The sequence below is a fragment of the Elaeis guineensis genome, chromosome 3 (genome assembly GCF_000442705.2).
Source record: "Elaeis guineensis isolate ETL-2024a chromosome 3, EG11, whole genome shotgun sequence".
In the NCBI taxonomy this organism is placed as follows: domain Eukaryota; kingdom Viridiplantae; phylum Streptophyta; class Magnoliopsida; order Arecales; family Arecaceae; genus Elaeis; species Elaeis guineensis.
In genome coordinates this window covers 95,110,495-95,175,227 of record NC_025995.2, presented here as the reverse complement: position 1 = coordinate 95,175,227, position 64,733 = coordinate 95,110,495, and the positions used below count along the sequence as shown (strand labels likewise).

The 64,733-nt window shown below is 39.1% G+C and overlaps 4 protein-coding genes across 7 annotated transcripts; 1 reads left to right on the top strand and 3 right to left on the bottom strand.

The window, feature by feature from the left end:
- Window positions 1-5,122: 5,122 nt before the first annotated feature.
- On the bottom strand, window positions 5,123-21,910 carry LOC105041733 (uncharacterized). Of its 2 annotated transcripts, none has more exons than XM_010918743.3 (8): window positions 21,877-21,910; window positions 21,060-21,370; window positions 19,825-19,896; window positions 19,393-19,457; window positions 19,054-19,210; window positions 7,974-8,054; window positions 7,790-7,879; window positions 5,123-5,360 (listed from the first exon to the last, which is right to left on the bottom strand). In XM_010918743.3, the coding sequence occupies exons 2-8, from the start codon at window positions 21,345-21,347 to the stop codon at window positions 5,238-5,240; spliced, it is 876 nt and encodes a 291-aa protein (XP_010917045.1). In that variant the 5' UTR covers window positions 21,348-21,370; window positions 21,877-21,910; the 3' UTR covers window positions 5,123-5,237. The 2 variants fall into 2 exon arrangements, with proteins under 2 accessions (XP_010917045.1, XP_073110142.1); XM_073254041.1 differs by having other exon boundaries at window positions 21,060-21,439; window positions 21,877-21,898.
- Window positions 21,911-23,861: 1,951 nt separating this feature from the next.
- LOC105041734 (probable apyrase 6) lies at window positions 23,862-33,112 on the bottom strand. Its single transcript, XM_010918744.4, has 8 exons — window positions 32,391-33,112; window positions 30,583-30,695; window positions 27,575-27,682; window positions 27,260-27,314; window positions 26,462-26,641; window positions 25,559-25,656; window positions 25,178-25,374; window positions 23,862-24,557 (listed from the first exon to the last, which is right to left on the bottom strand). Exons 1-8 carry the CDS (start codon window positions 32,932-32,934, stop codon window positions 24,299-24,301), a joined length of 1,554 nt encoding a protein of 517 aa, XP_010917046.1. The 5' UTR covers window positions 32,935-33,112; the 3' UTR covers window positions 23,862-24,298.
- Window positions 33,113-41,614: 8,502 nt separating this feature from the next.
- On the top strand, window positions 41,615-43,904 carry LOC105041736 (pentatricopeptide repeat-containing protein At2g02980, chloroplastic). Its single transcript, XM_010918746.4, has one exon. The coding sequence runs from the start codon at window positions 41,804-41,806 to the stop codon at window positions 43,625-43,627; it is 1,824 nt and encodes a 607-aa protein (XP_010917048.1). The 5' UTR covers window positions 41,615-41,803; the 3' UTR covers window positions 43,628-43,904.
- A 7,828-nt stretch (window positions 43,905-51,732) lies between these two features.
- LOC105041737 (malate dehydrogenase, chloroplastic) lies at window positions 51,733-56,774 on the bottom strand. Of its 3 annotated transcripts, none has more exons than XM_073254040.1 (3): window positions 56,612-56,774; window positions 53,490-53,691; window positions 51,733-53,350 (listed from the first exon to the last, which is right to left on the bottom strand). In XM_073254040.1, the coding sequence occupies exons 1-3, from the start codon at window positions 56,730-56,732 to the stop codon at window positions 52,063-52,065; spliced, it is 1,611 nt and encodes a 536-aa protein (XP_073110141.1). In that variant the 5' UTR covers window positions 56,733-56,774; the 3' UTR covers window positions 51,733-52,062. The 3 variants fall into 3 exon arrangements, with proteins under 3 accessions (XP_073110141.1, XP_010917050.1, XP_010917049.1); XM_010918748.4 differs by having other exon boundaries at window positions 53,585-53,691; window positions 56,612-56,658; XM_010918747.3 differs by lacking the exon at window positions 53,490-53,691 and having other exon boundaries at window positions 56,612-56,765.
- Window positions 56,775-64,733: the final 7,959 nt, after the last annotated feature.

Sequence of the window (64,733 nt, the reverse complement as noted above, 5' to 3'; positions counted from 1 at the left end):
CCAGACAGAGTTTCCCCAGTAGAATGGCAAGTGTGGGTCAGGGGTCCGGGAGGTCCTATATATATAGGGCCGACCGACGGCCGAGATGCTCCCGCACCGACCGAAGACCTGCAGATGCGCGACGCGTGGCGCCCGTCGATTGGCGGACGATTCGGCGCACCCCATCCCGGGACGGCCGCACCGCCCACATTAATTGCCGGAGGGGGCGCCGGCCAACCACCTTGACACGCGGCACGCGGGGCGCGGCTCCGCATTCATGCGCCCGCGCCGGTTCGCGTTCCCGATGGGACGCCTGACAGCGGCCCACTCTCCCGCGATCGGCGCCGAATATCCGATCGTCTGACGCTGTATCGTCCGGCGCCCGATCTTCTGACACCGATGTAACGTCTGGCGACGATAAGACGTGGCTTCTGACACCTGACGCCGACGTGACTTCTGACATCGACTAGACGTCCGGATCGCTTGGCATTCATGAGGCGTCTGACATCGGATCATCCGGCGGTACGGTCGGATCTACACATGCGACAAATCCACTCCCAGTCGTCCGGGATTGCTGCCCGAATGGAAGCATCGGCCAGCCCACCACCCGACTTAGGAGTGGAGGGGGGCAACTGTTGGGAGATACCCACCGACCGACCGACCGACTGCCGGAGGGCCCGACCGACTAGCGGCCCGACCGCTTCCGACGGACGACTCCGACTAGCCGATAGACCGACCGATCGTCGGTCGGGGCGACCGACTGACGGATGCCATCAGCAGCTAACTGCCGGCCGTTCAACGGCCTATCACCGACCGAGGGTATGTCGGGCGTATCCGTCCTAACCGACTGAACCCAGAGGTCTGATGGCCGACTCATATGAAGCTCGCCGACCAATGGAGGGGCCCGACACCACTCAGCTGGCTACCGACTTTGGGTCGGTCGGCTCCTCCAACCACCGTACAACCGCCAGACGTTGTTAGCTCTGACACGGACATGCGGCGCAGTTACCTAGGGGCATTGTCCCGCCGAGAGCGGGGTCAACCCTAGTGATTGGACGGCCACACGGCGACATGACGTTTTCACCGCGACTCTGACAGTCCACAGTGAGTTGACAGGTCCTCACTTGTCCGCGCCATTAATGACGGCGCCATACTGTGCTCCACTATATAAACCGGGGAAGGCAACAGTGCAAGGGATCGATCCGCCCGTCTCTCCCACATACGCAGGCTCGCCTCTCTCTCTCTCTCCCCCCTCCCCAGAGCTCTCTGTCTACATTTCACTGTTGCCCAGTCACCTCTCTGACTTGACCGTCGGAGGGTCCCCGCCGGAGCCGCCTCCAGTCAGTGCGGACTTCTTTTTGTAGGTGCACGCTCCCCGACGATCGGACGACGAGGCGATTGGCCGCAACAGGAATAAATAACTCTCTTATTAGCTATTTGGTTTGTCGTCGGAGCATGGGGGGTAAGAATACCACAATATCTCAAAATCTAATCATTGCTCAACCTTAGTATTCGAACTTCATTTCGACTCCAATTTCGATTTGATTATGAATTAAGTACTGAAATATGTTCATTCCACTTTCCATTCCAACCTATTTTGATTCCCATCGTGAACCATTACGCTCCCCTAGATCTCTAAGTCCGCATCTTGGAAGGTATATTGAATGGTAAATAGGTGTTATCCCAGGGATAAGTGTTGACGGCTACCATTTGAAAAGAAATCGGTCAATCTCTTCATACACAAGTCTCTCTACATTTGAGATGTGAACTCGGGCCTCCCTCGATAATCTCATCTCTCCAATGAAACAATTTCGCCAGCACATGCGATTCTTCCTTGATTTCTATGCATGCGACCTACTAATTATTTTATCATTAATTAGCTGCATGTAATTTGTCTCTGTTTAATCTTTCTATGAAACAATTGTCTATATCGCAGATCGGGCAGGGGCCACTGATTTCACCCATTGCGGTACAGGCACTGGAATGTGACAGATTTCATGACTGTGCTGTTTACATGAGCCTTACACGATATATAACAATACAACAAGACAAAGCATTATTTTTTTTTTTTTTTGAAAGAAAGAAGGATACCCATCCAAAGTATAATTATTCTAAGTCTAAATACTTGAAGATGCATTTTATAATACTCAGAATAGCTAGTTGCCAAGCAGAGGGGCATACAAGCGCGACATTGCAAAAGGAAAACAAAATTCAAGTTTTCTTTTTTATTTTGGAAAAACTATTTTGAAACGTGGCATCACAGGATGCGTTTTAGGTCTCCCATGGGATGTTTCTTCTGAGAAAGAAAATATTTTCGAGATTTTTCTTAAAATTACTTTTAAAATTTTATGACCAAGATTTTTTTTTTTTTTTTGTTGGTAGAAGTTAATGGTTGGAAAATTCCGTTTGTTGTCATTTTTTTTAATTTCCACTGTTGAGGAGTTGTTCTTATGAAAATATGATTTTTATAATCCTTGATAGACCCACCGGCATTTCTACATCTTCCGGTAACAATCCTCTGAGTATTATATTCATCTTTGCAATTTTGTTCCCCTTTTTTTAATGATCTCATGACTTATATCAAATGCTTTCAATCTACTCAAACTTCCTTTGGATCTAGTCGCTATTCACACCGAAAACTACTTCCTTAATAGTTTTGCTTTTAATGTTTAGTAGTTTATCTTGCTGATGGAAGTATCCTCCAAACGAATACCAAGATAAGCTCGTGAATAGAGCATCACCGCAGTTTAACATGCATAGGCGTGCATGCAGACAAAATGCACCATGGCCCAGCCGTTGCCCAAATATTAAAACCTAGTGAAATTCTTTGTGCATCATGGATGGTGTAGAAAATTCGACATAGAGTAATCATATCATCCGATTGATCGACATAGTCATTACTTTTCAACAAGTATTTAATGTCTGCAGATCTATTTTAAAAAAAAAAAAATTGTATGATGAAAATATCTCTATCTTTTGAAAAAATTATAACATTCTATCTTCATATTATAACATCCTACGTCTATAATATGCATAAGATATCATAATTTTTTTCTAAAGAATAGAAATATTTTCGTCATTCAAAATGTTTAAACGAAAAAAACCGAGTTGCAGACATTGAATGCGTGTTGGAAAGTGGTTGAACAAAAATACCTCTCTTATATTATGATATCCGAGGTCATATTATGACATCCTGGACTATATTACGCCAAAAGATATTATAATTTTTTTCAAAAGATATAGATATTTTCATCATTTAAAAATTTTAAACAAAAAAGTCAACCTAAAGCATTTAATCCGTATTGAAAAGCAGTGATTAGGCAGATCAATCGAATGAAGCGGTGCACTCTACATCGGATTTTCTACACTGCCCGCAGTGCACAGAGAATTCTCTTAAAACCTAGGTTGGGTGGGCTTCGGACCTCCCCTTCAATGCAAAAAACCAAAAAAAAAAAAAAGATTACAAGAAAAACGTAGGCCGTTCTATTTGATCTTCCATCAAAGTGTAAGTTTCAATAATGCAATCTTTGAGAGAGTTGGACCCTATACTTTACTCTTGGCTGTAGGCATAGAGGATTATATCCCATAGTTTGACGGGGAATTTCTAGATGTACAAGGCCAACTATAATAGGAGGGGTGCCAAGCCCCTATAATACAGCAGCTCCATTGTTTAGATACAATGTGGTTTGCTGAGCTTTTGGGAGGTCCTGATGTTGCTTTTGCTACCATATCTTTTGAGAAAAGTTTATGATACTGAAATCATATATTTTCTTAAAAGGAAAGTGAAAAAAAAAAAACAAACAAACAAAATTGAGTCTTGATTCACGATGCTTTTTGCTTGGTTTAGGTTTTGTTGATTACTAGGCAGGAAGGAAGCTAGGCAAAGAATGATAATTTTGGATGGAATCAAACCGTGGTCATCAGTATCCAACACCAAACAACTTGAACAACTCAAGTAGTTGGCACCGTCAGCTTGGTTAGGTTAAATTGGATATCTTGTATCTAACTCGGATAACATCTACTTTGATTCTTTGTTTTTGTTACTAGCACTGGAGTTGCAAGCAAGTTGGGTAGCATTTCGTTTTGATGGATAAACCGAGCATGTCCCACGTTAAATCAGGTCAGAAAACTCAGCACGAGCTGCCTTGGCATGCCCTTCAGGGCACCGGCAATAAGAAATATATAAATACTGATTCACTTTGACTGCATCATAAACATATCTCAACAAAATATTGGCAACATAAAGGCATCTGCAACAGCCAATTCAGCGGAAACTCATCAGCAACCATATGCAAGTTACCATTAACACTCCACAAGTACAATTAACTATATAAATTGCCAGTGATTGGCAACCGCGGTACACACGGTTTACTCAAGCGACCATGATTTGGTGAATGCAGTGTCCCCTCTCTTAAACCAGGAGGAGGTGGACTCCCAAGAAGTGAAAACTAATCATGTGGGAAGCAGGGGATAGCAATGCAAGACCGACACCACACAGTTTGCAGCCCACAGCATCTTATATCCTTGATATCAAGAAGGCCAAGAAAGGTAGCTACATAGTTATTTTCAGGCCACCTCTGGCTTTGAGTTGGGTTTTTTATGCTCCAAGTCCAATTCATAACTGAAAACAGGATAGATTTTTTGATCTAAGCCTAAGCAACAATTCCAGTTTGGTTTGGACTGAAACATTTCTGAATCAAAAGTAAATTAATCCAATCAACTTAAAGCCCTATCTGTCACTGCTACCAAGCGGATTCTGATGGCCCTCCAGCTGAAGCCAGAAACTCCAAACTAAAGTCCAGAAACTCTCTCTCTCTTTCTCTCTTCCTTCCAGCCTGCTGTTGCAGTCCAACGGAGGGCAATTAATAATTTCTGGAGAACTAGGAGACCTGATATACATCGCAGTGAACCGTTGGAAGGGATGTTTAAACTCAACGACTCTAGCTACATAACCACTAAAATTATTCTCCTCACTATTTTTAGATAGGTGCAAACATAAAAGTGACTGAAACCTTGACTCTGCCCGAGCGAAACCTGATTAGCGTAATATGTGGGTGACATTGAAAGCTCTGAATGCATTCTTTGAACTACATTCCTTTTTGAAACACAAAACAGAAACCAAAATGCACAGGAACAAAGAAAGGACAAAATGACTTCCAATTCTCCTCTTATCACTGGTGCTAGTTTGATAGTTCACAGCCATAAACTGGTTTCCTGATATTTATTCATACAATAACATGATATATATTACCTGATCTCTACTCATGTGGCTCTTGTTGTGGAGTTGTTGGTGACTCGGGTGCTATGGTAAAATGCAGTCCTCTCCGTTGTCCAGACTGAAGTATGAATGCCACTTCAGTTGCTGCTAAGGCAGCAGCTTCCTGATCGAAGTAAACAACAGATCAGATGCAAATTTAAAGAGAAAAAGAAAGAAGCATATTCAAGTAAAATATAACTATCCTGCATCAATATGAATATTAAGGATATGGAGGCATATAAACTTGAAGAACTTTGGAAGAAAAAGTTCTCAAGACTTCGGCACTGTCACACCATATCACATGTGTGTGAATTATGGATGCAGGGGAAGAACTTTGGCACAGAGTGTAGTGCTTTTATGACACCTTAGCATTGTTACAGCATATCACATGCATGTACACACACACACACACACAGACAGACAACGAGAAAGAGGTTCGCCTTAGCGCAAATCAAATGATGCACCATGCAAATTAAAAATCCAAACTATCCATAATATTTTGAAGCATTTATAATACTTAAAAGCCAAAAACAAAGTGGTTTGGGCATGTCACACATATGCATCAAATGACACATACAGAGTTTTAACATCAAGATGCCAAGCTTTGAGTTGATCTGAAGTCTAGAAGTTTTCAAACTTGCTGAATTTTGGTCCGTAAATAGGTTAGGATGCATTCATAATGATCAACAAATTGAACTCTCAAGTCGCATTGGAAAGGATTCATCTCATAACACAATGTTCCTCCTTTAATTCATTTCTTTCCTTGTTTGTTATATTTTTGTTGAATAACTGAATTAGCACTTGCTCTGTCCAATGTAAATGAACTATCAAGAGGCATGAGAAAGTAGTATCCTCAACAGGAACTGTAGAGAAAACTGAGGGAAACATGCCCAAACTGTAAACTTAGCAAAGATGACTAATGAAGAAGGGCTCACAAAAGCACATCTAGAACTGTGGAGGTAAACTTAGCATATTGTTATGTTGTTATGGAGAAACCATCTCTATTTCATGTTCTTGTTGCTTCATATTCATTGATTTGCATATAGATTTCATGCACCAAGTAAAATTGTGCATAGGATACATTCAGTGTGATTCCACATGAAAATTTACAGGTTATCTTGGAAAGGTTATAAAAGGATATCCAGATACACAAGACTTGAGAAATTTAAATCCATAACAATCTTCATGAATTTAGGCTGCTGTTCTTTATTTGTAAGCTGGGCATCAATAACACAGACATATGCGGACAGAAAATGGAATTTGGGAACACAAATGAGGAAGGCTAGTTATCACATCTCTATGCTAAAGAAACAACCTTAGGGTCTATCTGCATGTCTAGATTGCTTAAAAGCAGGCGCATTTTCGATATCAGAAACATCAACAATGGTAAGGCCATTTTTTGCATTTCACATTTCAAGAGCCCACAACTGCAGAAGAATATGTTGATCTGACGTGAATAGAGAACTACTTTTTAACCAAAAGAACAATTCTTCTCATTCGTGACTAGAAAATGTTATTCTCCTCTGCAAATTGGTGGTTCGGAAAGGTAGATCGTCTATAAGGAAAAAATAAAACATATATCCAACAGGATGTAGTCATGATAAAACTGTATATTTTCTTCTTTCAGATTGACAATTTGAGTCAAATATTTCCGAAGTGCACATCCCAGTGGAAAAGGAGCAAGAGAAAAAAATAAAGCAAAGAGGAACTCCTGGTGATCAAAAGGTGAAAGATATCATCCTTCCAAGTTTAGGCATTATAGATAAAGTAGGAAAAAGTATTTCATGTAGGAAATACCATTATCATACATGCTAACAAATAATTATTGTTCAGAGTAACTAAAAGAAGGCCCATATAATGATTTTCAAATCAATCGATTCATAAAGAATAATATTACTTGAGAATGATAAACTTTCACTGTGATATTACAAGCATTATGATACCAATGTGATATTGTAGAATTCATGGAAGACATTACATTTGTCCTTTCCAGAAGGTGTTATCAGGATGAAGCAAATGAAGCTGAACGAAATACTAACATCAAGGCTTCTCAAGTCCGGTACAATAATATCTAACAGGCAAAGACTGAATCATCTGATATCTAAATTTTAGCCAAAAAAATTGAAATAAATACTGGCTAGTTATCTACTGCACTCCCACACTACTGGCAATGGCAACCAGGAAAAAAACTTTGCTCAAGCTAACACTTTGTCAGAGAAAGGATACAGCAGTAGCAGTACCCAGGCACATCTTCCTGTTTTCTAAGTCTATTAAATAATCAACTTAATAAAGACATTTACTGAATTCATAATGTAAAAACAGAATGTAATAAAGCCATGTACTAAATTACAAAAACAGGTTACTCTGAAAGCATATATAGATAACTTTACTTCCTAAACTAAGAACCCCACTGGGAAAAAAAAAAAGAAGAAAAAAAATAGAAAAAAGTTTAGAACCTCTATGAACAGCAACTTATTTATACTGCTCGAATAGCAGCAAAGGAAAGGTAAATATTTAAGTTTCATAGTTTCTATTTTACAATTGGTATTCTACCTGTCTCTGCCTTCGACGCTGCAGAATACTTATAGCCCATGCCATGATATAGCATGGCAACAGAAACCCAGCAGCACGCAGCACAAAAAGCTGTTACCCATGAAAAAAAAAATTGTTAGACACAGGCTGAAGGCTAAACCATTGAAGAAAATTATAAAAGAAAACATATAATGGTCTCATTTACAGAAAATATGGTGGAAGCATCATCCTCTCCATCACCATTTGTGAAGGTAAGTGCATGCCTCAACAGCAGAAGAGCCATTAACTGGGAGAGGGGAGAAAAAACCAGCAAAGATTAGAATCCTGAAAGTTCAGTCTTTAAATCAAAAGGTCTGATCCAAATTTAGAAAGAAAAAACATTACCAGCAACTATCCACAAAGTACAGTTCAAACAAGTTGCCTTATATAATCAAGTGAACACCTGAAGAAATATACTAGAACTCACTGGTTAGCTGGTGAAGAAAAGCCCAACTTCTTACTTATCCCTCCAAAAGTGAAAAATGCATATATTCCTGAAAACTCTGAAACCTACAAATTTTGGCCCTTAAAATCTAATATTCGCGCATACACCTCTACGATCACATCACATCCATTGAACAAAAGTAACATCACCAAATTATGTTACTCTACCATTTATTTCAGAAACTTTAACATGTAGACTCTTCAAAGATTGCTTAATGCTATTTGTCGAAAAATGAAAAATACAAGGATAATGTGGGCAAGGAATTTTGAAAATGTAAGTCAGGTAGGCAAAATAGTTTATGGACAAATCAAGTGACCATTTAACCAGCCAAGGTAAGCTTAACACAAGGAAAGTTAAGGCAACATGAAATATGCAACATTAAGGGCCTGCTTGGGAAGGATAGGATTGGCCCAAATCCTATAGGATTTGACAATCTCGGGGATAAAAATCCTATTTTATATCCTAACTACTGTTTGACTAGATTAATCATGGGATTAAAAACCTATTGGAAGCGATAAATCCCATTGGAAAAAAATAATCACCTCCCCGGATCTTTTTTGTTTTCCAGAGATCGTCGCGGTCCCCTCCTCGTTCCTCTCACGTTCTCTTCCAAACATCACGTTCTCTTCTCCTTTTCTATCGTTCCTCTCACGCGCACCCTCTCCCTCCTCCTTCCACTCCTCCGCCCTCTCACTGCCTTCTCCCACACTGCCCATATCTTGCTGCTCTCCTCCTTGCCGCCGCCGCCGTGCTCTTCTATTGTGCCTGCCTTTGGTGGCCTTTCTGACCCCATCGCCGCCGCGGCAACTCCAGCCGACACAATCCCCTGAAGGCCAACAATTCGATGTCCCGTTTCAGACCAAGAAGGCCCTCTACTCTCTTCTATGTTAGATCTCCTATAAACTTTGCTCATCAATTGTTTGATCTTATGCTAAAGTGAAGATGGTAAACATTAACTATAATGGTTCCTATGATAAAGATTCTAATGGGGTTCGCACCAGCAACAATAATGGTTTAATTCCTGACTTTTCTGTGGGTAATTTGGTTTATACTCACCATCTGGCAGAAATGGATTTTCTCTTTTGGAGATTAGCCTTTTGCCATGGTTGTATAGCTGCATCATCCATTCTACAACTCCTCACAATCTGCTGCTTAGTTGTCCCGCTAATCCTTTCTAAATTTCTATGGTATGCTTACCGATGCATTATACTACTGACTGTATTCCTAAGCCCCTACACTTTTAAGATGTTTCATGTGTCTTCTGCTTTGGGCTTTAAGTTGCCAAGAAATTCATGCTATTTTCTCTTGAAGATAGTATATCCTTGTTGCTACTTTTCTATTGGCCCATATGATGATTCAATTTTTACATGAATTAGTGCGCAGAGACTCAACAAGAGCAATGGCTCTTTACCTATAGCCAAAGAATTCATTAGCTTGAGTTTATTTAATATGTTGTTGCTCAGTTTAAAGTTCCCAAATGATGTTTCAAGCTTTAAAGATTCTGATGGGAAATGCTCCATGGTATTAAACAGCCCATGCTGGCCTATACTTCCAATTTGGAGCTTGGTTCCACTGATTATCTTACTCTATCATTGTGATGTCTCATCTTTTATAGGGCACCATGCTTATATGACATGCTTATAATTGTTGCTTGCATTATGAGAAAGTACACTATTCTCAATGCTTTCATACATAAATCTTACATGTAATTTCTATATTGCTCTTTGTCTTGCTTCAACAACATCCTAAATACAGGCTTCTAATATGTACTGAAGAGGTTTACTATCATATTAGTTTTCTTCTGTTTACTATCATGGTTTCTCTCTTTTTAAAGGAATTGGGAAGAGGAAGGAGGGAGGGGGGGAAAAATCATAATTTGCCATCCACACATAGGATGGGATTATTTACATGAGATTTTTTTTTTCAATAGGATTTTTTTGTATAATCCTATAGGATTAAATTCTATATCATATCATGATTTTTATCCTAGGTTTAAAAATCCTAGATATCCAAACAGACCCTAAGGGTTCTGGAGGAGCATATATGCACTTTCAATTTGTTTTTGAAGCAAAAATGAACAAATAATTGATTTTTGGGTATATATATAAAGAAGTCCCAATAATCAACCAAAAATTTTAAGTCCACAAAAGAAAATTAAATCATAGTTTGTTTCATGTAATGTTCCACTGCCTCCCATTGGAAACTATATCCTTTCATTGTTCATCTTCTAATATTACAGCAAAAACTCCATTCTTTGTTTTTCTGATAGCACAAACTCCTTTAAGCCCCTATCCTCAAAGCCTATGAAGCCCTCGCAGCTGCTTATCCTTGAGTACAATCCATACCTCAACAAAATAACAGTTTTGAATTTTGAAATATTCTATTAAGATTTCATGTTCGCTCTTTCATGATATACCTGAGTTTTTGTTCCCAGTTTACTCATTCAGCACTTCCAAAATAGTCCCAACTTTCATTTCAAAACAAAAAGGAAAATCTTTAAGATCTGATTCTTTGTCAAAAAGGAAGCTAACAAAAACTTGAATACCCATCAAATAAGCAGCCTAACAACCAAATCAAACTATATCAGGATTAGCAACTTCATGTAATAGTAGTCATCCTTTCTCTCCCCTACAATAAGGTTGGCAAATGAGCAAGCTGTTAGTGAGTTAGCTTGAGTTTGCCAGGCTCAATTGCTTAAGAAACAAGCCAAAGCAGAGCTAGGCTCAAGCTCAGCTCGAATTAGCGCAATAAACTAATATAAATAGCTATTATTATACATACAAGCATAAGTTTAAAATATAATCAGGGTTATCAATCTAAAATATATAAACAACATCCTCAAATGATTTTAAGTTCTCACTAGGTCTCTCAAACAAGCTATCCGCAAATATCTCATGCTCGGCTCAAATATAAAACAAGCCAAGCTAGACACCTAATTCAGCTGATGTTTGGCTTGTTTCCACCCTATGAGCACAATCCTTTTACATCTCACCTACAACCATGGAGGCAAAGCATGAAAAGAGAGAGAAGAAGGTGAAATAGATACAGGAGACAGCTTTGGAGGAAGAAGATTGAATTCTCTTACAAATGTTGACACATTCTCTCTATGATTGAGAGATTAAACCAGATTTATTTACAAAAAATAATAAGATTCAATGCTTTGATGTAGGAGGGGCTTAACAAAAAAAAACTTTAGATACATTGTCCTGATTATATTTCTAGCATGTCTCCATGGATTTGTCTATTTGGGATAAGTTTCTAAGTGTTTTCTTTAATTCAAGATCTGGCCCAATGATTTCTGCAAAATTTTGAAACTTATTTCATCATAAAAACTTGAAAAAAATAGTGCATCATAACTGAGTTTGGATATTACATGATCATCTCAAGTAAGAAATTTAAAATATTACATGTACGCTGTGTCACTGTTGCAAAAACACAAAAAAAAGGACTAGCATCATTAAAGGACTTAAGAGTCATGAATATTCTTGCTTTTTAATATGTGCACATGGTTCATTGACATGAAAAAAAATGACAGGTGCAATTGGAGCTAAAGTTATATTATTGCTCCAACAAAAAGTATTTACTTTTTAATAAATTTAGTATCCTTTGATATACATATAAATTATTTTGTTGAGTCCGAAGGATAAAGGATGAATTGAACCCTTGCTAACAGAAGTCCACATGGTTGCAATTTCCAAATCAACCAAAGAACCAAAACAAGCAAACCTCAAAGCAGAGATTGGATTTGCTATTGTTCTCGATTTGGAAAACCTACTTAGATTTATTTGGGTTAAGTAACCAAATCTAAGCTAACCCAGACTAATCTTATAGTATATTAAATAGTATGTAGCATAGTTTTCAAAACCGTCACACACCAGATGGTTCAAGGCGTGCCGAATTGGACCGGCGGGGAACCAGGATGATTCCGGCCGAATTTTCAAAAATAATCTGAATCGGTCTGTTCGGTATGGTTTCGGGCCGAACTGCCCGATTCGGTACGATTCAGTCCGGTTCGGTCCGATTTGTCTTTTTCTTTCTGGCTGATTGTGGGACTTTTTTTTTATTTTTTTATTGTCGGTACGGTACGGTACCATACCGTACTGACCGGCAACCGGCACGGGATCCGATACCAGTATTTAAAATCTTGGTATGTAGTGTTATCAAAGGAGCTTTGGATACTCGCACAGGCTCTTAGGGTGCCTAAGTGCTATGGCAAGGCAAGGAAACCTTGAGCGCCTTGATAGTCCCCAGACAAGGCAAGTTTACTAATGTGAGCATCTAGGGCAAAGTGAAATACATTCCACCACATGCCCGTCCAATGTCCAGCAGTATTCTTCCTATCCCTTATTTGCCCATTCTTTTAATATTAATTAGCTTTACTTTGAGTGCCATTTTGGTCAATTAGAGTCCTTATAAATAAATGGCTACCATAGGATTTTCAGTTGTGTACTTTTTTGTGTTTTCTTTAGAAACATCAAACATGTTCTGAGAAGTGCTTTTTGACTATCATGTTTGAATTTTGAAGCTACTAATTAAAGGATCTCCACTAGTTTAGTTGTGCCATCTTTTTTAAAAAAATATGGGAAGTGGTGTTTTGATGGGATGCTTTGAAAAGTGTGAAACACTATATTTAATATACAAGACAATTATGCTTTCTTGACTTGAAACTTGAATAATTGATTTTATAATGCTTGTATTGTTTTTCAGATATATATAGTATTTATTCATAATAAATTTATTGAACATTTTTTAACTGAACAAATTGCTTCTTTAGGCAAGCACCTATTCAGCACCTAGAACCTCGGGCAATATGGGGTCCCTATTGCCATAAGGATGCCTCTTGCTTTTGACAACTTTAATCATACATTAAAGGTTGCTTGAAATAACATATTATGTGGTCCTAATTAGGAATGCTTGGCAAATGAAAATCCATAAAACCACCCCCAAATAGTTGGTATATCGATGGAAGGTTATGATTATATATAATGCCATATATGGTACTACACTTATGATCAAAAAATACTGTACCATCCGAACTACTGAATTCAAGGCATACCAAGCTGTATCAGGGGCGGAACAACACGATTTCACCCCTTGTTTAAAAAACCAACAAGGGAGAGGGAGAAGAATGAGAGAAAAAAAGGAAAGAGCGAAATACAGGGGGGGAGAGAGAGGGAGGGTAGGGGGAGAGAGGGGGGGCTTTCCAGCCCCCATCTCCTCCGATGCACGACAACAAAGGCATCGGCTCTTTTTTTTATTTCTTTTTTAAAGTGAAGTTGGCAAAAAGTGAAGTTGCCTTAGTTGCTGATTTCACTTTTTTTTTAAAAAAAAAATCAAAAAAAAAAGGGCCAAAGCCCTTGTTCTCATGCACCGAAGAAGATGTAGGCTCGAAAGCCCCCCCCTCTTGGCCTATCTCACTCTCCCTCTCCCTCCCTTCGTCCCTTCCTCTCCCTCTCCCTACCTCCCTCTCTCTTTTTCTCCCTTTCCTTCTCCCTCTCCCCCTCCCTTGCCAGCTTAGTTGTGTCGGCATGGGCCTAGAATGGAACAGCACGGTTCCATACCATACCGCCAGGCAACTAATATGAGTTCCGGTACTAGCACAATAAACCTTGCTTATAGTTGGTGTTAATTTTTTACTCCGTTGAATAGAATATTACATTTGTTCCTGTAAAATGTTACATCTAAGAAATTATAGTTTATTTCTTTGGATTTTGTTGATATGTGATGTCATCGAATAGATTATTTGTGGGTATTTTCATTTTCTAGAGTTGGTAAGCCTCATTACAGCCTATAATACAAAGGTCCATGGAATTAACAGTAATCAAATACATAAGGTCCATGGAGATCTGAAGCTAGCTAGCTAGCCCTTTAGAAAGATATGTGAAGAATGAAAGTCCTAGAGGGAGTAAGCAATGTTCCAGAGGTCTATCAAGTAGGGATGCTTAAGCAATGATGTTCCCTAAATCCAAACTATGAATTGTTGTTGACTCCATGTCCAACCAAATTTATGTATCACCAAGTGATGAAATTGCAATAGATATCCCCCTCCATGCAGTTGTCAACTCCACTATGTGTACAGAGGAGGTACATAGAGGAATAGCACTTGCTAGTATAGGCAGCCTACAATGATGTCAAAATATGTCCTGCACTAGAAGATAAGGGGTGGACCAATTTATTTAAGTTTGATACAATCCAATCGAGGCTGGGGTGGGGGGGTTGGGCATGTTCCCGTAGATGATGAACCTTGGGATGATGGAAGAACAAAGGATCGATGTCTTAGTTCTGTCATGGCAATGTTGGCATATGGGAGAAGTGAGGCTACAATGGTGCAAAAGCTCAAAGGTAGGTAGCCATTCCCATGCTAATTTCCAAAGTAAGCAAATAGAACACCAATGAGCCTTAAGATGCCATATCCATGATATCCCCATCCAGCCTTGGAGTTTGGATATTCTTGCAGATCTCTTGCGCAGTAATGAAGGTTTATTTTTGGGTTTGTTCCTGATTCATACCTAATCAAACCATGTCCCATCCTACCTACCAATAATCTCAGACCTTCTCTCTTAAACATAAATTCCCATCTAAAAGCTCTCTCTGACACAAAACACATATCAGAGACTGGAGCGCACATCTCTCCCTTTTTCCATATTTATCTTTCTACAATCTTGCTCACCTACCATCCCTTCATCACCTTGATCCATGGGGTTTGAAAATGGATACAACAATATCCGATCCGATCCATTTCTACATCAACATACATGGATATAATTTTTTAGCATTTGACTAATGTCTATATCCATCAACGAAAAGGCGGATTCAAATATTAACTATCATGACAGTATCCAAATCGATTTTTAGCCCTATCTAGTCAAATATAATTCTTATAAACTCACGTAGGCAATAAGTGATCATATTCACAAGATTTAACTTTATTTATAATATCTCTTATTACTAGGTTGCATTCTTGAACTAGTCAACCAACTCTTGACCTAAATTTTGTAGCTCAAAAAGATTATTACATCTAATATTAGTGTAAAATAATTAAGTGGGTCCACTAAAAAGAATAAATGTTTGTCCGATTAATTGCTTTTTTTTAACAAAATAATCAAGGGAAGTCAACATACTTGTTTTGGATTAACAACATATAAAATGAAATAGTATTCGACCATGTTTATCTTATTCTATTTTATAACAAAAAATTGCACTTGTATTGTTAATATCTGCTTCAAGGTTTTCTGTACCAGTACCGATGGCCAGATCGGCCGGCCAGCGGTACGATACGGCACGCCTTCGTTCCGTTTCGAACCGAGGTGAACCGACGAAAGAAACCGAGAAAGAAAAAGAGAGAAAGAGAGAGAAAGAGAGAGAGAGGGAAGGAGAGAGAAAGAGAGGGAGGGGAATCTGCCGGAGGCCCTCCGGCGGACAGCCGTGGCCGTCGGGCAGCGGAACGGCTTCCCGCGGCTCCGCGCGGGGAACAGGGGCGATCCGCCCCTGTTTCTCAATTTTTTTTAAAAAAATTTTTTTCAAAATGAAGTCGGCAAGTGGTTTGCCGACTTAATTAAGTGAAGTCGGCAAACCACTTGCCGACGTCGTTTTGAAAAAACTTTTTTAAAAAAAAATCCGAGAAACAGGGGCGATCCGCCCCTGTTCCCCGCGCGGAGCCGCGGGAGGCCGTTCCGCCGCCCGACGGCCATGGCTACTCACCGGAGGGCCTCCGGCGGATCCCCTTCCTTCTTTTTCTTCCTTCCTCCCTCTCTCTCTATTTCTCTCTCTTCCTCTCTTTTTCTTCCCGACAACGGTGTGTACCATTTTGCATGCCGGAACCGTCTCGGTTCCCCATCAGGACGACTCGGCACGCCCCATACCGGACCGAACGGCTCGGCACGCCCCATACCGGGCGGTTCGGCCCGGTATGGCAAATCCTGATCTGCTTTCTGTCCAAATCCAATCAGAATAAATATAGATACAAAATCTAGATCCAATAAAGATCCATATATGTATTCCTATTCACCAAATAAAAGTGGATATGTATAATCAAATAGGGAAATAATAATACCCTATCCATTTTCACTCTTATTTGTCTGCCTAATTATTTGTCTTTTACTCATCTTCAATTTCACCTTACTCACCTCTTAAATACCTTCTCCTAATGTCTCTTTTGAATTACATTTTAATCACAATTAATTAATTATTAATTCTCTTTGTCCAAATCAACATACTTTTGCCAAATAAAACCCCTCTCATGCACATACTATGTTGTTTTATACAACAGCCAACATCGCACTCTCCCCCTATATATTTTCATTTTTTTAGTACTTCAAAGCAATAATGTTCTATTGATGTGATTTTTATATTTGTTAGTGTCCTATCTTATTTATTTTGTCCTATTCTTTTCAAATTTAGTTGTTGTTTTAATTTATAGGTTGGCACCCAACCATGACCAGTAGAACACAAAATACTATCCTAGCATTGCCTTGCTTTCTTGATAAATTGAAGTCAACGCTCATCTGAAACACCCATATCTATTAAAATCTCCATGGAGCCTCCATTTGTATGGACAATGAGTCCCGTATGTCAGGACCACTGCAATTCCCATTTTTTAAATAGCCTTCCTTCATTAAATACACATCACACTATTCACTCTATAATAGAAGAATATATAAACTAACATAGGGCGTATTTATCAATTCTACCATAAACAACTTATATTGATGGGATTAAGGTTTTAAATCCCATGAGATGGGATTGTCTTGCTTTTACATGGAATGGGATGCATCGTTGTCCCACCCCATTCCAACATTTGGAATACGGGATGTCTCAAGACGTGCTAATTGGGATGCTGGACCAATGGGGGGACACTCCTATCCCGACACATGGAATGATACCCTATCCCAATGTCCGGTGAGATGTCCTATTGGGACAAATCCTTGGATGGGATCATGTCAATCCATCAAATGCTTATTGTCTGCATAGACCTCGTGAAAGCATGCGCCATAATCTACTTCAAGGATTCAAATCTTAAAGATCGTACCATATTGATGGTTGGCCGGTACACCAAAATCCTCGAAATGGGGTTAATATGCCTCAACATGCCTTGGTAGAAATAAGCAAAAAAATATTAAAAGCATATTGAGCAATATGAGGAGCAATATATCTCGATACAAGGGAGACACACCTCCATGCAAAAGATACAACATGATAGTTATATAGTACGTACAGGCCTAGTCCACCCAATACCAATGCATTGTTATACACAAGTTGGTAGGGGGCTAGTAGGCATGACATTTCAACCCTTAATCTATTTCAATCAAGTTTTTTAATTCCTACTATCTCGAGCATCTCGGCATGAACCTGATACTAGAGATGAATTGAGATATTGATTTATCCCAGCCATGTTTAGAAGCCAAAGATTTAAAAAAAGAATGATAGATCCATATTTTATGGCAATATTAGGCATGTCCAAAGCCCATGATGACAAGAAAGTTTCCAATATTATTAAAAAATGATTATCTTTCCCTAAAACTCCTTCCTTTCTTTTTACTCCTCCCTTCCCTTTCTTCTGAACCAATATGGAATGTCCACCACCAACCAACCATCAAAGACATGCATTCTTCCATCATCCCTCATCCTTCCCCTTACCTTTTATTCAACCTTAGACCTTGATCATAGAGCCTCTTATCATTCTTAAGTTCCAATCTAATACTACTCAATCATATGGATCGCTTTGTCACAGCCTTTCGTTGTCATCGCTCATGGCATACACCACATGATATATTTCACTTCCTCAAACGGCATTACAAACAATGATTCAGATCTTGTGGATAGGGCTGTCTTATTTTTTTCTGTGGAACAAGATGCTTGCCGCTCAACACTTGGGACAAGGGATGCCCCAGGATGCTGAGAAGATGGCACGAAGGTCATGTCCTACTGCTTATTAGGTTGATGCCTCATCCCAACATCCCGTAGGATGTCCCACCAGGAGTTGAATCGCTGATTATAGACAATGGCCAGTGGATCAACAAATCTCATTACCAAATCAACGAATCTATTCGTTGGATCACCAAATGTCCACCATTTATACTTCTTATTGATGGATTCGCATCTTCCTCTATCGCTCTATTCTCATAGCTTTACATCCATCTCCAACCATCTTTGGAAATTAATTAACTACTCTAACAATAACTTTTATAAATTGGCTGATATTTCAGCTCATATGATTGAAATTATGATGGCCAATACTTTATAATATTGTATTTATAAGTGCTTGATGCAATATATACTGATATCTTGGCTAAGGTATTGGCCAATCTGAATCCTTTGAGTTCAATTAGTTTCACATAAGAAGAGCTTTGACCTTGGGCTTCATGTAATTTAGTGGAAAGTGGTGGAGATTAAAACAAGGACATGAGAATTTTCAATTTCAAAATCATTCTCAAACTTATTTAAAAAGAAAAACTATCTTGCCTAAATTAACTGTGTTGCCATTTTATTTGGTGAACAAGACTGAAAAAGACAAACATGAGAATCTTTCTAATACGTTAGCATGGTTGTGTCTATAAATTACATAAGAAAATGAACCTTTCAGATAGCATGTATCCACATATACAGCAAATTGTTCTAATAAATGTATAATTTAAAAATAAAAATTAGAAAATCAAAATTAATTGTATGGAAGACTTCTTATAAAAAAATAAACAAATAAAAGAATATCAGTTGGATCTCTTAAAAACTATCTTCCATGTAAATCATATCTTAGACCAAAACAAAAGCATCATTTGTATTTCTAGGGCATCATGAGGCTCACAATCAGAGCAGAAGAACGGCAAAATGCAGCACCACTGGCATTTGTAGCAGCATATTCATCATACTCAGCTTCAAGAAAATGGCGTTGTGCTGCTGCCATCGCAAGGAGACGAGGATCACGCAGATCCAAGGGGGTTCCTGTAATAGTCCAACCTCCACTACAAATCAAGTAAAAAAATCATCACATTGAACTAAATAATGCAAAAGTAAACACATACTGATAAATATTAAGGGCATTAGATGCAGTGCCAGTTCAGTGTCCAAAGGCAAAAAATAAATATGCAGTATTTCTTCTTTTTATCATTTATACAATTCTGCAAGAAATACATGTACCACTTGCCTGATATCAATGGTGGTCTCATCAGGGTTAGCTGGAGGAGGTGCAGTGTACCCAGGCTTGTATTGCTTCAAATCATGTAAAATGTTATACAATAAAACATTCAGTCTGAAAAAAAAAAAAATTGTAACCTAACTCATTCAGCAGATAGAAAACTTAACATAATAGATGCATCATTAAAGTATATAAGTAATTATGACACCAAAAGCAATAAAGCATTAATAATAATAATTACATAACATGTTGGGATTCACAACACTGAATTCTGTGATCAACTTCCTTACTGGCTGACACTAGATGGAGAGCCTAATGTGACATTGAAACAAATAAGAGATCTAATTCCCAAGTTTAAGGGGCAGAGAGTATGTATTCTAACAGAAGTTGAAACAAAATCCATGTATTTACTACGTAATTATATAAAGAATTGCAACTCACCTCATGGCAGATCTCACAAGTTATATCTCCCTTCTCATTGCACCAACGCTGCACACATGCTCTATGAGCATACTGTGCATGGCAAAAGAAAAGCAAAGTAAGATTCAATAAGTAGAAAATTTGTATTTAAACAGAATGTAAATAAACATCATGATAAGAAGGCAGAAACTAGAAACTATTTCCAAAAATATGATCATCTTTAGGACAAAAACAACTGATATTTTGCATGTATAAACTGGCACATACTATCAGCCAGATTCTAACTGACATCAGATTGTAGTTAATGACAGATTGCCTGGTTCTTGGAAAAGCATTATCCTTCGATAAATCTACTACTCACAGTGATAATTTCCCATTAAGCACTTACTTGAGTTCAAAAGTAAACTTCCCTGATGGTAAGAAACAAGAATTTTCCTGACAGATATTAGCGGGCAGCCTAGTGCGATGCTGCAAATAATATGTCAAATGTGTAATCATGTAGCTATTGCTGGGCCGTACAAATGAAGACAGAAAACAGCTCTATGTAGTGGAAAGTGTTCATATGGTGTTTGTTAGCCACTGCAAGAATGGAAGCAAAGACACCTTAAAAACTTGTTTGAGAACTAAGAAGCATAACATGGGATCTAGTACAAAGGAACATTCTAATGCAAACATTACAATGGCTGCTGAATAATCCCACCTATCCTACATCAGAGAAAAAAATATATATCATAGCTCAAAATCTTAGAGGAAGTAGATGCAAAGAATCCAACCACTGGTCATATCTAAGTGATAAAATCACATCCTTGATATTAGAAAAAGGGATGTTTGAATCTCAATCACCTCGATGATTCAACCTAGAAAATGATCAGTTTTCAAAAGCAGAAAATCCACGAAACAGCAATGACCAAGATGACACCAACTTACAGTTATGCCACAAAATGAGAGCACAGATGCTAACATCGTGTTGGATATACTTCACCAGATGAAACTGGCCTATCAACCAATTAATGCACCAAGACCAAATGACTTTCAAAATAATACCACAATACTGCATTCCTGCATTATAATGACTGAGCTAGAAAATCCAAGAAATTGAACAAGTATCTATTGGAAGCATGATTTTCAGGGAAGTTACCACTTTTATGAACTTCACTAGCACCAGCCAATATACTGTTAAAGTAAAAGAGAAAGAAACAAAGCTTTTTTCTCTTTTAATAAATATTTAAAAAAAAAAAAACAACAACAACAACAACCTTCAGACTTCCACTGCATGCACATGGTATCTCCAGGTTTTTAACATTGTCCTCCTCCTGGCAAATGCGACACTCCACCATCTGAATGAGTGGCTCCTCTTCCTCAGAACCCGAGTACTCCTTCTTCCCCTCATCGCCAACAGAAGCTACCACAGAAGAGGAAGCAACAGATGGAAGTGAACCATGCACAGCTTTTCCAGAAGACTTTGAAGCCTTCATTGCTTGTAAAGATTCAACAGCCTCAGGCTTCACAAGCCGGTCAACATCCAACACCAGATGGTCTCCCATTGCCACTTCTCTCACCAGAATATCTATAACAAATAACAGGAAAGATCACTCCTTTTCTATGTAGAACACTAGAATCGCTCCGTTACACATTCCTGCATGAATAACAAAGGCCTATATCTCCACAAAGATAAAGAATTCCCTTGAAGAACTAAAGAAATCCACAGATGGAGAAGAAGGCCACCTCAAAAAAAAGCCAATTTTCGCCGAGAGAAACCCTAAAGCACAAGCATTTAAATAAATAAACCTAGAAATCTGATTCAACACAAGAAAATCCTAAATGAAAACATCATAAGACATAAAACCAAAATCACCTTCACGAACGAAGAATCGAAGAGCCAACAACCAGAAACCCTACAAAGATCTAAATGCACGAAGAAAACCGTAGAAATGACCGATCGCAAATAAAAACCATACCGAATCAAAGGATTTCTCGAGCACAATCCATCGCTACAAACGATTCCATTCTCACATAAAAGAATTTAGAAGAAAACGGAGCATCAAACTAGAGGAGAAACGGAAATCGTCATACCTCGGAAGCTCTCGATGAGAGAGAGCCCCCTCGCCTGGCTCGCTCCGAAACAAAGAGAAAAAGAACGGAAGACTTCTGTTTATATAGCCCAGGTAACGCCGTTAGTGGCTGGGTCCGGCGGGCCCTCCAGTTCCGTAACGTTCACTTGACGGTGAGAGGGACTTTAATGGAAGACAATTTAACGGACGTCAGACGTCGTCGACGTGTTCACGTTCGAACCGGCCTCGCGTGGCTTGTTCACAATTCGACGGCTGGAACCTAAATAAATTAAATTACTATTTTACCCTTCAACTTTTATTTTTCTCTCGTAGGCCACGGACCGTTGCGAAGAGGTTTTCTGAGAGCTTTGTTGTCGTTATTAATTTAAAGTTGCGAGGGTATTTTGGCAACTAACGAAAAGGTCGCGCTCGATAACGCGGGAAAGGCGTCCTTCGAGTTCATAGCTTGACAGGTGTGCATTACATTTCGATCTCCACATTGTACGTTTCTTCTACCAGTTCATGACACTTGCAAAATTTTGCCACTTAGACAGATAAGATTCCTTTATTTAACTTAAAATAAATTTTTATCTTTATTTAAAACTAGAAAAAAATTAATGAACAAGCATTTGGGAATGCTGTCATTTTAACACATGCTATCCTCAAGAGTAGTGTGGAACTAAAAGATGGAGCAGTAATTGACCGGTATTTATATCTTTCCACCTCTTCATTGTATTTTTCTACTAATTCTTGACGCTCGCTAGAATTTAAAACTAGGACAGCTTTGACCTTTTATTTTATTTATAAAAAAATAAATTTTAAAATAAAAAAATCAAACAATGACTGATTTTTTTCACAGATGAATTCATACTATTTTGAACATTAGAGTGGAGTTTAACTCAAGGATAGAGCAGTAATTGACATGCGTCTACCCTTATTCATCTTTTTACCATATTTTTCTTCTAGCTGTGGACATATGACAAAGTTTAAGGCATGGATAGCTGCAATCCCTTTATTTATTTGATTAGAATTAATTTTATTTTTTCCAAATCAATCATCAATTTTTCATACCTAAATGCATTCAATCCTGAAAATTAGAGTGGAGTCAAACTAAGGGATGCAACTAAACCTCTTAAAGTTTGTGTCGTAGCAAAGATAGCGATGTTTCTACAATTCCATTACCATCTATGGCCTAATCCAATTTCACCCTATACAAATTTGTATCCCGCGTAATCTCTCTCTCTCTCACACACATATTTTTCTGCAAGTTTCTCATGACTGGAAAAAATAAGTACATAAGCTCCTATATTTTCTAAAGGCGCATCAGGATGGTTTTCCTTCGAAAATGAAATATTAGGTTGATCTGATTTCCCTTTTTGCGTGCCTGATCGCATGAGATATAGTTGAACATCCCTCTTAAATTCTAGAAATTTGATTTATACAATAGGTTATACTACAGCAAGGATTATTTCCATCAGCATCAATATTTGAATGGACAATTGGGATCCAATTTTAAAGAAGCACTGAATTGTTTTCTTCCCAAGTGGTTTTAACCCTGCTCTATTTACAACCGGGATCCAGATCTGAGCCTGGGACACGCATCCTTGATAATTGACCTGAGCAATTAACTTTGGAGCACCTAAGCATACAAAAAATACAGATATGAAGAAGTAAAAACATTAGAGTTTGGATCCAAGCAGGAACCTCTCTCATCCAATCAATGTGGCAAAGGGAACTCAGCTATGTCACAAAAACAGAGTTAGACACATTAGGTCCAAAAGATCGCCAGCATGATATGATTGTAATAGCACAGCAAAAAAGGTTGTCCAAAAGATTGCCAGCATGATAGCATTGTAGCATGAGAGCGCCCTTCACGGCTTAGCACACTGGATACACTAGATGGGAGACACATGCTGACCTTCCATCCCAGATCAGGAACATTTTGTTTGCTGACTCTATTGGATGCATCCATTCTAGAATTGTGTGATCCATCCAAACCACCAAACAAAAGAAAAGGTTGTCCCATCACATAATCTGATTGTCAAATTACATTTCCAATTCACGCGAAACCATCTATCTCATTTCTCACAGGACTATCTGTCTCGAGAACCAAGGAACATGATATACAAGCCAAAGAAAGGCAACTGCAATATTTTTCTATGGATACACAGGGGACACTCTCTACAATCTCAATGGCCCCCAACTATAGCTTCACAATTCTATGAAAAAGTTCAGGAATGCCAGTAGAATGAATTGATATAATAATACAGATGTAAGCTCTCTTCCACTGCCACTGATTGATGACCTTTCCATAAGCAGAGATCAGCAGCTGATGTAAGTCATAATGTAACGATCTTTCTCTGAGTCTTATGGTCTTCAATTGGGGTTCCTCCATTTTCACACCAATCATGCTCCAAGAGTCAGCAGAAGTGTTACAGTTAGCATCAGTTGACACGAGTTACTATGTAACGACCTTTCTCCAAGTCGTATATGGTCTTCAACTGGGGTCTCCTCCATTTTGACGCCAGCCAAGCTGCAAAAATCAGCAGTGTGGAGGCCACAAACAGCAGTACCAATGAGTCAGGTTGGACCACAGAAGTGATCCAACCTGAGTGGTATGACCTAGTTGCCATAGTCTGCATGATGAAGGCTCCCAATGCCCATTCTACTTGGATGTTACCCACCTGATTTGCAAACTCAATCCTGCTCAAAAAGGATACTCAGATATATCAAGAGGTTGGGAAATTGCTGAACTAGACTATGACATATACCACTTACAACCAGCAGAAAAGATGTTCAATGCTGAAATGGTGATACTAAAGTCAGCCTTTTTAGTATATAGATACTGATTCAGATACATAACAAAATATATTTGCTGCCCTAGGGTCCTCGTTTCCTCCAAGCCGCAAGGCTCTAAGCCTTCTACGTTGTGTTTTTGCCACCAATTTTTGGTTCAATGACTGGATTTCATTCCCAAACACATATAACCATGATTTTAACAAGGAATGGATTCTAATGCTAAAAAGTTTTTTTCACTATGAACTGTGAGTATCTAATTGACCAACAACCCAGCAACATTGGTCTATGCATACGTTAGTTTCATCTGGCAGTTAATAACTGACCATGGCAGTTATTCAAATTCTTGCGTTTAGTCCCCTCCTTGGCCATAGAACCAGTGGAAAGGTCACAAAAAGGCGTGTATTCTAGTAACTTCTAAGGAAAATATTTTAGACAGTTATAGATTTATATTAAATGGATCCAGTGCATGTATGTGCATAGGATACCACATTGGAAATTGTGTAAAATCAACATAGTTGGCATACCTCCTATCATCCAGAGTGATACCAAGACTGTCATGCAGTAGAGCCACTATGTATGCTGAAGAGAAACAATACCGTGACAAATCTTCCTCAGCCAGAGTATGATACTTCTCTTTAAGCTTTGACCAATCTTCTCCACAGAATTGTTCCCCAGCCAACATCAAATCAGAGAGAGACGAAGTTGGACTCAGCCCAAAGAACTTACAAAGACAGAAAAGTAAAGCTATTAGACGTGCATACCAAAAAAAAAAAAAAAAAATCCTTTGTAGGAAAGATGAATTTTTATAGCCATAACCATGCAATTCAAATACACTGCAGGGTGAGATTTTTCTGTGCCATATGTTTGGTGTTACAAACATAAAAGGACAAAAGCATTATTGAAACCTTTGTGGTAAAAAAGAAATTCTCAGTTGCTACGAAGCTCCCTTGTAGCTTAGGTATGAAAGTTGAACCCATGTGGCACTTCTGATACAAGCAGTTTTCTGCACATCAAAAACAAAAGTAAGTGGTTCAATTTGAGAAAATAATGAGAGGGGCAAAGATAAGGAAATAACGGCATCTTAATAAAATCATTCAGATCAAACGGTAGATATAACCACACTGACGGTGAAAGAATGACCTCAGAGGTAGCAAGTCACAGAAGTCATGTCAAAAGAAAAAATAGAATACACAGTAAGCTCACTTTCACATATATGTCAACTAACATAAGATGCTAGATGGTTATGATGACAGAAAAGCTATCTGCAGCAATCATCTCAACTATGATAACATTTTTTGACTGGCTCCTGACAATGAAGAGCTTTGCCAGAACAATATGGTTTTGGACAAATCCAAACATCAAACAAAACTCCTGGTAAACCAAAATCCCACTTTGACAGTTCTTATATATGGAAACATTATATTGGCATGTGATAGAATTTGATTGTTGCAAATTGCTTCACTTCCACCCAACTGATCAGAATAACAAACTCAAAACATCAAACCCCGGAGAATTTATATCACTCTTATAGCAAAAACTAAGAAAGCTGATATAGTATAAAATTCATATGCATTCTCAGCATCTAGAACAACAGAACAATAAGATATAGAAGTGATATATATATATATATATATATATATATATATATATATATATATATATATATATATATATATATATATATATCATATTTAACATCAGAAGTTCATATGTTAACATAGCTTCGAGGAACATAGCTTCAAGGGAGTTTATCAAGGCATGTCAGTCAAAGCCAAATAGTAAGTGGTAGTTGAGAGCATCCATGCTACCTTTTTCTTTCTGTAGCAGCATTGATGCGGCAGATCGACACGCTGAAAAGTTACCACCTGCCTGACCAATGGGTTGATGTTCCAGCTTTGAATTGGGAACATCAGCTGGTTCCCCAACATATGAATATCCTTTAGGAGAACAAGGATCTATGAGTAGTCCCTCCTGCACAGATTCTGCAGCTGAATTGGAAGAAAACAAACCACACTTACAACAATTGCTAACATAAAGATTTTGCTATAATCAGTAGGCATCTCATCTCAACATTGCTATAATCACAATTAATTCTATAATTTATTACAGAAATTGCATTTTATTTATGTGCCAATATATAGGAAAGGTTCCACTTGGAAAAGTAGGTCAGGTTAAATATGGGTTGAGCAGGAGTGTAGTGGGGAGAGATCAGGTTGTCCAAATTCGGTTAGCCTCACCCAAATTACACCACTATGTATGCACCAAAAATAATGTTGTCATATTATACTGTAGATGTGTCATGCTGTCTCTGATTTGCACAGTGTACTTTTTAAGCTATCAAGAATTTCTTCTATATGTTTAATAATGTGCTCATGAATTTTACCAGCATTTTGTTCAAAAGGGATCCCATTCACTTTTATATGATCCATTCCACCCATAGTGGTAGGGCCCTGATGTGGTTAGCATTCCTAAAGGTGTATGTAACGTGGCAATCACACATGGCAAGAGGAAAGATGGTCCTGGAACATCTTTCTCATTATTTAACTTACAAAATGGTATGTGCACACGACCATCATGGAATAACACTAACTGAAGCAGCGACTTACATGCTTTTGGGCTTCTTGAGCGAAGCAATTTCTGAAGTGATTCATGTGCCGCATTCTGCAAGATACAATGCATTAGTGGATGTTCTCAGCACAAAAATTCACTGACCAAAAATGTAATTCAGATAATATACGTGGTTGTCCTACCAAACTCAACGTCGATTTCAACTGAATTAATAAACTTTTAAAGAAAAAAAGAGGTGAAAAGACAGAGCTTCTATGGATCTTATAAAGGGTAAAGGCAAATGTAGATATAATATTGCTGACAGCTCACAAGTGTTAGGCTAGGTCATTGGACTGATTTTGCCGGTAAATCACCTGACCATAATGAAGAAAGCTGTTGCTGTAAAGGTTATAGGTGGTTTCCCCAAACTTAAGCACATGCAAGAACTCTGCAGGCAGTGCTTCATTTGAAACAAATGTCACCTAAAATAGCGAAAACGAGAATATAGTTATAGAGAGTTCAAGCACCAATCAAGAAGATTTACAATCAAAGTTCACAATGTTCAAATCTAAAATAAAGCAATATGAGGAAGATTCACAGGAAATTATGGGAAAAAAAGCAGCTTCAGCACATGACTACTAAAATTAATAATGGAGATCTCCCACTCCTCCCCCCCAACCCTTCCTCCTTAACAGTATCATAATTCGCTCATAGCTGCAGTCCCCCACCCCTCCTTAACAGTATCATAATTCACTCATGGCTGCTGCCACCCCCCTGCTCTTTCTTTCCGCACCATCTCAAAAACACCCATGAAGGAGTACATAATATGCATTAGAAACTCAATGGCAGTCATCGACCACCTATTGGCCATCACTCTGCAACATAGTTTCATGGAGCAGAAAGAGACCCATGCAGGAGTGACGAAGTGACCACCCAGAAGTTCTGCTACCTAGACACATGATACGGGCATGAAGAGTCCACAAAATTATAATGCATCATTGATTAATGGATGCAATTGCACAACAATGTATATATGATGATATATAAGCTGCAGGGCTGGCTCCATACAACTGCATATTTTGTGGAGTCTCCAAGATATCCTAGGTGTCCAACATTTCAAGAAACCAAGTATTAAGTATCCAAGTACACCGCCTAAAATAGGATAAAAAATGCATGGGAGAAACACCTCCATTAATTTTATTTAATTAAAAAAAAATAAATCATATATAAGGCCTTTCTCAAAGATCTTTATTAGGTAGGGGTGAAAGAAGCAAAATGTTCTCTAACAGGCAAAACTCTTTTAGTGTGCTAAATTTAGCATTGTCCTTCCTAGTTTTATCATACTTCCATCTCAACAATCTCATCTTTGTGACTATGCATGCACCTGGGCCCTATGCTAGCATTCTGATCCATACAGCAATGCAAATATAACTATCATATCATGAAATTTTACTTTTAAGTGTATATAGCATGCACTAGAAACATCACATGGAAGGCACCATGATAACATTGGTCCAAAAGGCAAATCAATTAGTTTCATCCATCTAGTCACCCACCACAAACATATTCTATATGCCACCATCTATCTCCCCATTCTTCCATAAAAATCAGCGAAGGAACTCATGGAAGTGATCATGATTTCATGTTAACATCAGTGTATATCATAACCATTCACCTGGCTAAAACATTACTAGTTCCACATATCCTACTAAATTAGGTAAGTTGCAGACTTTATTCATTCTATTGATTGTTTGATATGTAGCCACCAAAGATTTCTTCCAGAACTCCCATGTCGCATTAAATTCAATTTAATATCAACATCTAGTATTATCCTCTGCTTCATCTAAAAACTTTATCTCACCAATTTAACACCATCATTTTCAAAAGTATTCAACAAGATTGTTTTGATGATTGCTTTCATCATTAACTGTGTAAAGAATATGGCTTAAGACCAACCTTTGGTGTAGGGCCATCAAGACAAGAACTGCATTGAATTACCTCAATTACTTGTAACAGTCAAATTTACTCCTTATATGTCTTTGGTAATCCCAAAATACTTCTTTTGACTACCTTTTCTTGGTAATATATCATAAATTTTCTATATATTAACACAAAATCACGTTCAAATGCTTTTGCCTTTACAGATATTCCATTAGTTTCTCTTGAAAGAACTCCAACACTTTAAACTGTAAGATGGGAGAATGATGTGAGAACAAGTTAGCCGTTAGGACTAAAACGCAAATATGAAATAAAAGAGCAAGAACAAACATCTCAGTGACAAGGTTTGAAATGCCTGTAACAAACTGGCTTGAATTGAAGCAGCTACAAAAGTGCCTAAGTTCTGACAGTTTCATCAGTTCTATCAGTTTTCAACCCAAACTGCCCAGAATTGTAGTTTTTACTGGATTTGATCAATAGAAGGCCAAAGGTCTTATTATCATGATTTGTTTTTCTAAGTTTTCTCAAGCCAACATGCTTTTGGATGATAATTTAAGCCTCCAAAAAGTATTTTTGCAAAATTAACAAGAACTTGTGAGCTTTAACCAGAGTTCAGAGCACTGATGTGTTGAATTGCCCAAAAAAAAAAAAGAAATATATTACAACATCATCATTTTAAGTTGATAAAAACCAAGCAAGATCTTGTTGACCATGCTTGCTTCACAAGCTTGCTTTTCTTTCTTTATTTTCAATTACTAATGTTCATATTTCTAGGTTTCTAAAATGAGCCAGATTACCGAAACTAGATGAAACACACCTAATAAATTTCTAGACATTAGAATGTACTCAAAGGAAATTGGTGTCCTTGCTTTACCTTGTCTTATGGTTTATATTTTTAATGTTTCCTGGTTCTTTCCAATATATCCCATAGCCACAATAAAGAGCATTATTCCCTTCCTCTGCCAATACTTTGTATGAAAGCAAAGAGAAATCTTTTACGTACTTACATTTGACTACTTTTATATGGCATTTCATCTATGAGCTACATTAGTCCTTGGTAAGCCAACTCAAAATTTTTCCAGATAACAGAAATTAAGGATGCCATAATTGTTTCATTTAAGAATTAAAACAATGTTGTTATGCTCTTAGAAAGTAAAATGTTAGATTGTAATTCATGTTAATCATAGCCTACGGAAATCATAGTTCTTTAGAGAACATCCATTAATTTACTTCATAAAAGAAATCAGCCATTAGGTTAAAGCTTTCATTAAAGATTATTTAGGCAAGAATGAAACAAAGCATATCAAACATCTTCAATAACTCCGATAAAAGTTTCATATCAATATTTGTAATAACTCAGTTAAAAGTTTCATATAGGGCCTTGTTAGGATTCCAACAAGTATTTTGGTGATAGTCACAAGATCTAGAAGGAAAAGTACAAAACCTGTGCCGAAGCCCCACCAAGTTCAATTATCCCAGTGGTTTTTTGAGGATCACCTCCTAGAGTATTAAGGGCATAATTTGCAGCAACCCAAGCATAGATGCCTTCATCGGAACCTGTAGCAATAATACCACATATCATTAGGCTTCCAATTGTGTGAACTGGAACTCAATTTTCAAATCATGAGAATAGAAACAGTAAAGAAATCCTCCATCCAAGACATCAATAGCAGAATCATATTTATGAGCTGGATGCATGTGGGTAAATGACCACCAAGATGTTGAAAGACTAAGTCAAAAATAAAAAGCTAATAATAACATTATCCATCTTGAACATAAATGGTTATCAAGCGAGCCTTGTCTTATAATCTATTCATGGTCCATTTTGGATCCAGGTGGTGAGCACAGATTGTATCAAATATAGATGTATCGACAGATTGGCATAATATAGGTATTACACACAATTAACGGACACTACTGAACATGTGCTAGCTAGAAATAGACTACAGTGCTTTAATATATATCAAAGGCATCTTACAGTACTCAAAGAAAATACATTTGTTTCTTGGGCATTTATGTTATTTCAACTGTTGTTTGATAAGAAGTAGTCATGTTTTCATTTTAACAGGATCATAGAGTCCCATAAAGTGATGTCAGTTTTTTCACATACGCTTTGCTGAGGAAGCCAACATAAACTTATTATGCTATGGAGAAAATGGCATGAACTAGTGTTATTAATAATGAGTTAAACAATCCAAAGCAAAGCTAACAAGCTCAAATTTCAGAATAAAATTTTACATTTTTAAAAGAAACCAATAATTAAAATTTGAAAATTATTTTTTAAAAGAAATACTTGACAAAATTAATACTTGATTTTTTATGAGAAATATCAATACTCAAATTTAATTAATACTCCTTATCCACTCGACCTCCACCTATGCTGATGCGACAATGATGCTAGCACTAGATAAGGAGAATCATGCATCACTACCATCATGTCTAGCAACTCGAAATTTAGGAGGAAGAAAAACCCAGTATGCCCTATATATCCAATGAGATATCAAATAATCAACTTTAAGTACTCATGAAACTAAAGAAATAAAATGGTTTGCTAGTGTTACGATTGTTTGAAGAATGATTTTGCCAGCCATGATACTGTTTTCTTACAACTTTAAAGACCTACCTTTTCTTCCAAAGCTATAACTCTGCTGGCCCACTGACTTCTATCTAGACTTATACTTCCTTTCACACAAACTGTTAGACTCCACAAGCAATGACATGTCTGGAAACTGAGTAACTTTCATCAGGGAACCTCAGAATCCTTAATACAACAAATGATTTGTGATTTTGCACATTATTTAAAGTTGAAAGTTATAAATGAGTTCTCAATTAATACTAGAAAATTAATAAAATTCCTAAAATCATAAAACCATTATAATTTTTAACTTTGAGTAGAACTTTCCCAAGTTCGTCCCTTTTCTTCTCTTAGCATCTTTTTTCCACTTCCATCTTTTCCTCAACTTCCTAAATTTTAAAAGCCTTAATTAGAGATAACTGATAATTCATGATTTCAGAACTAAGAAATCTCCAAAGGCAACCTAAATTCCAACATTTCCGATACTAAAAAGATGAAAGAATGCTAATTTCCATTCAAATGAGAGACAATATCAAGAAAATTCCTTTTTTTTCCCAAGCTTTCAACAAATTCCTCAGCTTTCAATGAGCTACGATATTCACAAGTATCAATCTATAAAAGGTCTACTAAAGGAAACCAGGATAGAAGGATAAAATTGATGCCTGAATTACACCTACCTGGTATCACAGAGGCCCAATCGTCTTGGAAGCGGAACCCAGAAGACCTCAGGACCATCCTGCAGGACTCCAATATACTGTCCCTAACTTCCACCGGGAGCATCCTCAAGCCCGCGGTCGCCATTAGCCTAACGTCCGTCTTCCCCCACTGATCCTTCGCCACCCTCCCTTTCGCAAACTCCAGCAGCTCCGCCAGCGACGCCCTCGCCCGTTCCGGCTCCCCAGAGAAAGCCGACAGCCCCGGGGTGACCCTCATCACGGCCGTCGATCCCCAATCGATCGACGGGATCATTCCGCTCTCACCATTGAACCCAAAGACATGGATCCGCGTCCCGGAGCTCCCAGCATCGATGACGATCCCGAATCGAGGGGAAGGGGAGCTAAGGGAGGCGATGAGGAGAAAGATGACGACCGCCATGGCCGCGGCGGCGGCAACGAGAATCCAGAGAGTTCCGCGGTGGTGGCGGTGGGCCGGGGGTGAGATCCGCGAGAGGAGCGAGGGACGGGGGGGAACAGGGCGGATGAGCAGCTTCGGGGCGTCCATTTGAGGCGTGGGATTGGGGATCGAGAGAGGAGACGGATAGGAGTTTAGGGGCCAGGAAGAGAGGAGGAGAGAGAGGGGAGGTGGGAGGGGATGGGTCTAGGGTTTGGGCCCCCCGTCCGCCTCGTGGAGCTCCTCCTCCTCCTCCTCCTCTGCCTCCTCCGGCGAAGAGAATGGAAGGAGGGTGTGGGTGATTTCGGGGAGGGCAAGGAACAGTGTCGGTTTTGTAGGATCCGGCCGCGCGGGCTCCGCGGACCAGGAAACGACTCCGCGTCCGTGGGTCCTTCATTTGGTGAAACATACGTTGTGTTATTTTTAATTTTTTTTAATAAGGGATGATTCTGTATTAGTTGAGGCAGAGGATAAAACACAACCGTCTAATACAAATCAAAGGAACAAAAGATGGGCAATGATGTATGTAAAGGTCCGCTGTATTCATAAAAAGTGATGTAGCAAAACAAGAGGTTGAAACTGTGTACAGAAGAACCCGAGGGACTAAGTTAAACCAAAAAAAAAAGGATAATAGCAGCCTCTAGTGAAAGGAACAGAAATGAAGCACCAGTGAGACATCAAAAAAATTATATGAGTGTATTTTTTGAACTAGAAGAGAGCCCTTGAAGCAGCGAATATCAGATAGTAACAGCTTTGTAAAAGCTTCCGTAGGAGTTGTATTATGAAAATTTATAGTAAAATTACAATCTTATCTTTTTAAGTCTGGACATGGGCCTCCACATTGAACAATCCTATCTGCCGATCATTACATAATATTATAAACCTATTATTTGATCAAAATATTTTTGTTAGTATTTATTTGGGTAGAGTCTCGGCGCCGAGAATACGTCAGATTATATGAGGTCACATGATTTTACAAAGAGTTATTCTTTCTGGATTTCAATTTTCATTGCAGAGATTGATTGGGTCGAAATTCCCCCAATGTCTATTTTAATAAACTCCAATTCCCAATGCAGGAACAATAAATCCAGAATAAATCCAAAGCAAAGAGTAAAAATGATCAAAATTTACGGTTTCTCATCCAATATAAGCAATTACATAAAATACCTTAAAATGAATACCAAAAAGATATCGTCGATCAGAAAAAATTAAAAAATAAAAATTGTTCAAATTAATAACCAACTGATAGAATCCTAGATCGTCGAAGGAGGATCTTCTTCTTCGATGCATCAAATGCTCTAATCTCCAATAAATTTAAACCTTCTTCCTATCCTATCCTTCATATTCGAACCTCCATAAAATCCTAATCCTCGAAGGAGAGATCTCCAACCAGCGAATCCCTGATGAACTTCACATTCCGACAACGGAAGCTCAAAGACTGAAAAGCGATCGGAATGATCTCAAATCAAAGAGGAAGACTTGAAGGGTTTAGAAAACATCGAGATCAAAGATGAAGTCAAAGAAATTATATTTCAGCACATGGGCACTCACTACCTAATTCTACTAATCTTTCTCCCACAATGAGGTGGACCTTGGGCTGGAGCATATAAGGGACGAAGATGGAGGGGATGCGAAGCTCGAGGAGGGCAAGGGAGAGGGAAGCAAGAGTAAAAAGGATAGAGGAAGTAGATGTTGTCGTAATAGAGAAGGTAATCAAGTATTCGGTTAGAGTAGTGAAACTAAAGGGTCTCGATAGTAGTGAGGTTGCACCCCAATACTGTCTCCATGATGGCCATCATTTTATATTGCTAGCATCTCCAACAAAGCGAAGGATGGAAATTGGGAGGAGTTGGATGAGTGTGGATGGAGGGAATATCAATGGGGTTGGCATGCCCTTATAAATAGGATGAGGGGACTCCAGGTCCACAAGAGACAAAGAAGGGTGGAACCTTGGAGGAAAAGGGGATAGAGAGATAGAGGGAAGAGAAGAGATGCAATATTTCAAAGGTATATAAAGATGGAAGTGAAAAAAATAAGAATATAAATATTTAGGGCACCCTAACTGAACTTTTTTATTACAATATGTTGCATGGTGATTAGTTTCTTATATCATGATCCTATGTTGAGTTTTATAAGGTTTCATGCCATCTATAGTAGTGAAATAGAATTTAAAGAAGGTTAAAGAGAGCAAGGGCATTTTAATCTTTTAAAACAGTGGGTTAACGGTGTTGTCTGATTTATGGTCTGTAGTACCACTAAGTCATTTTAAGAATTTGAAAGACTTATTTAAAAATTTTAAAGATGAGGATAAGGAGGGGTGTATGGTTACCATCTAAACTTGAGAGAGTAAAACTATAATTTTTTCTAAAATTATATATAAGAAATTATTTGTCTTTTGTATATCATAAGGTAATATTGGAGAAACAAACATTCAATTTGCTCAAGTTATTGTTTGACCTCAAAATGATTCTGCAAATTATCATTACAATCAATCCCTTCCATCCATCTTTATTAATTGGGTTTCAAAATAATACTCGGATGATTGAAAATATTTTGATGTATAATAACCTTATTTGTAGCCAATTGATTGGAAAAATCCTCGAACTCCCTAGATTCTTACCCTCTTCTCCCTCTTTGATAATTCTCTATACTCCTATGGCCCCTCCTACCATGCTTCCTCCACGAACACCTCTGTTTAGCTCTCCAAGCTTGCCTTTCGTATCAAATTGGAGACCACCAATCTCACCATCACCTCTTTCTCTACCAGCATTGCCCATTGTATCATCAAAGAACCGCCAAGCTCCCATTGGGCCCACCTTGGACCCCAGGACCACCCTTAGTTTCTTCCCATAGATTGGCCAGTGATCTGGCTATTGGCACACCCTTGAAATACCTTATTAGTGTCAAGAAGATCACTGTCTTTATGGTCAAATAATGCACTTCCATTGATGTGATGCTTGTTGATATTGTTGGGGTAATTCAATTTGCTTTCCCAATTCACAGTCGGTTAACCTACTATCTATCGATTAGGATGATGGACCATCAAAACTATATTACAGGATGAATTCCAGTTCAATTACAATACATCATCCGACTTTTAATCAGCACAGACCACCGACTAGCAATCAGTAAGCCAACCGACAGTCGGCAATTCTCAACCAACTTTCCTGACAAATATCATTCAACTATATTGACTCAACCAACTTCATAATTAATGGTCAGTCGGTATATTAGAGTCACCGATCGATGGTCATTCAGATTTCTACAATCACCGATATATAGTCAATGCATTCAGACTACTAACATAAAGTCGGCATATCAAAAATCATCAGTATAGGAAGTACATAACGGTCACATATCACAATCATCAAAAGATCTTAACCGCCTATTCCATGATCACATAATGTCGAAATAAGCAGGATTCATGTGTCTAACTGTTATAAATGATTACTAGCAAATTATTTATAAAAGAGAGGTAAACGAACAGTATGGGTAAGACACTTCGGGACTGATACTCTGTCACTTCTCATTTTTTACTTTCTGTTCGATCACTCTCCACTAACTTAAGCATCGGAGGATTCTCGTCGGATACAACTCCGATCAGTGTGGACTTTATTTTGTAGGTGCTCTTCACCAACGATGGGTACAATAGGAGATTGACCGTAATAAATTGGCACATCAGGAAGAGAAAAAAATTAATAAAATAAAATTATAGAAAAATAAGAGCTTAAAATAACTCCACAAGCTCCGCAAGACAATCTTTCCATCAAAAAGACCTCCCTCCTCTACCTCTAATGACAGAACCCAATTCTTCACGTTCTGTAGTCACTACGGATGTCCAAATCGCTGTTTTAATGCAGCAAATAAAAGAATTGATGGAGGCAGTGCACAGTTTTCAACAGTAACAAACACAGCAACAGCAGCAGCAACCACTGGCGGAGGAGCCGACGGTGCATTTAGTACCATCCAGGCACAGTCGTCGTGCTCTACGTTGATCTCTCTCTCCATCCCCAAAACGATGATCATCTCGATATTTTTATCGTGTCAAGCCACCATCTTTCCAACATTCTCACCATGCCGCCCGTCATTCGTAGCGATCTCTTTCTCCTTTTCGTGGACATAGCATCAAGAAGGGGAAGATGCCGCATCCACCTTCCAGTTCTCGATCCTCAAGTTCTTTAGGGAACTTTACCCCTGTATTTTTCTAGCAATGGTGGCTCGATGACTACGAGCACAAATTTAAGGAGATTGACCACCAACTCATCCAACTCTAAGTGGATGGCCGAAAGATCCTCCAACGATCTTGGCTTTCAAATTTTTCAACCTCTCTCTCAGTGTATCTTGAATGAGCCAATCTCGTCTCGATTCAAGATGTCACAGATAGAGCCATATGATTGCTCTATTGATCCGATTGACCGTCTAAATAACTACAAAGCTCTCATAATGATCCAAGGGGCAACCGATGCCCTCTTATGTATTGACTTTCCAGCTACTATTCGGAAGACTACTCGAATCTGATATTCTGGGCTTCAATCGGATAGCATAAATTTTTTTAAGCAGCTTGAACATTCATTCGTAGCTCACTTTAGCATAAACCAAAAAATACTACGAACATCAGGCAATTTTTTCTCCATCACGAAAAGTAAAGCAGAGATGCTGAGAGACTTATGGCCCATTTTAACACTGCTACACTTGAGATCAGGGACCTCAACGAAGATATGGCCATCTGGGCCATGAAAAGAGATCTGAAGAGATCCAGATTTACTTACTCCATAGATAAAACTCTCCTTCAAACTTATGCTAAACTTTTAGAGAGTGCATATAAGTATATTCACGCAGATGAAGGTGCCTCTGACCAGTGTCAAATAGGAGGAAAAGGTCAGAAAAATAAATAGAAGAAAAATAGAGCTCTAGCTGAACCAAATCGACCAACGATCAATAAGGGAGCTTCACCCTGCCAACGGAGTCCAAAGTTGAATAATTATGACAGTAAGTATGACTCCTATACTTCTCTTTTCTACTCCCCATGCGCAGATCCTGATGGAGATTGAGGGAGAGGAGTATCTCTGTCACCCCCCACAAATGAAAGCACCACCAAAGAGCCATGACAAAAAGAAGTACTGTCTGTTTTATCGTGATTATGGTCATGATACTAAATAATATATTCAACTCAAAGATGAAATAAAAGCTCTGATTTGACGAGATTATATTGAGAAATTCCAACGAGATCATACAACTCAACCTCCTATCGACCGACAATCTCAGCCACAACTTGAGGAAGCAATCAACAATCGATCAATGGTAGGAGTTATCAACATGATTTCTGAATGATCGAAAGACTGCAAGGCAGCTTCCAAAGAAGAATTTGAAAAGAAGCAACAACTTGATAATAATATAATCTCTTTTTTGAAAGACGATGTTTGAAAAATATAGACTCTTCATGATGATGCTATCCTTGTCTCGACGATGATAATAAATTATGATGTAAAAAAAAATTTGATAGATAATGAAAGTTCAAATGATGTTTTGTTTTACTCGATTTTCTCTCGAATGCGACTACCAACTGACTGACTCAGAAGAGTCTCGACGTCATTAGTCAGTTTCACTAGAAATACAGTTACCGTGGAAGAAGAAATTACTCTTCTACTAACTGTAGAAACAAATTCATGACAGAGTATTATTTTTTTGGTGTTTACAGTCATCCAAATTCCTTCGACTTGCAATACCATACTTGGATGATTAGGACTCAATGCCTTGAGAGCGGTAGTGTTGACATACTATTTACTTGTCCGATTTCTAATAAAAAGTGAAGTTGGAGAAATGTGTGGAGATCAACAATTGGCCCGATGCTGCTTTATTATTTCTGTGAAGAACAATAAACCGAAAGATCCTCTGTCGATTGATAAACTGAACCAAAGAAAAAATAAAAAAAAGAGTGAACCAGCTGAGCAACTAGTTTCGATTCCATTAAGAGAAGATGACCCTGTAATGGCAGTTTAAATTGGGTCGCAATTATCTGTTCTGAAACGAAAACAACTGGTGAACCTATCAAAAGCAAATGCCAATATTTTTGCTTGGTCGGCAACCGATATGCCAGAGATTTCTTCAGAAGTAATAACTCACTGATTAAACATTGACCCCAAAATTAGATCGATGAGGCAGAAAAAAAACTTTTTGCACCTGAAAGGTGGAAGGTCATCGATGAAAAAGTTGATAAGTTTATCGCAGCTGGCTTCATAAGAGAAGCTAATTATCCGGACTGGCACGCTAACGTAATAATGGTGAGAAAAGCCAATGAAAAATAGTGAATCTACATCAACTACACCAATCTAAATAAAGCTTGTCCGAAGGACAGCTTTTCTTTGTCAAAAATCGATCAACTAATTGATGCGACTTCGGGACATCAATTTTTAAATTTTATGGATGCTTTCGCAGGCTACAACCAAATTCGGATGGTACTCGAAGACAAAGAGCACACTGCCTTCATAACTGACAAAGGTATCTACTACTATAAAGTGATGTCATTTGGTTTAAAGAATGTCAGAGCAACTTACCAACGATTAGTCAACAAATTGTTCAAGATGCAAATCGGACATAACATGGAGGTTTATGTCGATGATATACTGATAAAAAGTTTCAAAATTTTTAATCATGTTCGAAACTTAGAAGAAGCCTTCGACACACTTCAGCGACACTAGATGAAATTGAATCCCACCAAGTGTGCATTCAGAGTGACTGCTGAAAAATTTTTTAGATTTCTTATATCGCAACGAAGGATCGATGCTAATCTTGAGAAAATAAAAATCATTATCGATATGAAGCATCCAAGCTCCAAGAAAGAGAATAACAAGTAAAGAAACGAAAAATCTAAATGAAAATGATATTATATATATAGGGCCCATCAATAGTCGAGAAGAATTTGTTCAAATCAAGATTATCTCAGACTTTGACATGTGGCTACATTAAAATCGATCATTGATCGAATGGTTCGATACATCAACCGTCAGATCATACCACATCATCTCTATCCATATAAACGATTAAAATCCAATAACATCCGGATACGTGACAACAATCAACTAGTCAGAATCAAATCAACCAAATCATCCGACTGCCTAACCGTCTTCTCGAATCGACATCCCAATGATGATCTCACGATCATCGAAGCGATAAAATGGCTGAAGATTTTTTATTTTTCGAAGGAATCATTAATATCTATAGCTGAATCCAAGCTCGAGATAATATGTAAAACTTCCTTCGTCCAATGTGTCAAGCCATGTGTCAATCCACATGTCAGGCCACCTGAGACTTGGGAGTGGGGGGCAACTGTTGGGGTAATTCAATCTACTTTTCTGATTCACAGTCGGTCAATCATCTATCTATCAATTAGGGCGATGGACCATCAAAGCTACATTGCAGAATGAATTCTGACTCAATTACAATACATCATCCGACTTTCAATCGACACAGACCACCGACTATCAATCAATAAGTCGACCGACAGTCGATAATTCTCAACCAGTTTTTTTGATAAATATCATTCAACTATAGCGACTTAACCGACTTCATAATCGATGGCTAGTCGATATATCAGAGTCACCGATCGATGGTCATTCGAATTTCTACAATCACCAACATATAGTCGATGCATTCAGACTACTGATATAAAGTCGGCATATCAGAAACTGTCAGCGCAGAAAGCGTATAACGGTCACATTTCACGATCATCAGATGGCCTTAATCGTTCATTCCACGATCACATAATGTTGGAATAAACGGGATCCATGTGTCTAACCATTACAAACGGTTACTAGCAGATTATTTATAAAAGAGAGGTAAACGAACAGCGTAAGTAGGATAGTTCGGGTTGATACTCTGCCACTTCTCATTTTCTACTTTCTGTTCAACTACTCTCCACTGACTTAAGCATCGGAGGGTCTCCGTCGGGCATAACTCCGATCAGCTTGGATTTTATTTTGTAGATGCTTTTCATCGGTGATGGAGATAACAGATGATTGGCCGCAACAAATATAAATTAAGTCATAGCCATTCATTGAGCAAGCAGAGTTACTGGCTTCAAGCTATCTCTTTGATGCTCCCACATACTATTGAGGTCCATCGGAAGGCTCTCAATCGCCTATATGATCAAGGATTCGTACGAACAGATGGCAAAAGATTGGGTTTTGCAGCATGTTGTTGCATGCAGTAGAAAACCAAGGCCTATTTTGCGGAAGGGAATATTGTTGAGGCAAAGCAGTATTTGAGGATTTGGATTGAGCTTGTTGGATTTGCATTAATCTATAGATGATTTCAGCACTGGTAAATGTGTCGAGAATATACTCCCCTTACCTGACAACATGAAACTTAAATCAGTTTCATATTACAAGGAGGTCATCAATGGTGAGGAAGCCAGGGCCACCTGACGTAGGACAGTAACGGTTGTGGCGGTAGAGGTTTTCACAAAAATTTTAGGTTGAATGACATGAAGCTGCTGGTCGCGTAGGTTAAAATAAATTTATGCACTCCATGCGCTGTTGTGGTTTGAAGTCAGAAATCAATTTTATCTGAAATTTCGAGCCAGTTTTCAGAATCTAACTGGGTAATTGATTGGTCCTTCGAGTTCATGTGGTTTGGTAGGATATGCAGGATGGTTTCCTGCAAATTTAAGTTAATATAATCTAGATCGATTTATAAATAGAATAAGGGGAGATGTTCTACGTAATTTTGATGAAGTTGTCGGTGTCATATGGGAAAAAAATAAAAAATAAAAGAAACGCAATCGATTTGTTTCTCAGAACTCGGAGAGAAATTTCTGGCCTGAAGCGAATTCGTGGCTCACTTATGACCAGTCCTATCACTGCTATAAATATATACAAGAAAGATGAGGATTAAGAAGATAAAATCTCTCTCATGTCTTAACTTCCTTCAATTGCTATAGTTTTTTTTTTTTTTTTTTGGAATTTTCCAGGAACCGGTTACCATGAGCACGGCTCTAACGATCAATCCCCTCTCTCCCGCCAAATCCAAACCCAGCGACCACAATAACCCTACTCCCAAACCAAAAGAAACTCCCCTCCCATCTCTCGTCTCCCTCCTCTCCAAATGCACCACCTTGAGAGAATTCCAGCAGCTCCACGCCCTCGCCATCAAATCCCATCTCCAACACCACCCCTCTTTCCTCACCAAGCTCATCACCTCCTGCTCCCTCCATCCCAAAACCTCCTCCATGGACTACGCCCACCGCCTGTTCGACCGAATTCCCCACCCAGACGTCGTCCTCTTCAACACCATGTCCCGCGGCTACTCCCGCTCCCACACCCCAATCCTATCTTTCTCCCTCTTCATCCGCATGCTCGAGACCGGCGTCGCCCCGGACGACTACACGTTCCCTTCCCTTCTGAAGGCCTGTGCAAGCGCCAGAGCCACCAAAGCGGGGATGCAAGGTCATGGCATCGCCATGAAGCTCGGGCTCGCCGAGAACATCTATGTGCTCCCCACGCTTGTAAACATGTATGCTGAGTGTGGCAACATTCGCGCTGCTCGCACCGTCTTCGATCGGATGGAGGAGCCATGCGTGGTTTCATACAATTCGATGATTACAGCTTGTGTTCGGAGCAGCCGTCCTAGCGAGGCACTAGCCTTGTTCCGTGAATTGCAAGCAAAGGGCCTCAAGCCGACGGATGTCACCATGCTTAGTGTTCTTTCCTCGTGTGCCTTGTCGGGGGCGCTTGAACTGGGGAAATGGATCCATGAGTACATCAGAAAGAATGGATTTGATTCATACATAAAGGTGAACACGGCATTGATCGACATGTATGCCAAGTGTGGGAGCTTGGAAGATGCAGTGCAAGTATTTCGGGAGACAAGTTCGAAGGACACCCAAGCTTGGTCGGCCATGATCGTGGCCTACGCAGTTCATGGGCATGGGAGCGAAGCCATCTCTCTTTTTGAAGAGATGCAGAGGGAGAGGATTAAACCTGATGACATTACATTTCTTGGAGTCTTATATGCTTGCAGTCATTCAGGCATGGTGGATGAAGGGCTTGGGTATTTCCATAGCATGAGGAGCAGCTATGGCATTGTTCCAGGAATCAAGCATTATGGGTGTGTGGTGGATTTGCTAGCTCGAGCCGGGCGACTTGATGAGGCTTATGACTTCATTGATGGTTTACCGATAAAGCCAACACCTATCTTGTGGCGAACATTGTTATCAGCTTGCGGAGGCCATGGCAATGTTGATCTTGGCAGGCGTGTTTTTGAGAGGATTTTGGAGCTGGATGACTCTCATGGTGGGGATTATGTGATTCTTTCGAACATGTGTGCATCTGATGGGAGATGGGAAGATGTGAATTGGATAAGGAAACTGATGGGTGAGCGAGGGATCGTGAAGGTGCCTGGTTGTAGCTCAATTGAGTTGGATAACATGGTGCATGAATTCTTCTCAGGGGATGGTAAGCACCCACAGTCTAGAGAGGTATACAGAATGGTAGATGAGGTGGTCGATCAATTGAAGTTGGTTGGGTATGTGCCTGATACTTCTCAGGTCTTTCATGTGGGTATGGGGGAGGAGGAGAAGGAGGTTAGTCTTAGATATCACAGTGAGAAGCTAGCAATTGCTTTTGGGCTTATAAACTCCCCTCCTGGGACGACGCTCCGCGTTGTTAAGAACCTTCGTGTCTGTAGGGACTGCCATTTGATGGCGAAGCTAGTGTCGATGGTATTTGATAGGAAAATAATTCTCAGAGATCTGAATCGCTTCCATCACTTTGAGAATGGATTATGCTCTTGTGGAGATTATTGGTAGAAGGAAATTAGAAAGAATGTGCTATCATCTCTTATTGCCTTGGACAATTTCTTCTCATGATTGTATATGAAATGAGACAAGAACGATGTGTTATCATCTATTACTGCCTTGTATGATTTCTTCTTATGATTGTATGTGAGATGGTGTCAATTGGTAATGATGAGGCTCTTCTACAAATAATGGAGACAGATGTAGACAAGAACGGATGTGTTATCATCTATTACTGCCTTGTATGATTTCTTCTTATGATTGTATATGAGATGGTATCAATTGGTAATGATGAGGCTCTTCTACAAATAATGGAGACAGATGTATGCCAATATATATATATATATGTATGTATGTATGTGTGTATGTTGCTAAACTATGCCAATGTTTATATGAAGACCAAAGTAGTGAAGAGTTTCTTCTTTCATCCATTCTTGACATTCCTGTATAGAGATTCTCAAAGCTGATCCCTGGATAGCCCATGCGTATGACCTTGGTGCAAAACTACTATTAATTTGGTAGTTTAAAAGCTTTCGTGGTGCGACCTTTTTTTGCCAGCACCCAAAATTTAAAACTTTAGGGTCATAAGTGGCTGGATGCCATTTAGCCTGCTTCTAATAAGTGCATTTCAAATTTGTGTTACCTGTGGACTTCTAAGATTTGTTATCTGTTCAAATCTGCTGTCACAGGAATGTGTGGTTATTTCTGCTGGCCAACATGTATTGCATTCTTGCTCGACTAAAAAGCCCAGGTTATAACATATATTGCATTATTGCTCAACGAAAAAGCCCAGGTTAGCTACCATATGAATGGTTGAAGAGACCCCTAGTAACTTGTGTTCATTCACGCAGCTTAATCATCTTGCAGGAATTTTGCAAAAAAAATCCATTTTAATTGGTTTTCCACAAAAACAGGTCATATATATTGGTCATATTGCCAAACTAAATGCAGGTATTCAGGATATTATTCTTTGTACGATAGCTTATATACACACATCATTGGCATACTGAATTCGTCAAACTCAAATGAGAATTCAGATATTGAACTTCTACCAAAAAATAGAGATTAAAAAGATCATGCGATGATGTTTGCATGCATGTTCCTAGGAGAGAGGAAGCACTTTTCCGATCTTTATTTTTCTATTCTCTCTCCAACAGTGAACAAATCTAAAATCCTCTTCACTGAGCTTATATATAGGGGTGGGGGTGGTCCAAGTCTCCATTAAACCTTAGCACGGGCCGCACAGTCCGATCAGCCTACTCGAGCTCAAAACCTTTGGACAGACTCGGGCCAAATATTGTAGGCTCGGCAGGGTGGGCCTGACCTAAAAAGTATCTCCATTTAAAAGCAAGCTTTCAGGCTCGAACATTAGAACCCGACCCAGGGTCCTTTTATTTTTTATTTTTTATGTTTGATGTATTTATAGACTTAATTGATGATCATTGGTGCTATATAAACTACAAGGTATAAGAGACATTGTAGATTGTTGGTAATATTTAATCATAATTAGTATTTTCTAAAATATTTTCAAATATTTTAGCATTTGTAAAAAAAGAGGTTATGAGATTGAAGGTCGGGCTCAAAGTTTGAAGCCCACGTAAGAGCTAGCCGGGGCCGAAGTAGATTGTGTTGATCTTTGGGAAAGCCGGGTCCATGAATCAGGCCAGTCTCCACCAAATAAATAGAGGTAGAGAAATTGTTTGCGCACCATGAGTGGTGTAGAAATTTTAACGTAGAGGGCACCACTTCATCCAATTGATCTACGTAGTTATCATTTTTCAACACGCATTTAATGTCTGTAAGTCGACTTTTTCATTTAAAAATTTTGTACGACGAAAATATCATTGTCTCTTACAAAAAATTATAATATTCTGTGATATAATATAGTCCAAGATGTCATAATATAGCTTAAAATATCATAATATGATATGGATATTTTTGTTCAACTATTTTTCAACGCATATTTAATGCCTGCAGGTCGATTTTTCGTTGAAAATTTTGAATGATGAAAATGCTCATATTCTTTAAAAAAAATTATGACATCCTGTATATATTATAGACGCAGAATGTCATAACATGGACATATATATCATAATTTTTTTAAAAACTAAAAATATTTTTATTATATAAAATTTTTAAATAAAAAAATCGATATGTATATATTAAATATATATTAAAAATAATAATTATATGAATCAATTGAATGAGACAGTATACTCATAAAGAATTTCACGATAGAGCTACTATATTTCTACGAGAATCGAATCACACCACGAGGATGCTATCCTCGTTCCTTCGCACTCTTTTTTTCTATCCTGTTTGGAAATTGCATCTGCAGCTCACTCAGAATTTTAACTCCTTCTAGTTTATTCAACAGGTTACCCAACTTGTCTTTCTTCTGTGGCATGAACCAAATCACACCAAGTTGTTAGAAGATTGGAAAAACTTTGTCCGCTAAAGGCACCCATTCCTGGGAATCCAAAGAGGCTCCATAAAATCCTTCCCTATTCGACACGGAGGTTATGGATGCCTGATCAGGATATCATATCTCAAGATCTTTTTGGTACTGTACGATGCAGTAGGAAGAAAGAAAAAATAAAATAAAAAATAATCAAAATACATGAATCAGCCAAAAAAGAGCTCGTCTTCACGGGACATGCAAATTTCACTATGAAAAAAGAAATATTACAAGAGAATATCTCATCCTTAACCCTCGTACATCCAATTTCTCTCTCACAGAAAGTTCTCCATCACAAAAGCTCTCTCTCTAGAAAGACCCTCTGAACCCCTAAAGTGACCGCTGTCCGCTGTCCAGGAGCCCTGCTCCTTCTCTCACAGCATCACGCATCTCTCTCTTTCTTCCTCACGAGTTCTTCTCTAGTTCGCGTGAAGCCATCCACGCCCACAGGTCCTTCGCGTGGGTTCTCTCTCGTGAAAACCAAGCCACCACACAGTTTTCTGTTCTCCAAACAGACCCTTTTAAAGGCTAAAAAACCCTATTAAATGGTGATTAGGACTCCTAATAACCCTCAGATTAAGCCCCAAGCCATTGGATCAAGACTGCAAGTCACCCAAACTATCCGATCATGCACCGATCCATGGAATAGTATCGTGGACAGTGCGAAACGCATGGAAAATGCCCACACGGTCCACGCACTCGGCTGTGGACCATCCGATCCACAGTGCATCGAAAAAACAGGCCCCAGCGGCGTGCTAGGCCTGGGCCAGCTCGCGCGCTTGCGAGCCTGGGCCTAGGCCGCGCCCCGTGCGCTCGGGCCTGGGTCGGCCCGCAAGCCCCACGTGCTTGGGCCTGGGCCGGGCCTGCCCACTGGGCCATGCCCTATGCGCACCTCGCCTGCAGTTGGCTCGCCTGGGCTGTGCCCCGCCGAGCGAGACTGCACTGCCGCCTCTCCGTCTGTCGATCGTCGGTGGTCCTTCGTTGCCCCGGGTTCCGTGCCGATTTCAAACACGTGTATCTCTTCCATTCGAGCTCTGTTTGGGGTGATCTTGATCTCGTTGGACTCTATTTTTTATTACAGACCTCACTGTGGGCTCAATGTAGATCGAATCTCGAGGCACAAATCCTAACAATCTCTATCTCGACTCAATATTCGGCCTCCTTCTAACTCCGAGAGTTTCTGGATCTCTTCGCCCCATATCCTGGGGCAATCGCCTGCTGATCATGGATGGGCAAATATGGGAGTCGAGCCAGATCGCTCGATCTCATCTCTATCGTATGCTATGCTCCTCCTGATCTGAGACCTGCTTAGGGCATCATCTTGCAGTAATAGGAATCTCACCTTGCGACGTCGCCTCTCATCCTTCCGAGTCTTCTGTCTCGTATCCGATCTATCTCCGCCTGGAGCTCCACCTCGCTCTCGGTTCTGCTTGGCTCCTGAAGCTCAACCTCACACTGGGCTCCCTGTTAGGTAATAATGTCCTCTCTTTCTCTTCTTCTCCTTCAGAGCAATCCTATCGCTGCGTAGTACTTTCAGAATTCCTCCACCAGCTACCATCCTATAGTCTCTCGAATCCAGTCTACTCAGTAAGATAAGATTCCGCCTGAAATCGGATATGTATCAGACCTCCTCCAATCTCTTCACTGCACCATCATGTGTCCTCCAGCTGACCATCTCGATGCCTCTGATCGCACAGCTCGATCAATCTGACAGATAAATAGTACCCTCACTGTTCTTCAGGAAGTCAAACTGCTCCTCTTTACAACATACATGATGGGTGTATGCAGAATCTAATATTCACTGCTGGAAAGAAGTAGATACCTCGTCAGATATCTCTAGGACATCTCTCTCTGAATCACTACAGGCCGTCGCCACAGCAGCCATCATCTGATTTTTGAGTTAAGGGCAATCTCTAACTAGATGCCCCAACTTCTCACACCGATAACATTTGATCTTGCTCAAGTTCCTTCTGGATTTGGACTGCCCTCGTCGTAATCTCTTGTCGCTCTGTCTACTGCCTCCTGCTCCTCCAAAAGCCACCAAAGCTGAGCTACTGCCACCTGAGCTCGAAGCTGGGTTATCCCTCCTGAGAACCTCGTTCTGGAGCCGCAGTGACTTCATCCATCTTGATGGTGCTCTTTCTTACTAGAAGAGTAGTCACCAAAGACTCATACGAAGGGGAAAGCGATGCTAGCAAAACCAGCATCCTGGTCTTCTCCTCAACATTCTCACCAATGCTGAGGAGGTCGGTGAGGATCTTCTGGAAGTGATTTAGATGCTCCTGCACGCTCTGTCCCTCAGCCATCCGCAGCTGGTAAAACTGCCTCCAGAGGAAAAGAGTGTTGGTGAGAGATTTCACCATGTACAACTCCTTGAGCTTTGACCACAGCACCGTCAGAGAAGTCTCACTAAGTACATGGATCACTACCTCATCCGCTAGGTACATGCAGATGGTACTCACCGTTTGCATCTGTAGTCGTTTTCAATCTCACACCTCCATGGTAGTTGACTTCTCCTCGCACAAGAGAGCATCGATTAATCCTTGTTGGATGAGCACATCCTTCGTCCTTGCTTGCCACAAGGAGAAATTGCTTTCCATCAAACTTATTGATCTCCATCTTGATTGATCCTATCTTCTCCATCTTCAGTCTTGCTCACCACTGCTGCAATCTGCGTCTTTGTATCGCCTCGCTCTGATACCACTTATTGGGTGGATGTCTAGCCAGGATATTACCTCTCAAGACCTTTTCGGTATTGCGTAATGCAACAGGAAGAAAGAAAAAATAAAACAGAAAACAATCAAAATACGTGGATTAGCCAAAAAAGGACTCGTCTCTATGGGGCATGCAAATTTTACTATGAGAAAAAAAATATTACAAGAGGAGATCTCATCCTCAACTTTTGTACACCTAATTTTTCTCTCACAGAAAGTTCTCCCTCACAAAAGCTCTCTCTCTAGGAAGACCCCTCTAAACCCCTAAAGTGATCACTGTCTGCTGTCCAGGAGCCCTGGTCCTTCTCTCATAGCATCATGCATCTCTCTCTTTCTTCCTCATGGATTCTTCTTTGGTTCGCAAGAAGCCGTCCGTGCCCACGGGTCCTTCGCGTGGGTTCTCTCTCGTGAAAACCAAACCAGTCTTCTGTTCCCCAAACAGGCCCTTTTAAAGGCTAAAAAACCCTATTAGATGATGATTAGGACTCCTAATAACCCTCAGATTAAGCTCCAAGCTATTGGATCAAGACCACAAGTCATCTAGACCGTTCGATTGCATGCCGGTCCATGGAATAGTATCATGGACCGCGTGGAAATATGTGGAAAATGCCCACGCAGTCCACGCACCCGTCTGTGGACCACCCGATCCATAGTGGATTGGGAAAACAGGCCCTAGCGGTGCGCTGGGCCTGGGCCGGCCCGTGCGCTCGTGCGCCTGGGGCTTGGGCCGCACCCCGCGCGCCCGAGCCTTGGCCAGCCCGCACGCCTGGGCCTGGGCCGACTCACGCGCTTTGCGCACCTGGGCCTGAGTCGGGCCCGCCTGCTGGGCCGCACCCTGCGCGTGCCCAGCCCGCATGCTGGCTCACTTGGGCTGTGCCTCGCTACGTGTGGCCGCGCCGCCGCCGCTCCGCTGGCCGCCGGTGGTCCTCCGCCGTCCCGGATTTCGTGCCGACTTCAAACGTGCGTATCTCTTCTATCCAAGCTCTCTTTGGGATGATCTTGATCATGTTGGACTCCATTTTTCGTCGCGGACCTCACTGTGGGCTCAATATGGACCGAATCTCGAGACGTCAAATCTTAATACTTGGCTTCAGTCCAATTAATTTGTCAGTGTATTTAGTTCACAATTAAAATCAGAATCGGAATCAAAATGATCAGACATATATTTAATTCATGACCAAAAATAACATAAAATATATATGGAGGTTAGATTTTAAAAAGATTAAAATATTTTTATTTCGTTCTTAAACTTGGAATGAGAATAAAATTTCTTCCAACCTAACAAATGGCTGAAATAAAAGCCATTCAATCCCACTTTTTTCCTCGGGTCAAAAAAAAAAAAAAACCGAAATACGATTGTATGACATGCCTACTGCGGTTGACACGGCAAATAATGAAAGCATTAGTAGTGCACGCTCCTGTCACTTACTAATCATGTTTTCTTCACCTTGATTTCTTGATAACTGATCAACAGTATACTTGTGGCCAAAAGCATGGCATTCAACTATTATGAGTTGATGGCTTACTTTTCCTGTTTTATTTGCTCTTTTCCTTTTGGCATAATTCAGCACTCTTTGGACCAGTCCTTTCTCGACCTAGAGATTGCGTACGGCTGCACAACTTTAATAGTGCCCAACCACATCCCCTGGCCTATGCCTTGCATAAAGGCGTTCGATGAAGAACCTACCACCATACCTCATTTCACGTAACAAAAAAAAAAAAAAAAGAATAGCCCGTGTTATCTTTAGCTTCTTTGTTTTTATTGCATGGTTGCATCATTTTAGTTGGTTTGCCTCACTTTTTAATTGGTATTACTCTTCTGCTTCCTCTAGAGTTCCTTATCACGTACATTTAGCATCCTCAGCTTATAAACCGGCTTTTAGGTACCTTAACTTTAACCAATTCATACGTAGGGACATGAAGGTCCTACCATCATGACATTTTTCCTTTTTTTTTTTTTTTAAACCATAGACAACCGATTAAATTATGCTGTTTACATAAACAACCGAGAGCCTCTTTCTGCTTCACTCACCAGTTTTTGACTTTGCTAACACATTATCATCCTTTTCTTTCCTCTTTTTTTTTTTTTTTTTACTTTGAGGGGATGTCAAACATCAAAAAAGGGCACAAAACACTTATCAGCAGCAGTAGCAAAAACAATCAGAAAAAGTAAGATTATATGTCTAAGTACATGATCGCATGAGAAATAAAAAAGCAATTTTTTATCATGATACCAGGAATCAGAGGAAAGGCAGAAAGAAAGATCATGCCACTTATCTATAGAGCAAACAGTTCACCTGACTTGCCAAATAATTCATCGGTCATCACTGAATTGAAATCCGGCAGGAATCGAACAAAAAGTGCATGTCTGAATCAAGATTGAAGCAACAGTAAGCTTTTGCACACATATTGCACCGCAAATTGCTAGGGGACATGCAATTGCCCTTATTATGAAACTTGCTCCAAAAGCAGCATTGCACTATTTTTAAGCTCATCATGATTCAGCTGGTTTCTGATGAATGAAACACAACAAACAAAGTAAATAAACATATAAAAGTGGGGGTTTAGACTACAGATAACCATTATTTCATGAAAATTTATTAACAATTGATAAAAAAAAAAATACTCAGTCATTCTAAAATGGCCATGGATAAAGAAGTCGAAACTGGATTCTTTTCTTTAGGTTTCACCTACTCCAGCAATGGTACACAGCTGCTCTATTCGGCCATCATGCTTGTTTCTGCGAGCCAGCAACTCACGATTCGTTATGTCACCCCTTGATTTGTTAAATCATTTGGCTTGATATAACGGCATACATCACAGTCAGCTAGAAATAACAGGATATCTTATTCTGAAAACTGGATACGGAATGTGCTTGAATAAAATGAGCAGCCTAAGTAGGTAGCATCTAAAAATGAGTTATTGTGATTATCAAAGCCAACAAATGAACTGTGGTCCCCAAATGATCAAATTGAACAACATCATCAACACTACAATGTTTTAGTTACAAACCAGGAGCACAGACAACACGAGAAAAAAATTGCATGTTACATCACGGCATACCAGGAACCATGAACACCAAGCTACTAGTGTGTTCTCTCTCCACTACAAACACCATTAAAGAGTCCTACATAATTCTCTCTCCTCTCATTAAAAGCAATTTGGAAGCCGAAAAGAAGAAAACATCCTATGCTGCAAAACTGCAGAGACTTAAGCATGGCTATGTCACTAATTCCTCTACTGCCAAACTCATCTGAAAGAAAGCAGTGTATGCCTCAAACAGACGCTGTTGCTTGCATCTGCTTCTGCACAAATGTGACACCCTTCTCAATGCTAGTCTTCAACTCTGGTTTCAGGGCTTCCAGTGCTCTAGCCTCATATTCAGTCAGACCCTGAAGTTCAGAAGAGACCATGGCTTCAACACCTTTCTTCCCAAGCTTCACTCTTGATGCAAAGAATGGGAGCTCAGTCAGCTCCGATTGAATGAAGGAGCACTCATAAACATCTCCATCTCCATCCAATGCTCGGAGAGATGACTCAACAAATCTGGCTGCAGCATAGGCCATAGATAGAGTTGCAGATCCAGCACCAGCTTTTGCCTCCACCACTTCTGTCCCTGCATTTTGGATCCTCCCAGTCAGCTCTTCTACTTCTTCATCTGTGAAGGTCACGGAGGGTCTTGTCTTGGACAACAATGGTAAAATAGTGATCCCAGCATGACCCCCCACAACAGGTACATCCACATCAATGAGCTTCAGGTTCTTTTTTTGTGCAACAAATGTGTTAGCTCTCACAACATCCAGTGTTGTGACACCAAACAGCTTCTTTGGATCATAGACACCCTTTTGCTTGAGAATCTCTGCAGCTATTGGGACAGTAGAATTCACCGGGTTGCTAATGATATGGATAAATGCATCTGGAGCATTATCTGCCACAGCCTCCACCAGTGGCTTCATAATGTTCGCATTGATGTTGAATAGGTCATCACGAGTCATACCTGGCTTCCTTGGAACTCCAGCAGGGATGACAACCACATCCACACCTTTCAAACTATTGCCTAATTCTGATGGTCCTGTGAAACCCTGAACCTCAGAAGGGGTATTACAGTGGCTCAGATCAGCAGTGACTCCTCTGACATTTGCAATATCATAGAGATGCAGTGCTGAAACAAGTGGAGACATCTTGATCAGAAGTGCTAGGGGTTGACCAATCCCCCCTGCAGCACCAAGAATAGCCACCTTATAAGCAGAAGCCTGTGGCAGGAGTTGATTTGAAGATCTCAGCCTTGGTCTATCCAACTTTGGCTTGAATGACTCCCAGAAAGAAGCATTGCTTCCATGACCCAAGAAGGATGCCTCTGATTCAAAGTTTACAGATGATGATGCCTTCAGACCACTAAAACCCCTGAAAAACTTTGGAGTACAGTAACTAAAATAGGAGTGCTTCGGTCTTGCTCCCAAGGTGGTCTGGGTGCTGTAAGATGCCACTGAGCCAATTGAAAGAGTTGAGACTGCTGCTGATGCCATTTGTTTTACAATATGAGCAGTTAAACAGTACCACAACCTAGGGGAAAAAAGAAAAAGGCAATCAAGGTTATTCTGACATTAGTTGCAACTATAGACTCAAGAACCATGAAAATTGTATACATCTCATTGAAGGGGAGAACAAAGCAAACATCAGTCAAACTCCAGTAAAGTCCCACCTCATTATCAATAAAGCTGAGTAACAGATGTCACCAGTTCTATAAAATGATATTCCACTGCACCATATGGTTATCGCTTGAATGTCTTCACTCACCTTTTTCTTTAGGTGTAGCTGCACTATGTGGCCAGAACAGGAATTCAGACCTAACCAATCAACCCGCCATGTGATAATAGTGTTGGTTGATTTTTGCACCACATAACCTATTTAAAAGTTAATAACGACGCCAATGTGAACTCTTGTTAGCTTCATCATTTTGAGAAATAGTAAGGCAGTGCCTTGTAAACCGCACAAAAGTAAAAGAACTACTCATTGGGTTGTCTTATTAATATGCAGTTTAGATATTGACATTTACCAAATGTTCTTAAAATTTCCTTCTGTATTCATATTAGTTTATCTAAGTCAGCTTATGAAAGCCCTCATATTTTTGTTATAAAAGAAAAATAATTTCAGAAACCAGCTTTTAGTAGTTCATTTATGTCACTTCAAAAGCATCAAAAAGCTAGCTGAAGTAAAGCATCAAGATCAGCTGGATGCAGAACCTCATTATATTGTTAAAAGAATTAATTTAGGGGCTTCCATTCAATTAGTTAACTGATATTTTTACCAAGACAACTGTACCAACTGAAAAGCATATATCACAAGGTTTATTCTTCAACTTCACTGATTGAAAATTTCAAAAAAGAAAACTAGTCATACACACATTGACGTATACATACATACATATACATGCACATAAAAATATTCCTCCTAGATTAGATGTTTATACAAATAAAAAGCTCTGCTTATAACCATTTCTGTGCATCAATGTATTCTATGGATAGAAAAATTTATAGAATTGAATATAGTAAAATAAGAAACTGAAAAAAAAATGTTGAAATTGTTCTTTTGGACATATACAAATCTATATACACACAGAGAGATGATGATATCATCCTACCACCTTGCTATGCTACCCCTGGTGCAGGTCTGTGCATTCATAGTCATCCTACCACCTCACTAGGCAACCACTGGCACAGGTCTGTGCATTCATAGTCAACCTTATAAAGGTCCATAAAGATAAATTAAAATATCAGACTATTGATTTTCGTAGAATACCTTAACAATGTAATAACTTCTTTGTTAAAAGAGGCTTTGACTTGAGAACAAAATTACTTATAGATATAACCTGCCTGAAATATACAAGTTCAGCACTAAGGTATTAGCATTACAAGGTATGGCTACAGACAGATAATGGGGAAACTAAAACAGAAAAATAAGAAATCCACAGGCAGAAAGATAAGTAGAAACCTGAGAAACTAAGCACCAGGCATGTAGGTAAAGATTCAAATCCTCGATGAGAAATTTTCTTGGAAGCTTATGACTGATCTCTACTTTCAATGTCCTCTGATGAAATATATCAGTTTTATGCTATCCACTGCGGAGATACCTAGAGTAAACTCTGGGGAAAAAAAAGAATCTTGAACAGCTACCTTTCTTTCTTTCTTTCTTATTTCTTTCTTGCCTTCTTTATTTCTATTTCCCTTCTCAAAAGCAACTCCACTTTTCTGGATCTAACAATAGATAGAAAAACTCTCGCTGTATCTTTCCTAATCAGCTCAATAAATAAAATTAGGCGGAAAAGCTACCAAATATATACTAAGCTAAGTTTGCAATATCATACTCTCAATTTTTCTAAGGACTCGTTTGGTTGACGGGAAGTGGAGGGGGAAAGAGGCACTTCCTAAGAAGTAAAGAAAGAGCCTCTTGTTTGGTTGGAGTTTTAAAAGGAGAGAGAATAAAAAAAAGCATTTCTTATAAGAAGTCACTTTCTATATTTCATGAAAAGCAAAAACTCATGGGAGAAGTGGGTTTTGGCACTTTCCGTAACATGAAAAATGGTAATACTTTTTTCTTTCCTAAAATATCTTTTTAAAATTTATAGTTAAAACTTACTAAAATATCAATAGATGGTTAGGATGAAATACTGAATAGTAATATAATATTATATTAATATTATCATAATAGTTATATAAATATAATATTAATATTTATTATATTTTAATATTATTTTAATATTTACATTAATATAATATTTTTATTAATATTAATATAATATTTATATTAATATAATATAATATTTATATCTATATTAATAAATTTATTATATTAAAATATTCATATTATATTAATATAATATTAATATATTAGTATTATATTAATATAATAAATTATTATGATCTAATGTTATAATATATCAAAATTATATTTATATTAATATAAATATAATATTAATATTTATATAAAATTTATGAATAACAATGTGTGGTTTTATATCTACTAAGGGTATAAAAAATATTTTACATAATTTTTTTTAAAAAAATAGATGATCGTCCAAACATAAGCTACTTTAAAATAACAACTGTACTAAAATCCTATTCTCAGGAATAAAAAATTACTTTCTGAGAAAATTTTTTTTTTCCATGAACCAAACGAGTCCTAAAACAAGCGTAGATAGATTCTGCATACAATTTGTCATGGATCAAGAACTCTAACACCGTAATTTTTTTGAAAAATTAACCGCTTTCAATGTACATAGTAATTTCATTTACAAAATCCAGATACCAAAATCTACATAGACGCTTAATCAAATAAGAAAAATAACTATAATAATTAGAAAAAAAACGAATCGCACTTGATTCATACGAATCCCTAACAACAAAATATAGCAGAAGAAAGAAGGAATCTAATCAAGAACCAGATAAAATCCATAATCAATTCACATTTCCTTGCTCTTATCTCTAGAAAACAAGAATTCCATACCAAGATTCAGTATCATCTCATGCCGTGAGACCGAAAATCCCATCAAGATCCACAAATTCCAACTCTCTAACAGCTCAAACTCCCACATTCAACTTCGGGTTCCAATCCAAAGCCCCAAGAACCCGCAAGATCTTCGAAATCCCTCAAATGTAAGTTCCTAAACCTACGGAGATCGACCTCAATACCTTAATTTCGCGGAAGCAGAAGCAACAATCGTATCCGCAAAACACGCAATCGAGACCAAGCTCACGACATCAACACCAGATAAACAAAACAAGCAACCAGAGGATAAAGGATAAGAAAAAGGCGACCGCGAAGTACCTGAAGCGAAGAACCCTTGCCCTCCCTTCTTCTTCCCCGCTCTCTCCCTTCTCTCCCTCGGCGACGGCAGAGAGACCGAGTGAGCGGCTTCAAAGCTTTCTATGTACTGCCACGGAATCATTCGACAACTGATTCGGTGATCCCCCTTCCAGTGGTCCCGCCCACATTCGGCCCGCGTGAACCGTCCGATCCCTCTACTGAAACAACGGCCCAGATGGTGCCTTTTTTTTTTTTTTGGTAAGGAAAAAAAAAATCTTTGCAATTAGTTTTAGGATCCTTTAATTACTTATAATACCCAGTGTAGTTCTAATCTGTAGACAGAAGTTTGGATCTTTGTACCATACATGATGGACTTTATTTGAGTTGCATACATAGATGCATAAGTCTATTGTCTGAATCATATATCAAACACAAATTTCAAAGTAGCACGATGGTGATGAGGGGTTAATCATGAATGGAAGATATGCACACTATGTTTGTAGAAATCCCTTATAGATGGATGTGGGTAACTTGAGTCATACTAATGGAATATTATTCTCTTCACATAGTTAATGAGGGAGGAATACACTGGGTGTAACGAGTAGAAACTCCTAATTAACTCATAATTTAAGTCATGCTGGAGGTCGAATTATTAATGATCTACATGTTCTTTAAATGGACCTAACAGGTTAGACTGAATTATCGAGCAGTTGTGAGGCTTAAGGATTTCAACACTGTGAGACATGTGGACCTACAAATTTGTTCAAAAAAATGACTTGGGATATTGTTAAAGCTAAGGTTAGATCCGTCCCACTATAATAAGTGCCCGATGAAATCAACAAGCTTGGTGAATGTATTTATAGAATGATGAATGATGCATGTATTATTACTTCCATATCTTTAGACTTGCATTTTTTTTTGGCATAAAGATTAACTAGTTAGCTAAAGATTTTTTTTTTGGGTAGTAGAAAGTGTCCATGGAGGAAATAATATGAGAAGAATATATTCTATCTTTTTTTTTTGAAAAAATATTTTTTGATTAAAAAATTAATGGAGAAATAACTACTATTTTTTTTTTCTTTTTCTTGTTTTTAAGTAGACTAATGGGCAACAAACCACATTAGTCACCAAAATTTATTCAAGAAAGTATAGAAAATTACATATAAAGTCTATGGAGGGTACAACTAGAGGGGAAAAAAAATCGAGAATATACAAAAGGAGCAAATCTAAATGACCTAAAAAAATATAGACTCGGAAGTGATGCATAGCATGGTAGAATTTAAAAATGTAGGACAGTGCAGTACTTTCTCTACCATCATCTTCCTTGAATAAAACTTCAATATGATTTAGTGTAGCTCCAAAATATGAAAGAAAGGTAGAATTAAAGAGCAACCATATCATGATAGAATCAATTCAGCAATAGTATCTATTCAAGAAATAGCCATAGATAGGATAGTCGGATCATCTGAGGCAACTTCTGAAGTAGTCACCAGTCAAACCAGTGTAGCAAGTCTTTTAATTTTTTTCAGAGCTTATAGAAGCTTGGAAAGTCCTTCTAACCATAGAGCAAGGACTATCCATTGATCGTGCATGATTTTAAGAATGATGGATTGAGGAGAAGAAGATTTGTTGAAAAAAATACGGGCATTTCTTTTTTGCCAACAACTCCAAACTATGGTGGCAATGAGCATAAAAATGGGCTGCTACAAGCCCTTTGCAAATAATTACATCTCGGGCTAGAGCAAAGATCCCAAATGCTACAATCTGGTGTGGGAATAGAAAGATAAGAGCAAAAGGTGTAGAGATATACAGTAAAAGGGTAAACAATAAACATATAATCAATAGATTTCACAGGGCCATTACAAGACTAGCAACCACCCAGATTAAAGCCCATATTTTTTCGCAAAATTTCTCTAGCGTTTACCTTATTAAGGAAACAAAGCTAGAGGCAACATTTAACGTTGGATGGAGCATTGATTTTGGAGCTTGCAAGATCCTATTTAACACCTCTTGAATTGTTGGATTTATAAAGAGAGGATGTAGAAAAATTTCCCGCAGAATTGTACTTCCAATGGATGTTGTCTACATGATTGCCAAGTTGGAAATGAGACAGGATTGCATAGAGTTGATTCATTTTAGCTTGTGCTTCAATAGATAAGGAACTCTAAGACTCCAAGAATTAGATCTGGATTAGAAAAAATTAGCAACAGTCCTGGACTTCAGCCAATAAGCTTAATAAAAATTGAGAATAGAGACACAGAGGAATATTAAATATCCAAGCATCCTTCCAAAAGAGTACCTTTAGTCCATTATATAATAAATTTTAGTCTTTTCCAGAAAGGGAGAGAGGAAACTGATAACATCCTTCCAAATGCTGGAGCAATCACATTTCGGTAAGTTTCCCATTTTTTCAAAAAAAATAGTTAACAGGGATAAGTCAGCCAAGTTAACAAGGATAAGTCAGCCACCAAAAGACAAAAATTTGCCCTTTCAAGTAGAAAGCTTTGATTCAATCTTAAGAAGCAAGGGCATCTAATCTGATACTAGATAATTTATCAACTTTCAGTGGTAGGCCAAGATAGGAGATTGGAAGAGAGATTGGAGGGCAATTTAAACACGATGCATAATCCACAACATGATCAGAATATGGGTCCAGAGAAGCAACAGAACTTTTTTTTTTTTTGAAAATTAATAGAATGACCAGTGATGAGCTCAAATCAATATAAAATAAGTTTCAAGATAGAGATGGAGTTTTCATCAGCAATGGGGAAGATGCAGGTACCGTTAGTGAATTGGAGAATTTTTGTACTTACTCATTGTCCAGGAATCATCGAAGAGATTGGATAAAATAGTCTTGTTTAAGAGCTTGGCTAAAGTATTGACTGCTAGAATAAAAGAAGAGTATGATAAAGGATCTTCTTGCCGGATGTTGCACTTGCAGTTCATCTAATCATCAACTTCACCATTGATGAACACAACAAGTTTGGAGAAAACAATGATATTTTTGAACCAATTCAGCCACTCATCTTGAAAAGCTCTGTGCTGGAGTCACATAAGCAAGTATTTTAGTTTTACTGAAATCAATGCAAAGATTTTTTTTCTAAGAAATAAAAATTTGCCATTTTTCCTTGAACTTTTATGTTTTAGAAATCAGCTCACTCTACTCTAAGGTTATACATAGTTTATAGCCCCTCAAAAGCCCATACTGCATTATGAGATCTTGTCGAGACCTGCAGGAACTCTCACCTCTGTCATGCTCAGTAAAGGTATATCAACCTGTATACGATCTGCGGAGAGCAAACATAGTTCACAGTTCACAGCAGAACAGAGTTAGGCTCTGTCATCACCCATGGGAGCTGATTACATGACGGGATATAGATATTAGAACAAGCCAAAATATAATAGCAATTCTAACCATGGAAATTAATCTTGAAGTGAAGAGAGAGTGGTGCTTCATAAACGATGTCACAGCTTCATTCTTCTGCTTAAAATTGTTAAAACTTCTTAACAATAAGTCAATGATAAGGGCCTGATACATTCAAGATCACCTAAAAGGCTAAACCCAGAAGCCTGACCTAAGCTACTAAGGACCTGATACGACCAATAGCGACCATAGTTGAACATGACAGATGCCACTCACCTCAAAAAATATGGTTTAAGAGATCATAAGTACACCAAATAGCAAAAGAAATAACGGGAAATACAGAAAGAAGGCTTTGAGAGGGATGTAAGCGCAAACAAGAATACTTCGATTATATTAGAAAACATTTCTTTCGGGCTATTAAAGTTCTAAAAGAATAACCATCAGACATGTTTTAAAGTTCCATTGGAAAGACTCGACAAAACCTGCTGCCTTCGAAGCCAAAACATCATAATCTCCTTTCATCTGGTATTGCTGACGATGGATGAAGACTGGTATCTCTGAACACCATTGGCCCAAACTGAGTATTAGAATTGGAAACTCATTGGTAATTGCACTATGATGCAATTAGATTAATTGGTCAAATATTGAGATGCGTAACCTGTTAGTATGAATGAGACAAAAGCATAGTCTTCCTTGACTAACTACAACCATTAGCAGACTAACCCAACTTTCTTGCAGCTCTTCCTCATTTGACAGTTGTTCCCATCTAATCCTCCTTTGGCTTACCAAAAGATACAGAAGGCATAGCGGTGCAGGCTTCATGGGCTAGAAGCACAGAGACTGCTCCTTCTATTATGGATGATATTATTTGAGATTTTTATGCTGATAATTAAGGACATCCAGAAAAATGCTGGTTGTTAGCCTTGTTTTGAGGCTTCTGATTGCCAGCAATATCTTGCCAAGAATGACAGTAGATGAGGATTGAATGAGTGATGGGGGATAAAGGTGTCCAGTGTGACAGTCCTACGTCATGTTGCCATTATTTTTGCTTTATTGCACTGCCCTCTCTTGGATCCTAGTATAAAGGTGTTAGAGGGTCACATGGGCAGATGCTATTGTTTTTACTGACCATATGATACCGAACATTGGATTACATCTGTGGGGAAATAATGCGTACTTGAAAATTTTAGTGTAGACGAGCTACCTGTAATCTGTATCATCTAAACATATTGGCCCACTGTACCCCCTTTCCATCATAGACCTACGGTGGACAGATGTTTGAGATTTGTGCAACCGTATGATAACTTTCAACTTTCAGTGCACTTCCAAAAGTCGGAAGAAGGTGTTGGTAAGTTGGATATAACAACATAGAAGAAGCAAACCTTCGGAAAAGCACTTTAAAGTCTCCATTAAACCATTATTTTATGGATAAATCTTAATTGGGCCATTTAATTGCTCTTTTGCGATGCTGTGGAGCACTGCAAAAGAGTGGAAGAGAAGATATCAATCAAAGAGCAGAAAAGATATCATTTTTTTTTTAATAATGATAATAATGATGATTGTTGCTGCAAGTTTTCGGTTGCTGATGATATGGCTGGAGTTAGATGCTGTTCGAAAATTAAGATACCATCCGAAACGTCGAAGGGAACCTGTAAGAAAAATCCACAGTCATCGAGAGATTTGTGGCAGGGAATCCTTCGATACTTAAGTTAACTAGAGCCTTGTGAACAGTAGAGAAAAGAGTGAGAGTGGGAGGACAGCAGTGGTATCTTCTTTTTTTTTCCAATCGAGTTTATTTGAGGATCCTCTTGGTACCTTTTTATATAAAGGTGGAGCCGTAGGTAGTTTAATCGGAATCTTTAGGCCATTATACCAGTCTCATTAGGGTACTAGGCCATATTCTGATAGGCCATTAGAATAGGAGATCTTTCCATTATCATGCGAATCAAAGTTGTTAGGCAGTTCTAGATTTTTCTCACATGTATCGAGGAGCTAGCAGTTGGTAGTTGGTGTTGAGCCAAGGTCTTGCATCGATGCTCATGTCTAGGGCTTGGCATTGTCTCCTATCAACTTATGAGAACTCCGTTCTCGATCTTCGGTGTGATCCGACTATAAAGTCGGCATAAATCCGACCATATGAAAGGGAGGTCTTGATCACGGATCGATCGACGTCTGAGGTGGAGGTCGAGGAGAGCGGTGATAAGGGGTTGGTCTAGCCACCTGTCACCTTCTGGCATCTGAGGTAATTTTGCTGAGTCATCTGTGAGAGTCCGACCACATTCTGAAGGGAAGAAAAGTGTTATGCATGACGGATCACCTCCATAATATTTATCTCCCACTTTCGAGTCCAAAGTGGTTTCACCATCTTAGATGAAGAAAGTAGTCAATTTTCGAACCCGTATCTTTCCACTAGCTTTATCCTTTCTTCGGAGCACTTATGGTGCAGTATATAGCAAAGAAAATCTCGAGACCTTACAAGATGTCACTTTGTAATCCATACCGCAATTATGAGAAAAAGGAGATCTGGGGATCATCTTTAGATTTGTTGGGGCTTGCCACATGTCGTACATTGATAGGCCCGAGGGTGTGGCTTATGGATCATCTTACGTGGCTTGATCTGAGGGGGGAATGATGAAGAGTTGCAAGATCCGACGCTTCTGATGCCAGCTAGATGGCAAAATCTAACAATTTGACGATCAAATGTACATCATTGATAGTCCATATATAAAATAGGCTATCATCTGCTACTTTCTTTTACTCTGATATGTCAAGTTTCTTACCCTCCCACTGTCAGTCACCTTTTTTCCATTGCTGCTGTCAAAGGAAGGCCTGCCAGTATCGTCTTCTTCGGCATTGGTGGTAGCTCCCGCTTTCGATTAGTTTTCCATTTCTCTCTTTTTTTGTTCTCCATCTTTCTTAGTTCGAACCTCATCGATCTTTTAAGACCCATTGTTGCCTCTTCTTCTTTGTTATTTTGGCTCTCCCTTGTAGTTCTTTCTCTCTTATTCATGTCTTTTAATGGCAATGAGGTTCGGCATGAAAACCCCCACGGTGATCATGGTGTTTGTTCATCATCTCCTAGAATTGGGATTGAGAGTGATTCTCAGGCCATCACCATGGCTGGCTCCTCTTTCAGGAACCAAGTCTCCATGTCTCGCTATACAGACAATCCAGTGCGTAGGTTTGGAGATTTTTGGGATTCAAGCAATGAGGAGTCATGCTTGACTGAGGATGATCTAGGAGGGTTTCATTCTCAATTTTCCATCTCTTCGACCTTCCGGCTCGAAGTCTAAGGGTGAGACAGTCACATGATAAATGCCCCAAAAGATCGAGTCATGTTGTACGAGGAGTCTTTTCAGACCAATCTTTGGCTTTCGCTTCATCCCTTTATCAACAATGTTTTAGATTTCTATAGGATTTTTTCGACTCAGATCACTCTGAACTCTATTCAGGTGATCATCATTTTTATTATCTTTTGCAATTGATTTAGTATTTTTTTGAGAGGTTCTCTCTTTAGATCTTTATTCTCTTTGAAGAAGCACCCTCATGAAAGGAAATGGTGGTACTTTTCACTCGCTTGGGGTGAAGTTCATCGTCAGGCTTCCATCTTCAGTCCATGACTGAAAAAAACTATTTTTTCTATGTATCTTCAGATTAACCTTAGGGGTTTAGCCTGATTTGGAGTGATCCATATTTATCCCTAAATAAAGATAAGTCCATCCTTTTCATGGATAAGAAGGATCGTCCGAGTTTGCTCGGCGTCGAGGTGCTTAAGTTGAAATAGCTACTAATCGAGCAGAATCTTTACGACATCAGTATTAGTTTGATGTTGCCTCGGGATAGATATTCTTCTTTCTTACCATAGAAAATTTACTTGGTAATCTCTATGTTAACCTTTTTTTCTCTTTGGTCTTTCAGCAATGAGGCCTTTACTTTCATCAATCCAATCAGTACTGAAGAGGAAGATGGGTTCTTTGGATTGAGAATCATCATCAAAGAAGTCGAGGAGTACCCAGTCGCTGATTCCTGCCCCCACCCCCATGCCACCTAAGGGGACGTCAAGTAACAACCCCATAGAGATCGAGAACGAGCCAGTGGCGGTTGAGCAACTATGGTGCTCTACGTCAATGTCTTTGGAGTTAGCTTAAGTTCTTGCTCTTCCAGTAGGTCAGGCCCTGCCATCTTTGTTGGTCGATAAGCGGACTCCATCTCCACCCCACGATGCTCTACAACCACTATCTCCTGTGATGTCGAGTAGACCAGCGAGGTTTGAGGTGGATCTCTCCTCATCCAAAGGGGATAGGGGATTCATAACGATCATCATGAGGCTATGCAAGGATGACTCTACTCTTCAAGATTGCCAGCTTGCTCATGAGCTGATGAATCTAATCCTACTTCCAACTGATCGTTCGGAGAAGAGGGCTCGTCCTTTGGACAAGGTGTCAGTTCTTCCTACACCGACCTTCTCAAGGTAAGTTTTTATTTCACATGCCTATTCTCGATATTTTAATGATTGCCTTTGACTTTTTTCTCTTTTGCACAGTTGGCACGTGACTTCACCATCCTTAATGAGGACTTAGTCAGTTTCAACCGAGTAAAGCTCTCGTTCGAGGAGAAGCTTCAGATTTTCGAAGCCCAAGCCAGGATTGTCGAAGAGGTGAGGAGTGCTGTCGAGGAGGCCAGGTGGTTTGCTGAAGAAGCCAAGAAGACGGCCGAGGAAGAAGCTTCTTGGGCCAAATTTGAACTCCAAGCCGTTCAAGAGAAGGTCGACACCTTGGA

What these genes read in the sequence shown, in the direction of transcription:
- LOC105041734 (XM_010918744.4), bottom strand. Translation starts at nt 32,934, where the DNA reads ATGGACGCCCCGAAGCTGCTCATCCGCCCTGTTCCCCCCCGTCCCTCG. An exon ending in CTCAAGAAGCCCAAAAGCAT is followed by an intron (nt 26,642 to 27,259) that starts GTAAGTCGCTGC and finishes CTTCCAATTCAG; the next exon opens with CTGCAGAATCTGTGCAGGAG. An exon ending in ATCACTCTGGATGATAGGAG is followed by an intron (nt 24,558 to 25,177) that starts GTATGCCAACTA and finishes CTTTTTGAGCAG; the next exon opens with GATTGAGTTTGCAAATCAGG.
- LOC105041737 (XM_073254040.1), bottom strand. Translation starts at nt 56,732, where the DNA reads ATGATTCCGTGGCAGTACATAGAAAGCTTTGAAGCCGCTCACTCGGTC. An exon ending in GCAAGGGTTCTTCGCTTCAG is followed by an intron (nt 53,692 to 56,611) that starts GTACTTCGCGGT and finishes ACTTTTAAATAG; the next exon opens with GTTATGTGGTGCAAAAATCA. An exon ending in TCAGCTTTATTGATAATGAG is followed by an intron (nt 53,351 to 53,489) that starts GTGGGACTTTAC and finishes TTTTTCCCCTAG; the next exon opens with GTTGTGGTACTGTTTAACTG.
- LOC105041736 (XM_010918746.4), top strand. Translation starts at nt 41,804, where the DNA reads ATGAGCACGGCTCTAACGATCAATCCCCTCTCTCCCGCCAAATCCAAA.
- LOC105041733 (XM_010918743.3), bottom strand. Translation starts at nt 21,347, where the DNA reads ATGGGAGACCATCTGGTGTTGGATGTTGACCGGCTTGTGAAGCCTGAG. An exon ending in GAGACCACCATTGATATCAG is followed by an intron (nt 19,211 to 19,392) that starts GCAAGTGGTACA and finishes CTTGATTTGTAG; the next exon opens with TGGAGGTTGGACTATTACAG. An exon ending in GCCGTTCTTCTGCTCTGATT is followed by an intron (nt 8,055 to 19,053) that starts GTGAGCCTCATG and finishes CCCCTCTCCCAG; the next exon opens with TTAATGGCTCTTCTGCTGTT.